The sequence below is a fragment of the Cucurbita pepo genome, chromosome LG09, assembly GCF_002806865.2.
Source record: "Cucurbita pepo subsp. pepo cultivar mu-cu-16 chromosome LG09, ASM280686v2, whole genome shotgun sequence".
NCBI classification, from domain to species: domain Eukaryota; kingdom Viridiplantae; phylum Streptophyta; class Magnoliopsida; order Cucurbitales; family Cucurbitaceae; genus Cucurbita; species Cucurbita pepo.
In genome coordinates, this window is record NC_036646.1 from 7,060,321 (window position 1) to 7,130,882 (window position 70,562).

A 70,562-nucleotide genomic window follows, 5' to 3' on the forward strand; every position below is an offset into this window, starting at 1 on the left:
TGGCACACCGCCTTGTGTCCACCCCGCTTTGAGACTCAGCCTCCTCGTTCTCCTCCTCAACTGATGTGGGATCTCACTGTCCACTCCCTTTTGGGGCCCAGCTTCTTCACTGGCACATCGCCCTGTGTTTGGTCCTTGCTTGCACATTTCCTCGTGCCCACCCCCTCAGCACATTGTCCGATGTTTGGCTCTGATACCATTAGTAACAGCTCAAGTCCACTACTAGTAAATAGTGTCTTTTTGAGCTTTCCTCAAGATTTTTAAACGGTCGACTAGTGTGAGAGGTTTCCACATGTTTATAAAGCATGCTTCGTTAGGATGACACAAGAATCCTAAGAAAAGGGTAGGCTTTGAAACAAAAATATAAACAAAACCATCCCAAGATTCCATTGCCATTTCTTGAGATGAAAATGGCAGAGAAAGAGTGGGCTATACCTGCAATGAGTCGCCAACATTGATGAAAAAGGACCTCTGATCAGGTGGGACTGGAACCCAGCTTCCATCTCTCAAACAAATATGGAGTCCGGTCGTGTTATTGGATCTCAGAACAGATATTATTTGTGGGTCTGTATGTTCCCCAAACCCAATCAAATTCCTGCCACTCAAAGCTTCAAGCTCCGGGCATGGCGGATAATGGTTCAGCCTGAAACAACAATCACTTCTCTCGTCCTTCAACAGCCTGCTCAAATCATGTTTCTCTATCCCCAGCCCTTCCGCCATTGCTTCCAGCACTTCACAAGCCATCTTTTTCACTGCCAATATATACTCCTCTACCGCACACCTACGACAAAAAACACGACAAATTAGAAAACAGAGCAACCAAAAAACAGAGCAAACAAAAAACAGTGCAACCAAAAAACAGAGCAATCTGTTCTTCGTAATTTTACGTGTTTTTACCTGAAAATCTCTGGATTTTCACGGAGAATGAAGAGGGATTTTTCAGAAATGAGTTCATGATTCGTGTTTAGGAGGAGATATTCGATCCAACCCACATCGCCGTTTGGGCCAATTCTCTTGCTGCCATATCCAAATGGGTCAGCTGGCCCTGCTTTTTCCTTCTCAGATTGAGGGAGGTGGAAGAATTTTAAAGCTTGGGCTTCGAGAGCTCCGATGAGGTCGTCGGAGACGCCATGGTTGACAACCTTAAAGAATCCGAAATCTTCACAGGCTTTGACGATATGGGTTTTGGCTTCTGGGTCGGAAAGGTCGATCACCGGAATTCCGGTGAACAGGGCGGTGTGTTTGCAGGATTTGATCGGAGCAAAATGGTCGAACACAAGCTGTGATTGAACCACCATGATTGAACAAGAAGGTTTTTGAATTTGAATGAGGAAATGGATGAGGAGAGGCATTAGCCTTGGCTTACAACGTATATTTATACCATCAGGAACGAGCTGCTAATTTTAAAAAACAAATCATTATTATTTACCATTTCATGTTTATCTTTTCAATTCAAAAGAAAAAGAAAAGGACATGATTTTCTTTTTATTTTTAACAATGAACTTGTTTGATCATGATGTTGGTTTGAAGGGTTGTTGATTTTGAATGTGATTCAATGGCGTACTCCCCTTTAATACTACGATGGCCTACTAGAATTCATGGTTCGATCTGTTCGACAACCAAAGCTAAGTTACAAATTCTGACGAAGATGTTAATAGGTTGTTATTGAAAGTTCATATTAGATCGGGCTGATTATGGTAATATTTAACAGGTTGCTATTGATAACGCTAGTAGCTTTACGCTTGCATGATGTACTAACGATGTACTAGAATCTACTTAGGTGTGAAAAGAGAGTCTGTTGTGTTAATGTAACCTACTGGGTTTTGCTTAGCTTCCATGCTCATACCCAATATACATCAACGGGTGTGTGGCACATGGATTATGACTCATATGGATTAGGGCGTATACGTTAAGAGTTTTACTTTGGTCATGTCTTTGGACTTTACAAGAAACTCTTAGAGTTAAACCCAAGATACCCTAAAAGACTTCTCAATGTGCAGTGCAACATGGTCTTATGACACAGACATTATGTCGTAGAGAATGCGTGAAACTTCGGGTATATGTATTCAAACTATCTTACAAGAACGCTTGAAGCCTCGGGCATTAATTAGGATCGAGTTAGTCATTGACCATAGGACCCTACAAGTCTCCTCGAGGAGTGTCTAAGGACAAAGAACCAAGATTCAAGAACTCAAGACTAATTGAGCTATTCCTAACGTTATTGGAGGTAATTCAGGTGGGTAGATTTGTTCTTTCACCGATTTAAAGTGTGTTTAAGTCACATGACTATTTGAGATCATTAGACACATTAAGCTAACTCGATACCATAGACCCATATAGGTTGATGCTCTAGGGGTACTTTCGGACTAGCACCAAGAATAAGATGGTATCTCTAGCTTAAGCCAACTAAGTGACTTCACTGTTGGTTTAGTTGGACGAATTGTATGGCCCCTGCACGTGTCAAGAATGTAACTTTTGACATGTGCAATGTTTTGTTATGTTATGCTATGCTATGCCACATTATGTTATTTTATGCTATGCTATGTCGTGTTCTTCAGTGTTATGTTATGTCATATTATAAGTTATGCTATAATATGACTACGTCATGTTGTGGATTTATATTTATGATATCGATAATAGATGATGTATAAACCTCCATACGCTACACTGTGTAAATTATGTTAAGTACGAAAGCTATGATAAGCATACATTACACGTCTCATATGCTCGTTATGTCAACGAATGGAGGTTTGATTTGCATCATAAACTTGTGCCAAGATTTTAAGCTTTGGGGATCTCATGCATTTATGTATCACGTGCATCGGGATACTTTCTCATTATAATTAGTATGGACACGTACCTTATTATATCTATGTTCGCCATGATATTATATGAGTCATTTCCCTTCTAAGTAGCGTAAGTGCACTAGCCTAACAAGACAAGCCCGGAGGTACGTATACGAGTCTCCCTTATCATGTTTTACCTCGATTTTCCTTAGTGTTTTGCACACAAGTTCCAGAAATTGGTCGAATCATTCGACTCCAAGCTAGGCGATGTTGTCAATGGTGAACTCATATTTGAGCTTCAAATTTAACTCTTTGATGAAGTTTGACAAGTCGATCCTAACTCATAAGGCTCGACATAACCTTTTCCTTCAACGAATACGTTCATCGTAAATGTGAGGTTGATTGCCTCTATAACCTAGATTCTCGTGGCATGATCGAACAAATTCTAGAAAACTCGTAGTATTAGACTGTTCTTTAATCCAACATGATGCCATTGAATTATAAAATATTTTGGGTCTTCTTTGTAGATTAGAATTTTCGTGTCTATCAGTACCATTGTGAGCACTCCAACAAATTCGACCTTTCAGGCTATTTTTACACGGTCATTGAAACAATATGATGATAATTTGTAAACTGACATCTTTATAGGTATCATCATTAGTTATGATGTCGGTATCAAATCGAGAATGAACTCAGTGTATTTATATTCATTCATTGACATTTAGCTACAACGTTAGTGTTAAACTGATATTGAAAACTAAATTGATGATAATCGTAAACCAAAATTATTCTCGTTATAACAACATTTTTCACGAACCTATTTTGTTTGGTACAAACTTGCGAGGTATATTTTCATGCAATATCCATACAGTCAACAAATACTCGAAGGATGATTATTATAGGCAAATTATCAACGATTGACGGTTACCAAGTCTAAGTCGTTAGCTTTCATAACTTATAGTCAATACTGATAATCAAACAACGATCGATCATCATTTCCTTTAAAATCTAAAAAAAAAAAAAATTATTTAAATATTCAATAGGACGCTTCAAACTATTACTGATATGAAATATCATAGAGTAATAATTGTTGATACCCATCAAAATTTCTTTTATTTTGTAATATCACATATCGCTTCGTGTCCCTTCGTCTCCCCGATCATTCATAATATTAATAATAATTATAAATTTTTACTCACCGCTAATAAAAAAAATATGAAGCGTTGTAAATTAATAAATATATTCGATAAAAAGTTAAAAGGGTTTATGGATTAAACTGTGTCGAGTTGATACAATCTGAACCAACCGTAAAATGTTTGGGATTTATTCGTTCGGATGGTTTGGGTAATTTATTGAATTTTTTATTTTTACTAAAGGTAAAGGTAAAATGTTAATGAGTAAAACAATTATTTACTTATTAATGTTGAATTAAGATTGGTTATTTAATTGTAATATATATTTTGAAAAATTATTTAAAAAGGGGTTAGAAAATGTTATAATATGTGATGTCCCACATTTGTTGGGAGGGAATAAATCACCATTTATAAGGGTGTGGAAACCTTCCCCTAGCGTTTTAAAGCAGGGGAAGCCTGAAAGTGGAAGCCCAAAGAGGACAATATCTGCTAGTAGTGGATTTGGGCCATTACAAATGGTATCAGAGCCAGACACCGGACGATGTGTCAGCCTTCTCGCTGTTCCCCGAAGGGGGGTGGATTTGGGGGCGGTCCCACATCGATTGGAGGTGGATATGGGTCGTTACAAATGGTATCAGAGCCAGACACCGGACGATGTGTCAGCCTTCTCGTTGTTCCCCGAAGGGGGGTGGATTTGGAGGCGGTCCCACATCGGTTGGAGGAAGGAAAGAGTGCCAGCGAGGACGGGGGTGAATTGTGAACGGATAATTATAGAAGAAAGGAAAATTAAAATAAATATATGTATAATCATATCATAAAGATAAAAGATGACTTCAAGATGATGAGATAAAATTAATGATATATATTTTATTTCAATAATATCCTTAAATTAAAAAAAAAAATATATTTTTAAATTTTTTAAAATTTATTAAAACCTTAATTTTTTTAAAAAACTAAAAAAAAATATTTTTTTATCACTAATTAGTACTACGTTAAATATTAATATCCTTAACTTTTAAAAAAAAAAAATAAAAATTTACAGTTGAAAAATGAGGCGTAAATAAATAATTTCCGATAAAAACTTTAGAGTTAATATTATTTTTAAATTTTATGGGTATTTCTTTAATATTTTAAAAATAAAAAAAGAATATTAATAAAACTTTTTTTAAAAACAAATAAACTTTTTATTTTATTATTATTATTATTATTATTATTTAGTTTTAAGAAGAGTTAAAATTATTAAAATTATTAAAAATTTAGAAATATTTTTATTAATTTAGCGAAATATATATAAATAAAAATAAATATCATCAACATAGACCAAGCTTTTTTTGGTAGCAGCCTGCAACTATTTTGTGACCATATTCGTTTAATCTAAGCCTATTGATTGAGAAATGAAAGTGATGGGATATTGTGTAAGAATGACGTTGCCTAATAGTTCATTCATTGTACACTGTTAACATTTTGGTACGTGATTCTAATAACCGTCGTGTCTTTTATTGTCTCGACATAATTCAACGTGATAGGACTTTGATGTCGTAGTACTAGATCTTTTGTCTCCCTCGATAAAAAAGTCTTGGTGGAGCAACGTCATCGCACGTTTCCTTACTTCATTCATTTTATCGCTATTTTCTTAAATATACTTTAAGAATCAGTGATTGCCCTTCTCCGACCCTTACTGTTTAACTAGATAGCGGACAGCTAATGCGTTCCACTTATTGAACTGGGTTCTATGGTCAGTCTGTGACCCCTGGATATTGAAGGCGTCCTTGGAGTGATCTCGTAGTTCTTACGGGGTGGAGACGATGGGGTAGCTCAAATGGTTGAAGGGAGATAGTGCATCAAGCTGTTCGCAAGGACCAACTTGATCCACTTCCCCAGGGATCCCAGATGAGAGAACCCTAAGAGAGCTACTGACTCCAACTACCGTCCATGTACGATCCATACTAGATCTGACCAACTGCCCATCTTATCTCCTCTACGTCCTTGACACAGCTCATCTTTGTCTCAGTAGAGTATCTAAAAGGTGGTGAGAGTTTTATCAAATAGATTATAAAAAAAAAAAAAAAAAAAAAAAAAAAAAAAAAAAAAAAANTACAAGATATCAGCCTATGATCAAAGATCAAATATGATACCTATGGTAAACCGTAACGGAAGACTAAATATTCTCAATAGAAATGAGATAAGAAATGTATATCAAAACATATTAATTCACCGTTTGAAACTAAATAATATTTTAAAATATGGATCTGACGCTAAATAACTTTAGTAATTTTTCGATCTTAGGTGACTTCCTAGAAATTTTCGTAAAAAATGTATGGATGAGGACAAAACATTCTAAAGAACCCGTGTTAGTTTGTGAAGATAGTTTTCACTCGTAGTATCAGTTCAAGACAAGTAGATAACATGGTTATCGTGCAGAGGATGTAGGAGAATGTCGAGTCCATCAAGTGACGAATCTAGGTTCAAAATTCTAGTTTAAATCCTTGACATGAGCGTTACACATATATATATACCTTATAAAAATAATCAACGTGAATATAACGTAGCAGCTAAGACATTCGATAATTGATATAATTATTAAAATTAAAATATATTTTTTTTATTCACTATAAAAATGTTCCCAAATTTTCGCTCATAAATAATTATATAAATTCCATATTATTTTAAAATTGTGCAAACGTGGCATGTAATGAATTGGCATAGAAAATTGTCTAGTTGGCCCATTGGGGTTATGTTAAAGATCCATGGGGTAAATAAAATGATGAGATGGACGAAAACGATGAGGACACGTGTAAGAGAAGGGTGAGTCAGAGGGGAGAATTGTTGACGTGGACGTTGGTAAGCGATGAGTTGGAAAGTGGGTCAAATAAATAAGCGCGACTAAGATGCAATTTCCTGTCGCCATCTGTCCCCTTTTCCGTTTTTAACGTGCTCGTTTCTAGAGTTAGGGTCCCGCACTGGATAATAACCCAACGGCCCTCCTTTTTTTAAAATTATTTTATATCTAATATTTTATATTTTAAAAGTTTCCAAATATAAATAAATAAATAAAATTACCATATTGCCATCGACACTCCACTCTTCTTCATGGTTCACTGATCCTGTCTGAAGTATGTCTACATCTTGTATTATTATTATTATTATTATTATTATTATTATTATTATTTTCTTTTTAACTCCTCTCTATTTCTATTATTACATGCTCGGGAGGACGATCGTGATTGAGTTTGATTGCTTACTCGTAATGAACGTTAGATTAAAGGACCTCGACCTCGACTCTCTAATCTTTAGTTCAGTGATTTACAACATTGGAGCAATTAGGATGCTCGTTTTATTGTTGAATGTTCTATGATTTAGAGGTTATATATATATCACCTCGAACAGGATGGAAAATCTTCATTTGAACAGAAAATAAGGAAGAATCGAGGCGAGGTATCTCCCGTTACCGAAACGGGTCGGGGATGGAAATTATACTCTCCATCCTCGTTCTTGCCCAATTCTCTACTTCACCCCGTCTTGCCTTATATATATTTCTTATTTCCATCTATTTGAGTAAGTACGTTGAAAACTATGAAATTCTAAAATTATGTGGATAGAACGATATATTATTATTATTTTCTTATGAATTGGATTTATCGGAATGTTTTACCTTTTTAATATAAATTATATTGAAAAATGGACAATTCTTCAGAAACCCTGAATTTCCTGCAGAGAACCTCATCCCAACTTTCAGAAAAATAAATGGAAAATTTAACAGAAATAGGAAAGTCTTCGTGTTTCCGTCCCATAAACATCTCCAATACATATAGCACACTTACAAAACTTCAAACTTCAAACGAACCGAACTTCAAACTCAACCAACCTATAGTTAAAGCTCAATAGCACGCTATAGTACTCTCAGAAGAACGTTTTCGACTCGTTTATAAATAATCATTCATATTTTTCTTTGATTTGAGTATCTATAGAAAAAATGAGACATTCAAATGAACACCCAACATTGTGTTTCAATAATTTAGCTGATACGCTACAATTTCATAAAAACATTAACGAAACTTCAAATTAGGTTAATCTCCGTTCATTTAAATGATTTTTCGATTTCTTTCTTGTTTTTTTTTTTTTCTAACAAATTTCTTCCATGTGCTTATTATTAAAATCTTCAATTATTTTTAGTTGAATGACACAAACATATTTGATTCAATGTATGTAATAATTTTGTAAAGCTATACTCGAAGTTGCATATAACCATTAGGGGCCATGGCCCCTTCATATATAAATACATAACATTTTTCAATAATTCTTTCAACAAACGACATATATCAACAACAAACATAACCAAAAATAATTCGTGTACTAAGATCTTTCGAGAGTTTAAAAGATTTTTTAACATAAAAAATTGATGCGAGATCTTACTATCCACCTCCTTGGGAACCTAGCGTTCTAGATGGCACACGACCGAGTGTCTGGCTCTGATATCATCTGTAATGCCCCAAGCCCACCCATTAGCATATATTTTTCGCTTTTGCTTGTTACGTATCGTCGTCAGTCTCATGGTTTTAAACACATACATTAGGGAGAGATTTTCACACCCTTATAGGGAATGTTTCGTTTTCTTCTCCAACTGATGTGAGATCTCACGATCCATGGGGGCCAGCATCTGCGCTGGCACACTACCTAATCCACTTTGACTTGTTACGTATCGTCGTTAGCCTCATAGTTTTAAAATGTATCAACTAAGGAGAGGTTTCCACACCTTTATAAGCAATGTTTTGTTCCCTTTCCAACCCTCCTTCAATCCCACCAAGAATCATCGTTAGATTTGATTTTGTAATTCGTTTTGTTTAGTCAAGGGTTAGAGTTCTTAGAGTTCTTAGACTTGACGTTCAATACCATCATTGTGGTTCCTCATGGGTATGTGTAGGCTAGTGTGGAGAGTTGGTTGATGTCATGGTTGAGGGAGTAAGAGTTACTATGAATCGTCGAAGAATTGCATGGAAACTATTGAGATTTGTGTCCTAAAGTTCGTCGTTTTTGTAAAAAACTATTGGCATGCATGTTTTCATTATCCCGCTTTAAATGACGTAAAATTGTATATACTAACGAGTTCGAGTCATTTGAATTGTTACAGAATCATAAGTGTTTTAATTAAAAGTAGTTTTTATTAACGGTGCACATTCAAGCCGACATCCTAACAACCTGGACCAACCCAACCTGAGGTTCGGGTTGGGTTGGATTAGCTTTTCGAGTTGGTTTGGGTTCATTTTTCTAAACTCGAACTGACTCAGTTCAGTTTCAGGTTCATGGAATAAAACCCTCGGGTTGACTCGAGCCAAATAAAAATATATAAAATATACTAAGAGTTTTATGACAATATTGAACTATGTTAATATGTTACAATTTTCACTCGTTGTTCTTGATTATGACAATGTTGAACTATGTTAATATGTTACCATTTTCACTCGTTGCTCTAGATTGAATTTTTTTTTTTTTAATAATTACAGTGGAACTATGTTAATATGTTACAATTTTCACCTGTTGTTTTTTATTATGACAATGTTGAAATATGTTCATATGTTACCATTTTCACTCGTTGTTCTAGATTGAATTTTTTTTTTAATAATTACAGTGGAACTATGTTAATATGTTACAATTTTCACCCGTTGTTCTTGATTATGACAATGTTGAAATATGTTAATATGTTACCATTTTCACTCTAATAATTATAGATTCACTTAAACTTTTAATTATCTTTTATATAAGTTTGTATCTCAATAATTATGAATTGTGGATAAATATTTTTTTTTTAAAAAACTAATTTTTTTTTAACTCGAACCCAACCTAACCTGAAAATAGAGGGTTAGGTTAGGTTGGGTTGTGAAAATTTGTACGTTGTGAAAATTTTTAGGTTGGATTATCAATCTAACCAACCCGAACTTTTGAGGGTTGGGTTGGACTACCAATCTAACCAACCCGAACTTTTGAGGGTTGGGTTGGACTACCAATCTAACCAACCCGAACTTTTGAGGGTTGGGTTGGACTACCAATCTAACCAACCCGAACTTTTGAGGGTTGGGTTGGACTACCAATCTAACCAACCCGAACTTTTGAGGGTTGGGTTGGACTACCAATCTAACCAACCCGAACTTTTGAGGGTTGGGTTGGACTACCAATCTAACCAACCCGAACTTTTGAGGGTTGGGTTGGACTACCAATCTAACCAACCCGAACTTTTGAGGGTTGGGTTGGACTACCAATCTAACCAACCCGAACTTTGGGTTGGGTAAAAAAAATCCCTCAACCCAACCCGACCATGTTAGATCACACATTTTGATATCGAAGAATTGAGATATGGGGAAGGTGGAGTTTAAAAGGAAAGTCGTCGTTTGTGAGAGAGATACAGTCTGCAGCAAAAGATATCCCAATTACCAAAACCCACTGTCCTTAAAAGACAAACAAACTTGTAATCTTGGAAGTTGTACAAATTTGGATGATTTCCCTTCCACACGTCCTTCTCCCTCCATGCAACGTGCTCTTCCTTCCCCCATGCCACAACCTCCTCTTTCTTCTCTCCAACGTATACGATTCCACGTGCCCATCTTCACTCACGCTCGACAGTAGACGACCATGTAACACCTCAAGTTCACCACTAGCAGATATTTCAGCTTTCTCTTTCGAACTTCCTCTCAAAGTTTTTAAAACGCATCTATTAGAAAGAGGTTTCCACACCCTCGATAAAGGGTGATTCGATATAGTATTTCACAATCCACTTTCCTTCGGTGCTCAACGTTCTCGTTGACACTCGTTCCTCTCTCAAATCGATGTGGGATCTCACAATTCACCTTCCTACGATGCCCAGCATCCTCGCTGATACTCGTTCCTCTCTTCAATCGATGTGGGGTCTCGCATATCATATCTCTATAATGAATGATATTATTCGATCTAAACCCTTTTTTTTGCTTTTTTTGTTTTATACATGATGGGAGAGTTTTTGTTAGTATTTTTGTCATTAAACGTGGAGTATTTTTAGGAGAAGCTATTAACTTTCGAGCATACATATCTAGGAGGAGAGTTATTAGTGATTTTGCTTGTTTAAATAGTCATCAGTTGCACGTTCTATTCAAACAAGTCTTGAGTATAAAAAGTGAATTTTGTGTTATTTGTTTGCTCGTGTTTGGATCGAAATCCAAAATCAATGCAATCACATTCAAGATGGTTGAGATAAATCTCTATAACGGTACGATATTATTCAAATGGTTGTTGGAGAGGGGGACAATATAAGGATGAGCAGTTAAAAGTGGAGCCATGATGCACCAAAATTTATGGAGAGAGGGGGATGGTCAAAGGCACGAGAGGCACAAGGGAAGGAGGTAAGAGGGTGAGGGGGATCACATGGAATAGGCCACTTGTGAGGCCTCAATTGGCTGGATGGTTACTGCAGCTCGTGGCCTTGGCTTGCGCTCATTGCTTATGCCATTGATGCGCCCTGTGCTCCCCTTACGGCCCTCGCTTTTACATTAAATTTTGGCAGGTGAGATCCCTTGCATGCAACATGCAATGGACTATACCCCGTCGGTGGGCTCTACTACCACTGTTTCTTCGGTTCAATAACTATTCCATCGAACCAACTCAAAGAATACAATTTTTATTAGTAGTGAGCTTGGGCTGTTACAAATGATATCAGAATTTGGGTGATGTGTCAGTGAGGATGCTGAGTCGTGAAGGAGGTGGATTGGGGGTCTCACGTCACGAGGATGGTGGGTCCTGAAAGGGGGTGGATTGTGAGATTCCACATCGGTTGGGGAGGAAAACGAAGCATTTTTTGTAAGAGTGTGGAAACCTCTCTCTAGCCGCCGATGCATTTTTAAAAACCTTGAGGGAAAACTCGAAAGGGAAAGCCCAAAGAGAACAATATCCGCTAGTGATGAGCTTGGGCTGTTACAAATTATATCAGAGTCAAAGCCAGACACAAGGTAATGTGCCAATGAGGAGGCCGAGTCCTGAGTCCCGAAAGGGGGTGGATTCGAGGTCCCACATCGATTGGAAAAGGGAACGTATGTCAGCAAAGACGCTAGGCCCTGATGCACTCTTTGTATGGGTGTAGATTCCACATCGGTTGGAAAGGAGAACGAAATATTCTTTATTAAGGTGTGGAAACCTCTCACTAGCAGACATATTTTAAAAATCTTATAGGAAAACTCGAAAAGAAAAGCCCAAAGAGAACAATATCTGCTAGTGGGTTTGGGCTGTTACAAATGATATCAGAGCCAAACACTAAGCGATATGTCAGCAAGGAGGCCGTGTCCTGAAGGGGGGTGGATTGTGAGATCCCACATCGGTTAGGTAGGAGAACGAAACATTCTTTATAGGGGTGTGGAAACCTCTCACTAGCATACACGTTTTAAAAACTTTGAGGAGAAGCCCGAAAAGATAGCATTAGACTTGGCCGTTTTAAGCTGTATCGAGGAGTATCATGAGTTGTAGCTCGTTTTTTTCTTTTTGTTCTTTGGAATTGTGATTGATAACAACTTGTAACAAAAAAAGGTGTCAAAAAAGAAGGTAGAAGGGGACATGGATCCACATTTAGAGGCCTACTTAATAGAAATAGTACACAAATCATAGGGATTGCAATCAATAAGGGGAGCTACTTGTTGTTTGTCCTAACACCTAACTTACATTTACTTCACTTCAAACCAACCAACATATAAACACTCAATTTTTCCCACTTTTAATGTCATCGTTCGTACTCGCTTACATTTACGTAAATTTGTTTATTTTAAGGAAGATTTTCGAGATCGATATCTAGACAAGTAAATATATGTGTAGTATAATCATCTCGTGTGCATAAAAAAAAAATGTCTCTTTGTTTTTGCTCGAAATCTTTGATAAAGAAAACTGAGCTTTCATTAAGAAAAAAATAAAAGAATATAATAGGGCATGGCGGAAGCATAGGCTGACACCACGGGTCAATAAAAACGGGCCTACAAAAGAGGACCATATCTATTTATTGTATTTATATTGCGTATAAAAAACTTAAAATTGATTTTCATCTCGAAAAGACGTAGATGTATACTCAAAAATTAAAAAAAGGGGAAGCTCGAAGTAATTAAAACTCTTCGAGCAATTTTGATTGTAGTTCTGAATTATTTATTAGAGGTAATTATAGTTGCGAAGTTAATAACGAGAGAAAAATATATTTGATTTAGAGGGTTTAAATTAATATTAAATATAAAACAGAAAAGTATACTTGATGATATCCGAATATAATTTAAATAAAATATTATATTTTAATATATTATATATTAAAATATATTATTTTTTTAAGGATTCTGCTGAATTCTGTTTGGGTTGACTCTCTGGGCCGCTGCTAAAAATATCTTTTTTTTTTTGTACTTTTAATTTTATTTAATTCTAAATAAAAATTAAAGTCAATCTTGATATTTTGAGTGCGTGGATGAAACGTTCATTCCCAATAAAGAAGTCAAACTACACAATGGACGTGATTCGTCTGCTACCTTGAGCAAGTCAAACTACACAATGGGCGTGATTCGTCTGCTACCTTGAGCTGACTACGTGTAGCAAATGGTGGAGGTGTTGGGCGAAGGTGTTAACCGATTTCGGTCGTGCTTGTGATTTGGGCTACGTCGCATTGTTGGCTTTAGGTTGGTGGTTACCTACATGTGTGGGTTGGCTTGGACGTTTGGTCACACTTCACATGAGTTGTGGGGCATCACTAGGTCGTTGCCTCTATTGGATTCGAGAGCCGGTGAGTTGGGTTAGTCTCGACCCGATTTGATTTCCAGTCTTAAAGTCTTCATTTTTTTAGTATCCAAATTTTTAACAACAATTAAATTAACTTCAAGTATTCCAAGTTCATGTGTTTTTTAGCTTGTTCTTGTTCATCTATGAGATGAACTTAGAATCTTTCGAGCCCTAGGAGTGCTCTTTCAACGTTCGTGTTGATATCTTTTTTGAATGTCTAACGGTAGCTCCGTACGTGTAGAACTTTCTTCTTCGAAAGTCTAATCTAATAACTCTGGCTCTTTTAAGAAATTTGCATAATCCTTTATAGGTTTGGGCTAGATGGCTTCTTGATACTAACTCTTTTGGTTTGGGCTTTTGGGTCAAATTTTTCTTGAGCCCACACGTGATATTATTTGTAATTTCCTAACGTGCAAATTTATAATTAATGTAACAGTCCAAGTCCAAGCTTAAATAAAGGATCTGTGACGTAATGGTAGTGCATCAAACTTTGGTTGCATGTTTGATTCACGTTAGGTGTAATCTTGGTTGGAGAGAGGAACGGAACATTTCTTGTAAAGTCACGAGAACGTATACTATCTCCATTGGTGTGAGGCGTTTTGGGAAAGCCTAAAGCAAAGCCACGAGAACTTATACTCAAAGTAGACAATATCATATCATTGTGAAGAGTCCTTTTCATCTAACCGGGATTTTAGAGAAAATAAACATTTTATTAAGGTTTGTTACACAAATACTTGAATTACAATAATAAATTTGGGGAAATTACAAGGACTCAAATTATTAATAAAAAAAAAATAAAAAAAAAAGACATTTAAAGTACATAAAGGAATACAATAAATAATAAATAATAAATAATATATATATATATATATATATATTCTAATGTTATCAACTCTGTTTTGGGCCCTTGCCGATTTGGTCTGAGAAAGTTTTCCAATTAGTTTTAGCATCAATTTGGCTCTCCAATAAGGTATATATAACAGCCTGCATCAAATTATTACTTAATTATAAAATTATTATAGAAAGAATGAAAAATATAAGGCTAAAATTGTCATTTCACTTATCAAATATATATATATTTTTTTAAATTATTAGACATTTATTAAAAAATTTAATATTTTAATTAGTTGTTATAATAACGAAAAATAAAAGGTTAAAATTGTCATTTTACTTCTAAAATATACTTTTTAAATTTAAGAAGAAAAAATACAAGGCTAAAAATTGTCATTTCAGAAGAAAAATATAAGGTTAAAATTGTCATTTTACTCATCAGATATATATATTTTTAATTTATTAGACATTTATTAAAAATTTTAATGTTTTAATTAGTTGTTATAATAACGAAAAATAAAAGGTTAAAATTGTCATTTTACTCCTAAAATATACCTTTTAAATTTAAGAAGAAAAATACAAGGCTAAAATTGTCATTTCAGAAGAAAAATATTAGGCTAAAATTGTCATTTCACTCATCAGACATATATTTTTTTTTAATTTATTAGACATTTATTAAAAATTTTAATGTTTTAATTAGTTGTTATAATAACGAAAAATAAAAGGTTAAAATTGACATTTTACTCCTAAAATATACCTTTTAAATTTAAGAAGAAAAATACAAGGCTAAAATTGTCATTTCAGAAGAAAAATATTAGGCTAAAATTGTCATTTCACTCATCAGACATATATTTTTTTTTAATTTATTAGACATTTATTAAAAATTTTAATGTTTTAATTAGTTGTTATAATAACGAAAAATAAAAGGTTAAAATTGACATTTTACTTATGAAATATACTTTTTATATTTATTAGACATTTATTAAAAAAATTAAAGGTTAAACTTGTAATTTACTATATTTTAGTTAGTTGTTATAATAACGAAAAATATAAAGCTAAAATTCTCATTTTACTTATGAAATATAATTTTTTTAAAAAATTTATTAGACATTTATTAAAAAATTTAATATTTTAACTAGTTGTTATAATAACGAAAAAATAAAAGGTTAAAATTGTAATTTTACTTATGAAATATACTTTTTAAATTTTTTAATAATTTGTAATTTACTATATTTTAATTAGGTGTTATAATAACAATAAAAATATAAGGCTAAAATAATTTACTTATGAAATATACTTTTTAAATTTACTAGACATTTATTAAAAAATTTAAAGGTTAAACTGGTATAGTTATAATAATTGAAAAACAAAAGGTTAAAATTGTCATTTTACCGATAAATTATACCTTTTAAACCTTTCGTATTATTTGTTCTATATTCTATTAGACATTTATTAAAAATTTTCAAACAAGCTTAAAAAATTTAAGGTTTATAAATTTATTATAGAAAGAAGAAAATGAGAAGGCTATAATTGTCATTTCACTTATGAAATTTACTTTTTAAATTTTAAATTTTATTCTTAATAGAAAATATTAAATATTTATTTAAAAAATTCAAAAGGTTAAACTTGTAATTTACTATATTTTAATTAGTTGCTATAATAACAAAAAAAAAAAAAAAAAAAAAAAATNATTTTACTTATGAAATATACTTTTTATACTCTCGGTATTATTCGTACTAGAATCTATTACACATTTATTAAAAAATTTCAAACACATTTGAACGTATAATTTTAAAAATTTAAGGTTTGAACTTATAATTTAAAGTTTTTTATAAATTTATTATGTCATTTTGAAAGTCTTTTTAAAATTTTCAATTTTATTCTTAATAAAAAATATTATATATTTATTAAAATATAACAAATTTAAAAGTGGTTAAATCTAAAGGTTAAACTTGTAATTTAATTTATTGAAAAAAAAACAACATTAGTTGAAATGATTTATATATATCAATATTAGTTGATGCTTTTTTTTAATGTTTATTTTGGCCTCTTTATAATTTTTTTTTTAATTTGAATTTAAAAACATGAGATTAAATAAATTTCTTGGCAAAAGTTTATTTTAACCCATTTTTATTATGATTAAAGTTTTATAAATAAAGATAAAATGTGGATTGAAAATAAAAAATATATTAAGATCAAATAATTAAATAAATAATTAAAGTTTTATAAAAAGTATTAAGATCAAATAGCTTACCCGATAAAGGATACGCTTTGCATCACTTGGCTTATTGTTCCACGCTTCTAGCTCGTTCAGATACCGAATAGCATTTCTCAAGCTTTCTACCCCTCCCTATATTAAAATAATAATATTTTAAAATTTAAAATAAGTGGCCTCCAACACATATTTAAATTATATATATATATATATATATTTTTTGGATTTTCAATAAAAATATTATTATAATTTACATTTTTTTAAAAAAGTATTTAAAATATTTTTTATTGTTATATTAATGCTAAATTTATTATTTATTATTTTTTACTTTTTATGAATATTTTCTCAAAAACCCACTTTTATGATCTAAATTAACAAATAAATAAATTAAACTATTATAAACTAACATTAAATTATTGATTTTTTTTTCTTTTTTTCAAAAGGTGTTTATACAAAATCAATTTTGAAAAATAAAGCATTTCTTTCCTAATTATATAACAAACACATTATGGAAGAAATTATATATTAATCCTTAGTGAAATAATGTTCGGGTTAAGTTGGGGCCAGTGAGATTTCACAATCTGCTCCGATTTCGAGCCTCAACGTCCTCACTAGTACATCATTCGGTGTCCACTCTCCTCCGTGGCTCAACACCTTTGCTGGCACACTGTTTAGTGTCCATCACTTACGTGGCTCAACGTCCTCGTTGGCACACCGCCTAATGTTCACCCCTTACGTGGCTCAACATCCACGCTGGCACACTACCCGGTGTTCACCCCCCTACGGAGCTCAGCGTCTTCGCTGGTACACCGCTCGGTCTCCACTCCCTTTGGGGCTCAGCGGCGGTGTCCACCCCTTTCGAGGCTCAACGTCATTGTTGGTATACTGCCCGTTGTCCACCCCCTACGAGCCTTAGAATCCTTGCTGGCACACCGCCTGGTGTCCACCTCTTACGTGGTTCAACATCCATGTTGGCGTACTACCCCGTGTTCACCCCCCTACGGAGCTCAGCGTCCTCGCTAGTACACTGCTCGGTGTCCACTCCCTTTGGGGCTCAGCGACGGTGTCCACCCCTTTCAAGGCTCAACGTCATCGCTGGTATACCGCCCGTTGTCTACCCCCTACGAGCCTTAGAATCCTCGCTGGCACACCGCCTAGTGTCCACCCCCTACGAACCTTAGAATCCTCGCTGGCACACCGCCTGATGTCCACCCCCTACGAGCCTTAGAATCCTAGCTGACACACCGCCTGATGTCCACCCCCCTACGAGCCTTAGCATCCTCGATGGCACACCGCTTGGTGTCCACCCCCCTTCGAGGCTCAATATTGCTGGCATACTGCCTAGTGTCCACCCCCAATAAAGCTCAGCATCCTTGCTGTCACACTGCCCAGTGTCCACCTTCCTAAGGGGCCTAGCGTCCTCGCTGGCACACTACCCAATGTCCACCCTCCTAGGGCTCAACATCCTCACTAGCACACCGCTACGTGTCTAGCTCTAATACCATTTGTAACAGTCCAAGCCTCCCGCCAACAAATATTTGTCCTCTTTGGACTTTTCCTTTTGAGTTTCCCCTCAAGTTTTTTAAAACCGTCTCCTAGATACAAGTTTCCACACCCTTACAAATAATGCATTTATTCTCCTCTCCAATCGACCTCCGCTCTCACAATTAAAATTTTGAAAAACAAAAAATTCAAATCTTCTGCCAACCCAAAAACGGAATATCAACAAAACTCAACTGAACCCAATTCTGACTTACTTTAAATAATTGATAAATGCTCAATAATTGAACTAATTATCAATCTAATATGTATCGATAAGTTAAATTTTAAAATAATTTCAACCCGACCCAACTCAATCCAACTCGTGTATACTTCAGAGAAAATACCGTGTGGATGAGAATTGCGACCATTGCCAAGGTAGCTTCATATTTAGTCTGCATATTGTCATTTTCGTATCTTTGAAGCAACTTCTTCATTATCTTCTCAGCCCCTGAAGGATTATTAGCCAACAATTCCTGTAAAGCTTTTCTCTGCCACAAACAATAAACCCTCAGACTTATAATCAAACCTAAACATAGTTGAAAGGGTTAGACGAACCTGACTCTCCACAATGGTATGATATTGTCCACTTTAAGCATAAGCTCTCATGGCTTTGCTTTGGACTTCTCTAAAATGTCTCGTACCAATGAACAGTGTCTTCTTTGTTTATAAACCCATGATCATTTCCCTAAATTAGATGATGTGGGACTTTTATCATGCAACACCTCCCCTCGAACAAAGCACGCCTTCCCTTAATCGAGGCTCGACTCCTTTGGAGTCTTAGTCATTTTTGACTGCCTTCGAGGAGGCTTGACTCCTTTTTATTTCAGAGTCCTTTGTTCGACATTCGAAGATTTACCAATATGCACGACTAAATTTAGGGCATGACTCTGATACCATGTTAGACGAACACGACTCTCTATACTGGTATGATATTGTCCACTTTGAGCATAAGCTCTCATGGCTTTGCTTTGAACTCCCCCAAAATGCCTCATACCAATGAAAAGTATATTCTTTGTTTATAAACACATGATCATTCCCTAAATTAGCTGATGTGGGACTTTCATCATCCAACACCTCTCCTCGAACAAAGCACGCCTCCCCTTAATCTCAACTCGACTCCTTTGGAGTCTTAGTCATTTTTTACTATTGGAGTTTTTTGTTCGACATTCGAAGATTTACCAATATGCACGACTAAATTTAGGACATGGCTCTGATACCATGTTAGACGAACACGACTCTCTATACTGGTATGATATTGTCCACTTTGAGCATAAGCTTTCATCCCTTTGCTTTGGACTTCCCCAAAAGGCCTCATACCAATAAAGAGTGTATTCTTTGTTTATAAACCCTTGATCATTCGGTAAATTAGCCGATGTGGGACTTTCATCATCCAACAGAAAGTATAAACTAAAACTCACCTTGTTTGCACTTATGTCTTTGGTTTCACCCTCCGCCGCCGCATCCAAAGGGAGGCACAGCAGCGACTGCATAGCCACTTTGGTGTTTAATAAAGGAAAGCCATGGTTATGAGAACTGGACGGCTCCTTTGGGTTAAATACGTGACACACTATTTTGATGCCATTATTAGTACACCTCCGAGCGTCGTGCTTGTTAACGGTCTCGTTAGGGACGAGGTGAACGGAAGAAGACACGTTGCGTCGGAACGACAACGGGAGTGGCGGTGTTGGGGCGATTCCACGGTGGAGGAGGGCGGTGGAGTTCATGACGGTGGGTGGTGGTGGTTGGTTGGATTGAAATTTGAAGGCATGAGGAAAAGGGAAGAGGCTTTAATTTAAATAGAGGGAAATGGAAGAGAATATTTGTGTATTATTAGAAAAGAAAGTAAGAGAGTATTTTACTTGAAACATGAGTAAAGGTTGCTGTGCTATGATTTGCAAGGCATCACGATTCCTTTTTCATTTCCTATATTGTATGAAGCACATGAAAAAAGTGAATACTTTTCTTTTCTATTTTTATTTTGAATTTCGGGTTTAGATCCGCACAACCGTGATTCAAATATTTTCCCAACAGGTGTACACGGGTTGGGTTGGGTTGGGTTGGAAAAATCTTTTGAATCAACCTGAAATCTCGAGTTGGTTGAGTTGATGATCCAATCAACAACCTGAATGAAGTTTACAATCCAACCCAACTCTCGGGTTAGCTTGAGTAACCATCCCGACCCGCTTGGGTTAGGTTGAGTTGGGTTGTTGAGGTACGTCAAATATTCTTAATCTTCATAATAATTTAAAAGTAAAATAGGGTATAGGGTTGGATTGAGTTGTAAAATACCATATTTTCAGGACCCAACCCTCGGGTTAGGTTGGATTCAACCCTCGGGTTCGGTTGAGTTGTGTTGTAATACCCTATTTTCAGGACCCAACCCTCTTCGATTTTCCAAAAATTCAACACAATCCCATCGAAAAAAATCTAACCCAACTCAATTTTTATAGTTTTGGTTGAGTTGTTGGATCGGGTTAGGTTGAGTTCAACACAATCCCATCGAGAAAAATCTAACTCAACTCAATCTTTATAGTTTTGGCTGAGTTGTTGGATGGGTCGAGTTCTCGAATTATATGAACACTCCTAACTTTTTTCAAAAAAAAAAAAAAAAAAAATCAACGTCTTTTATACTCGAATTTATCGTGTATTTTTTTAATAAAGAAATTCAATATAATTGGCAATGTTACGTAAAAATGGAAGGGTATAAGTTTTGTGCTTTTCGTTTTGCATGGCACGAGAGATCTTTGTCAATTGGTCCATGTCTTGGAAACGTAAAGTCATGATAATACTTTAAACAACAAAAACAAATATGCCTCGTGACATTAACTGTTTATATACTTTCAACTTTATTCTATTTTCATATTTTGTCATTTAAACTTAATTTTTTAACATATAAATCTCCAATATATCGGGTACAAACGTACTATTTACGTTTTTTTTTTCTTCTTTGTTGATTTTTGGTACAACAAGCTTCCGGTAGCCCATAGTTAGGTCTAGGGGTACGTTAATGAGCCCGCTTGGTGGGTTCATGCGCATCTCTGTGAACCATTGGTAGATATGTACTATGCATCTAATCCAACCCAGAAAAGAAAGTAAAGTCCAAGGAACAATCATGAGAGTTAGGTCATATCAGTTACGATACGTGTTGTATGCGGTTATATTCCTCGACCCTAATAGTGGGATCAGTTACAGAATATTTTTAAATACTCATCCTGTTTAACATTTGTTCACGTAAAAGCAAATGTCTCATGTATAGATAACGACCTTAGCCGGAGAGGTCATGTAATGGAGTCATTGATAGTTAGATACGGTATTTGTATTATAGTCTCATTATTAGGATAATTTAGTAGTGTTTTTAATTTTTCGTGCACGTAGCCTTGACATGCATGTAGTAACAGTTTTATTTTTTAAAATTACCATGGTCGATACTATAGTACACTTTATCAGATCAATTCTCATGGATAATCCTCCGTCCAAAGATATAAGTTAAAAAATGTTTATCACTGAAATCAATGAAAGTCTCACGTGAAAATTTAACTTTTTTAGTTCACTGTAGGGAAGATTCAAACCTTTGACTTTTTAATTAAAAATTTACGTCTTAATCAATGTAGCTATATATGCATTTGTAATACCCGAGCCTCGACAAGAGATTAAACACTCAACTTTTCTTTTAAAGTTCAAACTTCCAAGTTTTCAAAAATATAAATGAAAATAGCAAACAATTAAAAAAAATGGTTAAAGTCAACCCATAGGTATTTTGGTTATTTTTTTTCCCTCGTCTTATTAAGCACGTGCAGATAGGTCAATTGAGAGGCTAGGAAAAAAAAAAAAACCCTAGAAAGAGAAAAGGAATATATCCCCGTTCCAACTCCAATTTCAACCACGAGGAGTCCGATTCCGACTAAGGTCATTCATAGAATTTGCTTAGAAGCCCTATGAGAAGTAATTTAGACGATATGTTTTCAAGATTTACGTTTCGGTATTTCTCTAAATTTGTAACATTTGTGAGGAATTAGGTTATGAGATTTCTGTATGATGATCTTGTTGAAATATCATCATTAATCTAATAGGGTTAAGCCAAACAATCGTATGAGTTATGAGTGACTATATTTATGTTAAGAAAATGATTTAGGATTTAGAAAAAACGTTGAGAAATTTTAGGAATACATTGCCTAGTATAAATACTTCTCCACCCTACTTAGTTCATCATCCCAAGAAATCCCAAGAAATATGGAGCAGTAGTATTCTGCAGAGTGTTTTGTAATCTTCTCGATTGGTCATAATAAAGAGTGCGAGTGTTTCTCACATAGAGTTGTGTTCAACAATCTGGTATCAGAGCGAGGTTAGCATAGGTTATTTGATCTCTTGGAATTCTTAGTATGCTTTGTGACTGCAACTCTGTCTGATCTTCCATATCAGAAATGATTTCTTGATATTAGTAGTGAGTGAGTTTCTTTTGTGTCGTGAGTAGTCTGTGACTCTGCAAGTTTTATGTTGAAAGAGTTTGTTTGGTATTACTGAGGCATAGCCAACACAATGAGTGATTTCCAAATCGTTGGAGGAATCAAGAAACTCAACCACAACAACTACAACACGTGGGCAACATGCATGATGTCCTATTTACAAGGACATGATCTTTGGGAGATCGTTGGCGAGTGCAAAACCACGCCGCCAGAAGAGGATTCTAACGGCGCCTTGCGCAAATGGAGAATCAAAGCAGGAAAAGCAATGTTTGTCTTGAAGACCACAATCGGAGAAGAGATGTTAGAGCATATTGGGATGACAAGACACCGAAAGAAGCATGGGACACGTTCGTGATGTTGTTCTCAAAGAAGAACGATGCGAGACTACAACTTCTGGAGAACGAGTTGTTGTCAATTTCACAACGTGACATAACGATTGCTCAGTACTTCCACAAGGTCAAGTCGATCTGTCGGGAGATTACTGAACTAGACACAAAATCCGCAATTGAAGAAGATCGAATGAAGAGGATCATAATCCACGGATTGCGGCCAGAATATCGAAGCTTCATTATTGTTGTACAAGGATGACCCACTCAACCATCACTTGTGGAGTTCGAAAACTTGTTAGCCAGCCAAGAAGCCATGGCTAAACAAATGGGAGGCATCACATTGAAGGGTGAAGAAGAAGCACTCTACACAAGTAAAAGTCGGAGCAATAATAGGTCGTCTACCAAACGTGGATACAATGGTGACAAAAGAAGAAGTCACCAAGGAACTGCACAACCAGGGAGAGCTTGGAAGAACGATAACAATAACTCTCAAGGGAAGAGATTGGAAGGAATTTGCTACAATTGCAGGAAGAAGAGCCACATGTCCAGAGATTGTTGGTCCAAGAAAAAAAAATCTGTCGAAAGCAATGTGGCATCCTCGAACATGGAGGTGGAGGAGGAATGGGATACAGAGGTACTATATGCCACAGAAGAAGATAAGATAGCACTCATGACGATGATGGGAGACCATATCGATTATGAGAATGATTGGATCATTGATCCAGGATGCTGAAGCCACATGATTGACAATTAGAGTGGTGCAATGGAAGCGGGGTGGCTCTTAGAGAAGGAAGCATTACCAGGCCTTGAGCAAATTGAAAAAATTCTTTTGACGGGAGAGCAAACTGAAGAAATTCTCCCACAGAAGATGGGGGAGAAAATTGAAGAAATTCTACAATAGAAAACGGGGAGCAAACAATACACATTTGCTTAAGTGCTGATGTGCCTAAAAATCCAAGCGACACTGATCTTGGTAGGCAAGAAGTGACTCAACCACACAAACCTGGTGAAAAGAAAATGGCACCTCAACGACTTAAACGATCTAAAAGAATCCAGAAGCCAAATCCAAAGTATGTCGATATAACTATTATAGATGACGAAGTTAAAGAGCCAGAGACGTATGTAGAAGCATCACAAAATACGGCTTGGCAAAAAGCGATGGAGGAAGAAATTATAGCCCTAGAGCAAAATCAAACTTGGGAACTAGTACCAAGATCAGAAGATGTCAAATTCATCTCTTGCAAGTGGGCTTACGAAATAATGTGTCTCTCGGATGGATCAATCGAAAGATACAAGACTCAATATGTAGCTCGAGGGTTCTCTCAAGAATATGGACTAGACTATGATGAAACGTTTAGTCCAGTGGCGAAGATAACTATCATACAAGTTCCTCCAGTACTTGTGGTAAATAAAGATTGAAAATTATGGCAGATGGATATGAAGAAACTAAACGATGAGTTAAACATAGAATTCTACATGGACCAACCGAAGAAATTTGAAAATGAAGTTGGAGTCATTAGTCAATATATGCAAAGTCTGAAGAAGCCTCATTTGGATGCGACTCGACGGACCTTGAGATATGTCAAAGGTATAATCAATTATGATCGTTTGTTACAAAAGAAGCGAAGACTGGAAGCTAGTTGGATATAGTGATGTCGACTATGCAGGAGACTACGATACTCGAATATCAATAACTAGGTATGTGTTCAAGCACAGTTCGAGAACAATTTCTTGGTGTAACAAAAGACAACCAATTGTATCATTGTCAACTAGAGAACAGAGTACAGAGCAGCGGCGAGAGCAACTTAGGAATGTACATGGCTGAAACTTCTGATGAAAGATTAGCACTAGAAAGCTGACTATTCGATACCACTTCAATGCGACAACTAATCTGTGATTCGTCTAGTAGAAAATTCGATGGTTCATGCCAGAACAAAGCATGTGGAGGTGCATTGCCATTTTATTAGAGACAAAGTCTTGAAGGAAGAATACGGATGACCACATGGCAGACTTGTCTACAAAAGAGCTGAATACTTGCACACATGAGAGCTTTCACTATGGTGTAGCGAATTAGGACTAATGCTGAGGGGAGTGTTAAAATATTATCACTAACCCAATAGGGTTAAGCCCAACCATTGTATGACTGACTATATTTATGTTAAGAAAATGATTTAGGATTTTAATAATAAATTTAGGAAAATGATTTAGGGATTTTAGGAAAAACGTTGAGAAATTTTAGAAATAGATTGACTACCACCTAGTATAAATACCTCTCCACCCTACTTAGTTCATCATCCCAAGAAATTCCAACAAATACAAAGCAGTAGTATTGTACAGAGTGTCTTGTAATATCTTGTGATTGGTCTTAATAAAGAGTGCGAGTATTTCTCTCAAAGAGTTGTGTTCAACGGATCTTGTAAGGTTTTCACACATTTTTCATGAAGGAAGTCAGAGTCAAGTCGATTTGGAGGTAGAAGTTCAGGCGTTCATCAAGAACCGTAAGTGATAAACATTTAGCAAATTTTGGACTTGAATATATTTACGTGTAGTTAATTAGAAATTACAAAAAAAACCTTTGCTTCCAAGAGTAAAGACTATCCCCACAGACCAATACAACTCCTTCCAGCATGGTTTGACTTCACTAACCACATGAATTGTTCAAAACAAAGCTCACTTAACCATGAAGTTCTTATGATCGTGAAAAATGTGTACTTTGTTGATATAAGTACTAACTTTCAATTCTTTTAAGTCTTTTTTAATCATCCTATTCTCAGAATTGCTCTCATTTGAATGTGATTTCGATTCATTCATGTACATTTCATTTACTGAGGTGCATAATAGTGGATTGACTTAGAATTAATTAATGGAAATGACTGATTAACGAGTCTAGCTAATTAATTTTATGTCATTAGACCCGAAAGAAAATTTGTAATCTTCAAATTAATATTTATTATTTATTGCATGAAATTAAAATAAATTATATATATATAATATAATAGCTCGTCTTCCAAAATCACTTAATAAACTATACGAAATATATTTTAAATATTTTTATCTGTCATAACTTACGATCACTTCGTTATATATGTATTAACAGACTAATTAACGACCATTAATTAAACGCAAATTAATGAAATTTGTAGTACGTTAAGGGTAAAATGGTAAATTGACACAAGTAAAAAAAAATTTATTGAAAAATAGAGGCATTACACGTGGAAAAAAGCAAGTAAATATAAATAAAAAAGTTGTGGATTTACCTCATTGGCTTTGATGTTCAAAGGGGTTGAAGACGCCAATGGTTTTCATGAAACATTTCCAGCAAATTTTGGCATCTTTATGGTTCCCCAATGCTGTCAGCCCAATAGCCTTCATGAAATTTCATATTTTTAGTGAAAAAAAAAAATTACAAAATTCGAAACGTGCGCACGTTGATTGAATTAGTGACCCGAACAATCGAAATACAGGTTGAGTTGGGTTAGGTTCTCGGACTATTTTTCTTTTAATTATTTAAGAAAATCTTATTCATTTATAATACATGTTACATTAATAACTAAAATTTCATAAAATTCAAATATCAAACATTCACAGGTCATAAAATATAACATCGGTTACAAATAACAAATATTTTCGATCTTCATAACAGGTTGGTTGGGTTGACTCAATGAAAAAATGTCAACCCGAGAATCCGCTCGAATTTTTTAGTTTTCCAAAAATTCAACCTGACACAATTTCTAAATCGAGTTAAGGGTAAGTACCTTGTAAAGGCAAGGTTTTGCTAAATTGGAATCGGAAAAATCCTCCTGGATCGCAACGAGACGCTTTAAAGCTTCTTCATATTTTCCCTAATTAAGAAGTACTCGTGAATTTATTTCACAATTATATTTTTAAAAATAAATTAAACACAAAAATATATTTTAAGTTAACCTAATTTTTTTAACCATTTGTTCTTATTTTATTTTTTCTTTTTTAATAAAATTACAAAATTTATTAAGTGAGCAGCTAAAAATCTTTCAAATATGTGGTAAGAAAAAAAGTATATTTATAATTAATAATCACTTAATGCAATAAATAAATAAAAAAAAAACTTTCTTATTTAAAATATATATATATATTTTAGAAGTGTTTAAACCAGAAGATATTCGAAACGTACTCTAAATTAACTTACTAGATATATAAGAATCTGGGTATATGCGACTTGCGCCTCTAATGCCTCCTCTCGGTTGTCTCTCACTTCGTTACATAAGTTTTCCATGTAGCGTTTTGCTGCATCATAATCCCCATTCACGGCTGCCTTCAGTGCCATTTTCTGCACAGAAGTAACAATTTTGTCTCTATAGTTTAAAATTTATAACAATTTAATTTACGATGAGAAATTTAATTTGAAAACTGAAAATTATACGAAAGAGAAATAAGTATAAATATTACGTCATATAAACTTATCATCAGCTAATTTTAACATTCACGAATATAAACGATATAATTGTAACGGCTCAAATTCATTGTTAGCAGATATTGTCATCTTTAGGCTTTCTGTTTCGAGCTTCCCTTCAAAGTTTTTAAAACGTGTCTACTGAGGAGAAGTTTCCAAACCCTAATAAAGAATACCCTCAATCTACCTCCTTCGAGAACCAATATCATTCGTTCTTCTCCCCAACCGATGTGGGATCTCACACTCCACCCCCTTTGGAGCCCAGTGTCCTCGTTGACACTAGTTCCCTTCTCCAATCGATGTGGGACATCCTATTCCAAACCCCCTTCGGGGCCAGCATTCTTGCTGGCACACCGCCTTGTGTCCACCTCTCTTGGGGTCTCAGCCTCCTCACTGGCACATCGCCCAATGTTCTCGTTGGCACTAGTTTCTTTTCCAATCGATGTGGGACCCCCAATCCACCCCCTTTCGGGGCCAGCATTTTTGCTGGCACACCACCTTGTGTCCACTTCTCTTGGAGACTCAGCCTACTCACTGACACATCGTCCAGTGTCTGACCCTGATACCATTTGTAACGGTCAAGCCACTGCTAGCACATATTCTCTTCTTTAGACTTTCCCTTCCAAGTTTCCCTTCAAAGTTTTTAAAACGTGTCTGCTAGGAAAGGTTTTTACGGTTTTATAAAGAATGTTTCGTTCTCCTTCCTAACTGAGTGGGATCTCACAATAATTGAAAAATAAATCGAAAACATGAGAGAAAAATATAAGACTAGAAGAGAATAACCTTAGTGCGAATAATGTTGAATAACAATGAGTCATGTTCTACACTCAGCGATTTTAAGCTCAACAATGGCTTCAATAGGCTCTTAGCATTCATCAAGAACCCATCTGAATTTGTATTTCTACAATGAGCTTTGAGCTCCTCATTTACATTGCCATTGCCAAGCGTTTCAAGGTACGTATTCCACCCTTCTTCAGCTTTATCACCGTTGCCCAACATGGTGTGAACCACAGCCTACATAAAATTGCATCCTTTTCAATCAACATTACATGAAACCCACTAACTAAATTTAGGTCAATATTCGTTTATATTGATCTTTGATCTTTAAACGTGTCAAATTGTAGAAGTGTTTGTAGGTTGAGTTGGGTCGGGTCGGGTCGGGTCAGGTTTGGTTGAAGTATTTTTTTAGATCGGTTTATATTGATCTCTAAACGTGTCAAATTGTAGGAGTGTTTGTGGGTTGAGTTGGGTCGAGTCAGGTTTGGTTGAATTATTTTTTTTTAGACCGGGCTCAATTGTTGATCAGGTTGTAAAATTTTCAACACAAACAACATTTACTAAACAATAAACCCAACCCGATCCAACCACAACGTTTTGTGGTTGGGTCGAGTTGAGACATTTTTTTCAGACCAAACTCAATTGTTCAGTAAAATTTTCAACTCAGGTTAAGTTTACTGTGTTCAGATTATTTATTCAAATTTTTATTTTTAATAAAACATTTAGTTAAGATTTGCAATTCGATCGGGAACATAATCTAGTTTTAGAGTAGGATTCAGTGCATAAAATTTTCATTTATTTGAACTCAGTCTAACCCAAATAAGTTCATAACTCGATCAAAACTGTCTGGGTGGGTTGGGTTGATCGGGTTATTTGGGTCATCGAATTTTTTGAACACTCGTATTAAATTGTATCAATTTTTATTATAAAGTTTTAATTTCATTATTATGAGAATGTACCTTATAAAGGGAAAGTCTTGCTTCAAATGATTGAGGAAAGTTGTCCTTCTCCTCTAGAAATTCTAGAGCCTTGTCGTATTCATCCTAGTGAAGAAATTACATGTGAATTTATAGACATTGAAAGAAATTAAGTATACAATAATAATAAATAGATTGTTGTGTCGTAACGGTCAAATTATATTTAGGTTAAAATGTCATTTTCATCTCTGTATTTTAGTGTAACGATCCTAGTCCACTGCTAGCAGATATTGTCCTTTTTTAGCTTTCTAACGCGTCTGCTAGAAAGAGGTTTTCACACCTTTGTAAAGAGTGTTTCGTTCTCCTCCCTAACTGATGTGGGTTCTCATAATCCACCCTCCTTCGAAGTACAGCGTTCTCGTTGACACTCATTCCCTTCTCCAATCGATGTGGGATCTCCTAATCCACCCGAGAGAGGTTTTCACACCAAGAATGTTTCGTTCTCCTCTCCAACCGACGTGAGATCTCACAATCCACGACACTCGTTCCCTTCTGCAATCGATGTAGGATCCCCCAATCCACCCGAGAGAGGTTTCCTTCTCTAATCGATGTGGGACCCCCAATCCACCCGGGAGAGATTTCCACACCCTTATAAAAAATATTTCGTTCTCCTCCTCAACTTAAGTGAGATCTCACATTTAGATCTTAATCTATTTTAATTTATATACTTTATATTTAAATTTAGTTTTTCAACCTTCAATAAATTTAATTTTTTGAGTTTTTATCGAATCTGATCAATAAGAGAAGTCTTCCTCATCTCGGTTTCGTGGCAGTGAAAAAGCATACCAAACGTATGAGAATTTGGAGATGTGTTAGCCGAGCCTCGTAGACAACTTCGGCCATAGCGGAAGAGCATAAGTTTTTCGTATGGCACAATGCTTCACCGTACTTCCCTTCCACGACCAACTTCAATGCCTCGTTCTACAAAATAAAAAAATAAAATAAATAAATAAATTAAAAAAAAAAATCCTTTTAGTTCATTGAAAGGACTTATCAAATTTGTTCTTAAAACTTTAGAGGTTAAAAAATAAACGAACCTTAGTGGAAGCAATCACTAATGTTGGTGAATTACTTTCTTTTAGTTGTACTAAGCTTAGCAATGACTTCAATGAGTCTCCTTCGGCATTTGAGTACGTCTCCCCATCCCCACAACGAGCTAATAACTTGTCACGTATATTGGGATTCCAAGTCGACCCAATAGAGACACGGGTCGATACTGAACCATTCGATAATCGAGGAATGAATGACTTCCTAACGTTGAAACGGAGCCATGAAGGCATCATTGACATCGGGATGGAAGGGGAAGGTTCAAACAAGGGAAGTTTAGATGGTAAGCCACCACGAAGCAAAGCAAAGGATTCCATGGGTATGACGGTTTAGGCGATATCGATACGAGCTTCGTGTTGAACGAAGGATGTTCTTGGCGGTGGCAAGAGTCTAGAGATTTCGAAACTATATATTAATGTGTAAAAGTGAGTATACAAAAATTAAAAAGCATTCTTGGAGGGGAAGTATTTAATTATTCTCATTTCATTCACATGGACGTATAAAATTCCATGGTTCAAATAGAAGGCAAAGGTTAAAGAGGAAAGGGTTGTTGTGTTTCATGTTTCTTTTAACAAAATGAAGAAAATCAAAGGCTATTATGGATGTAATAATGAAGCATCTTTTAAAGTGAAAAAAAATTGATCTCATCTTCTCATGTTTGCTCATCGTTGTAATTTAATTGTCTCTTTTATGTCGCTAAACATGCTAAACACGTATAATAAAAGTTCTTAAGCATCTAATAACAAATCTAACGTGAAGATCGTATGTCGGAGAGGGGTAGCAAGTATTCTTTATAAGGATGTGGAAACATCTACCTAACAGACGTGTTATAAAAAGGAAAGCCATGAAAATATTTGCTAGTGGTGAGCTTGAGCTGTTACAAATGATATCAGAGCGAGACACTGGGCAGTGTGTCAGCAAGGATGTTGAACCAGAAGGGGTTGGACACCGAGTGGTGTGCCAACGAATGGGCCCCTGAAAGTGGTGGATCGTGAGATCTCACATCGATTGGAGAGGGAAACGAGTGTCAGCGAAGACGTTAGACCCTGAAGGGGGAGGGGCTGGATTGTGAGATCTCACACTGATTGGAGAGGGGAACGAGTGCCAACGAGGACGTTGGGACCCGAAAGGGGGTGGATTGTGAGATCTCACATCGATTGGAGAGGGGAACAAGTGCTAGCGAAGACGTTGGGCCCTAAAGGGGGTGAATTGTGAGATCTCACATCGATTGGAGAGGGGAACGAGTGCCAGCGAGGACGTTGGGACCCGAAGGGGAGTGGATTGGGAGATCTCACATCGATTGGAGAGGGGAATGAACGTCAGCGAAGACGTTGGGCCCTAAAGGGGGTGAATTGTGAGATCTCACATCGATTGGAGAGGGGAACAAGTGCTAGCGAGGACATTGGGACCCGAAGGGGGGTGGATTGTGAGATCCCACGTCGGTTTGAGAGGGGAACGAAACATTCTTCACAAGAGTGTCGAAACTTCTCCCTAGTAGAAGTATTTTAAAAACCGAAGCCCGAAAAGAAATGCCCAAACAAAACAATATCTAGTAGCAGTGGACTTGGGTTGGTAGAGTTAAACTATGTCAAAATATGACACATAAAGGGTCTGACGCACACAGTTCTATTCTATATGTCTCAATCTTTCTAACTTGTTCCTACACCACCTTCTCACAATAAAGCTAGGGTTTGTGTACAAATTGGTAGCTTTGCCAGAGACAAGACGGGGGCTAGTTAGTAAATGTATAGAGCCGAGTGTAGTAGACACTTCTAGGCCCCTTCTCGACTAAAAGATTAGTTCTATACTTCAAGTGCTTTTTTGCTTTTTCCCAAAGCATTTCAATGGTGCTCCCAAATATGAAGCAAGTAGCAAGAGTAAACTCAACAATGGAACAGAGTTGTACGTTCCTTTTTTTAGCTTTATAGCCATGGTAAGTACCAACAGAGTCACCCTGCATGCCCCTTCTTTTTCTTTTGTGACAATGGCAAAGGCAATAGGACTTAGAGGGACAATCTCAATTATGCACGGCTATAGAACTATCACGATTACACCTCGAGGCTGGCGTGCCATGAGGGTCTAACTTTTCACCTCGAGGCTTATGTGTAATAACTTGAATTTAAGAAAACCCTAGAGTCGTCAGCATGCGAGCTTGGTGTCAATGTACAACGTCGTGATTTTGACACGCTCATATTAAGCCTTAAAAAGAACCCAATTCCCCATATATATTTTTTGTTCAGCGTTATGGCTTCATTGGATCTTAGGCGAGGTTCTCCTTTGCCAACTGAACATAACTCGTACAGGATCCAAGCTTGTTCTACTACACATGTCATCCATGCGTGCATGTTCAATTGTCTACGACTATAGTCACTTGCTCTGCACTAGGCCAAGATATTTGGCTTGACCTTACCTCTACTCTAGCCCTATGACCTAAGCGAGCTACCTTGTATATCATTGGGACATCCCGAACATCCATCCATCCAGGTTCTCATCGGGGCATGAACTCTTCCATGTCCATGCTAAGTCATTTACGGACTTCATACTAGATAGCGGGTGCATATACCAACCTCCAACACATGGGTTGGAGCACAATGTCGATATACACCCGTGTCGTCCAACACTGTCCTTGAAAAATCCATTTCAAAGGAAGACGCTCATCTCACAACGTTCACCTACGTTGTAACACACGTATGTACCACATGGTAGCTCGCTTAGGTCATAGGGCTAGAGGTGGTGGAAAGCTGACACCATGCCTCCCCCTATAGTATATTTTGAGACATTTTTAATCTTTCTGAAGTGACGTGATTTTGGCGAGTGGTCATACGACCCCATGAACGTCCGTCGGGTGTCTGATTGACACCAAATTCGGTGAGCTTTCATCTTTCATATAGACGAACTTAACTCTAGAGCTGCATGTCGAAGCTCATCTTGAAACTCTAACTTCTAAGATTATGTCCCAGGGCCCTACCTGATCCTCTCTGAGCTTGTCTTCGACACTCGTGTTGACTTGTGCTCTCCAACCTTGCTTATACCTTAGTTTGACTTTAATGATTAATCTTCGGGGTGTTGGATGATACACCATCCTTTCTGGTTGCATCATAACACTTGTCCTCTCATGTGGTCAAATGGGCACCACTTAAGGGTTGTCATCCAGTCAGTCTAACTGTGGGAGTCACAACCTACCGTCTTCATAGCATGGTTGTGACACTCGGCTCCTCTTTCAAAGCACAACCGCACCAAGCCTAAAGAGGAGAGCCGAATTTTATGATCACTAGCATCATCGACTCCATCTCTAACTTACGGTTGATGTCCGAGGGCACTTTGGCTTCATCGCTCGCATCCGACTCTACAAAACGTCTCTTCACGCGATCAATCACCATTGCAACCATTCGATTTCTGCCACCGTCTAGCGTTGTTTTCACTTGTCATCTGAACAAAAAATTGGAGACCATGTGTAAGGTTGATTGCCCTTTGATTTCAACAATTTTGCGAAGAGAAAGTAGGTCGCCAATGGCGAAAGATGGCGAAAGATGGATTCTGTGAAGCTTGGGCGATTGCAGTGAAGGTGTTTGGTGATTGTCATGAATGAAGCTGTTTGAGGCTCAGAAGCATATCATATCATATCATAAAACATGTCACACATGTATTATATCGTCAAAGACGTTACACCATAACATAAACACATCACATCATAACACGTGTAATAACATTAACATAATATATTATAATCATATCATTTTATAAATATTTCCCACATATCAAGCATATGACACGTGCATAACCACGAAGCACTTACTTGGTTGGCCTAAGCTGATGTTCTCCCTAAACTCTAGTACATTTGAATTTCATCCCTCGAAATTGTTCCAAGTATCGTTGGGAGTTGTTTCCTATTAGAACGTCCATCTTATTTCATTAAAAATTCACATTTCTACCCTAAGTCAACTTGAACATAGAAATAGGACGTTATACTAATCTCAATAGCATGAAATTGTGCAACTTGAGCTGAATAACGTGTTTTTGAGCCGAGGAGCCGATGAAGCCGTGTGAGCCAAAGGAGTCGGCGTCTACAAACACATGTTGTTGTGGGAAAGTGACACATCGCGTGTAAAGTTACAGGTCAAGGCGCGGATCTCAGGTCACCTGTTTTTTTTAGAGTCGTTAGTCGTCGGCGTAGTTGGTCGCCTACAAATCTCAAGTACGAATCTTGGGTCGAGATGCACGTAACGTTCATCTTTTAATTTTTCAATGAATAATATTTTACTACATTTGTAATGTTTGTAATTAAAAAAAAAAAAAAACTAAATCTATTTGTTTCAATTTCTATTTTAAAGTACTTTTAACATTAAAATTAAATAATTTTCAAATTAAATTATTGGATATTAAAAATGCATCATAATTAAGTACGTAATTATCCATTAAGATTACTTAAATTCTAATTATTCTTTTCACCAACCCCAAAACTATGATTAAGAGAAAGAATAATAAATGTGGTATTAATAATATTAATTAAATTATCCGTTGATCTTGTAAAAACAAAAATTTATCATAATAAAAAATACAAATATAAATAGAATGTCCAAATTCCAAATTTAGGCTAAAAACCCTCAAATTTTAAATATAATAAAAGACAAAAAGTGGCAACATAAATTTAGCTTAAATTAGAAATTATATTTTTTAAAAATAAAAATATTTTTATTTAAATATAACTCTATAAAATAATATCAATATAGATTTGAAATTTAAATGGGCTTTATATATTTATTTAATTTTTATTATTATTTAGAAAGGTTTATATTTCATTTTCATAATTGAAAATAAAATTTGTCGTGGACCCTAAAAATATTTTGTTCACAAAAATAATAAAAATAAATAATTTTAATAAATGGTAAAATAAACAATTAAATTAAGAAACTCTAAATAAACCAATGGAGGGTAAATTAGTAAAAATACCTCTGCACTTTAAAATTTTTATATCTTTAAATTTTAAAAAATATTCATATTTTTAATTTTGAAAGGGAATCGTTTTAAAAATATCCTTAAATTAAAAAAAAAATTCAAAAATACCCTTATGATTCATATTATTCTTAGAAATTAGCCTTGAAATTTTAAAAATACCATTAATACCCTCAAAGTTTATAATTTTTTTTTTAAAAAAGTTCTAATTATCAATATACAAACGAAAAGTGTCTATCTATACTTCATAGATCATCTCCCAATTTTATTTTTTTATTTTATTTTATTTCGCGTATTATTGAAAAATTTGAAAGTTTAAGAGTATTTTTTTTTTATTATTTTAGTCTAAAATTTATAATTATTTTCAAAATGAAAAGTATATATATTTTTTTAATTAAGGTTAAAAAAAAAAGAAAAAAAAATGCTAAAATTAAAATAATACATATATATTCGAAAAGTAAAATAAATTACATTAAATTTAAAATTGTTATTTAGTTATTTAATTCGATTAAAGAGAATTTAATATTTTTGAAATATAAAATTGATTTAAAAATAATTATCCGCAAAATGAAATGAAATCTAATCGACGGCATTGGGAGTGAAAAGAGAGCGGCAACCACAACGAAAACCATCGTTCCAACAGCAAGAACCGTTCAGAAGAGCAAGTGGATGATACACAACAATTAAGAGATCTTCTTCTTCTTCGTCTTCAATTTTCAGCTAAATCCTTCTGCTTTGATCTCATCTTCTCTCTATCTAATCTGCGTTAGATCCACGTGATCTCTCTCTCTGGCATTCTATCTGATGTTTACAGACTGACGTTTCACACCGCGATTCTTCATTTCGTCTCCGGGAACTTGTATCTCTCTGGATCTGCGCTTTTGTTGTTTAGATTCTGTTTTTTATATGTGTTTTTCGGTGTTGGTGGAATGTTGAAGTGATTTGCTTATGTTTTTTGTTGTGTTTTGTTTGCATTTTGCAGTTTTAGTCTGGACTTATGATGGAGGCCTCTGTTATTACTCCTGGACAGGTATTGCGTTGGTTTGATTCGTTTTTCTTGCTTCGATGTGGATGTATTTGAGAGTTGTGTAATTCCTTGGTTCCGGATGGTTTTTGATTGTTGTGTTGTGTATGACATTCTTGCATAGTGAAGTTCACTGATACTTGAAGTTTATTTAATTGTTTGGATTTGAATTTTGCATTTCGCATTTACCTGCACTGTCGGCTACGTGTTTTGGTTTAGTTAGCGATGAATAATTCTCACCGACAGTTGCCTTTGCCTTTTGATTCTTTTGTCGATGTGGATGTATTTGATAGTTGCGTAATTCCTTGGTTGAGGTCGGTTTTTGGTTGTTGTGTTGTGTTGTGTTGTGTATGACATTCTTTCATAGTGAAGTTCACTGATAACTTGAAGTTTATTTGATTGTTTGGATTTGAATTTCGCATTTACCTGCACTGTCGGCTACGTGTTTTGGTTTAGTTGGCGATTAATAATTCTCACCGACAGTTGCCTTTTCCTTTGGATTTTTAAATTATTTTCTCCTTTTTGCTCCTTATTCACCTGATTTTCAAGATTTAGTTCTCGGAGCATCCCATGAATACAGAATTAGTGTACTGTAAACTGGGAATTAACACTTCTTGTTCATGGAAACTTGTCTTGATGTGAATGCCATGAATACAGAATTAGTGTACTGTCAACTGGGAATTAACACTTCTTGTTCATGGAAACTTGTCTTGATGTGAATGGGAACTTGCATACAGAATTAGGACATGACTGCCTAGGATACATTTGTTTTTTCCTTTATGCAAGTTATCCTTGAATCTTTCTGAGCATTTTTCCTCCCGGAGGTTCTTGTTTTTGCATTCAATTCATTCTACATTTTTTGAAAGTGTCTTGGATTTGTCGGATTGTTAGATTGTGTGTTGATGTTCGTGGGTTATAATTTTCACAGGTAGATTATCCACTGTATTCTGTGGCTTGAGTTTGAGAATGATACTGGGACAGACTGGAATTACTTTCAAAGTTTTCTTAAGTTTTGATATTATTTAATATTGATTTGCCTGTTTCTAATTTTACATGAAAAAATGTCTGTCTGGTGTTGTGTTTACTTTCCTCTCTCCTATCTGTTCATATTTGTTGCCTCAAGGATCTTACTTTTATCGCATTTTAAGCCTGAAATAACTGACAAGGATATTTTCATGTCTCAGATATCGTTCCTTCTTGGAATATCTCCCATCTTTGTTTCATGGATATACGCAGAATTCCTTGAATATAGGAAATCTTCAGCTCCTTCTAAAGCGTGAGAAACTCTCTGCAATTTTTATTGTTTTAGATTTAAACTTTAGTGCCATCTATTGTCCTTATACGTAGTTAGAATGATTCTACTTGAAAATGGAGTGACTGTGGGAATGTGATAGCTTTCATCATGTATCTTTGGTTGGCAATTTATGCAAATTTCCCCTGATCTCTATGTTTAAAATGTTAAAGACTTGTAAGAGAATAGGCATTTTACAAGTAGGATTAAGGAATAGGTTGATTTTATTTATTCAGTTTGTGTTTGACTTGTCTGTTTTCGTCTGTCTTTTTAGTTGTTGCAGTCAAACACACACAAGTACTTTTGTTTCTCTTACTTTCTATCTTCATTTTTAAAGGTATATATTCAGCTTTTTTTGCTTAAGATTCCTGTTCCTGATTGAAATTTCCTGGATTGCAGTCATTCAGACATCAGTCTGGTTGACTTGGGAGGTGAGACAATAAAAGAAGATGATCAAGCTGTTCTATTGGAAGGAGGTTTGGCTAGAACAGCATCTGCAAAGATTCATAATCCATCCATCACAACAAATTTGATAAGGTAATTTCCATGATCTATAGTATGTTATATCTTTTATTTTGAAATACTTCGTTTCTTTAATGTCCTTTCTACTGTCTGAACCTTTCTGGTCTCTAGGTTTTTTACACTGGATGATACCTTCTTGCTAGAAAATCGAGCTACCTTGAGAGCAATGTGAGTCTTGACTTGATTAGTCCTAACTAGATTAAGCAATTGTATTGAAGTAAACTCTTCAACTCATCGTTACAAACTTGTTTAGGTCTGAATTTGGAGCAATTCTGTTGTATTTCTTTGTATGTGACCGTACATCTATCCTGGCAGATTCGAAAAAGGTAATTTGGAGCAATTCTTGAAACAATAATTTCATCTCAGCCTGTTTCCTCTTAAAAAAAAAATCTCAATCTGTTATAGAACTCTTCCTGCCGCAATGCTTTTGTTTTTTATACTTTACTTCTTCTCTATTACCTAAGATACATGCCTATTGCCGTATATTATTGTTGATAGTTAGGTGAGCAAGTAATTGAGGCCGGAATTCCATAGAATCTCATTCTCAATTTTGTGTCATCTTTTATGTTTCTAACTGATTCCCTTAAAATTTTCGTACTTGTAGATACTAAACAATTTGCTTCCTTTTTTTTTTACCTGTGTTAAAAGAAATGTTTTTTATACTGTTTAAAATTGTTCTTTTCTTTGACAGAATTACAGCCGTGACCTCTTTCTCTTTCTCTACATTCTTCTCATCATTGTTTCAGCAGCAACATCTTTAAAAAAACACAGCGACAAGTCAGCATTCTCTGGGAGATCTATTCTTTACCTTAATAGGCATCAGACAGAGGAGTGGAAAGGATGGATGCAGGCAAGTTGTTTTCTAAAGTAAATTTATAGATGGAATAATATACCCTTTGGAAATAAAGTCTTAGATTGCTATCTTAATTTCTGATTTTATGGTGCATGGAGTGTACATTGTGTTTTATTCTTAGCCTACTTTGATTCGTAATAAAATCTGTGTACTAGACTGCTCTTTATCGATATTAACTAGTTGTACATTTTCATTCGTCCACCACTTGTGTTTTTCCAATTATGTTTTGGCTTTTGACTGTCAATTTTGTGTTGTAAATTGTTTCCATGTCCATCCTTAGATGTCATTCAATTGTTAGTTCATTTGAGTGAATTTGTGTACGCCACACTTCATTTTAAAATGTTTTATTGTACTTCCATTAACATATTTCTTTTTTGTGTTTCAACAGGTTCTTTTCTTAATGTACCATTATTTTGCTGCTGCAGAGATATACAATGCAATACGCATGTTTATTGCTGCATACGTTTGGATGACTGGATTTGGGAATTTTTCCTATTATTACATCAGAAAGGATTTTAGTGTGGCTCGTTTTGCTCAGGTTACCTTGATTTAAGCTTAAAACTCTTTCTACCTTCAAAGCTTTATCAATACCCTACCCCCTGTGTCGGCCCAAAAAAGATTGGGAGCAAGTAACTTTTGTTAATATCTATTATTATATGCAGATGATGTGGCGGCTAAATTTCTTCGTTATCTTTTGCTGTATCGTTCTCAGCAATGATTATATGCTGTACTACATCTGCCCAATGCATACGCTTTTCACTCTAATGGTTTATGGGGCTCTTGGTATTTTTCACAAGCATAATGAGAAAAGCTCAGTGATTGCAGTGAAGATTCTTGCTTGCTTTCTTGTTGTAATTCTCATTTGGGAAGTTCCTGGTGTTTTTGACGCATTTTGGAGTCCTTTGACATTCCTTTTAGGTAAGAACAGATTTAGGCCCCTGCTCGAAGAAAGAAAGCAGAGAAGAAAACAGGACAAATAGTTGTTTTTTTGTCTCTTTAGTATTTCGTTCTTATGTTTTGGACTGGGAACGTGGCTCAATTATTTTGATTTCATAAATCAAGCTATTCTTTGTTTTTGGAAGTTGTTTTCCAACCTAACCGTTTAGCTCGGTTATATGTGGACTATACTTGATGACTAAGACTTTAATGATACCATATTTTTCATAATATGGTAAACTTTTAGATAATTGGGTTTCTTTGAAGACAATTGCAACCTTTTAAACTAATTGGTTTTCTGCATTTTGATTTGTACTAATCCATATATTACATAATGACAATTTTTCCTTGTCTTTTTCCCTTATTTTTTGGATATCTAACAGGTTATACTGATCCTGCAAAACCTCAACTCCCTAAATTGCATGAATGGCATTTCAGATCTGGACTCGACAGATATATTTGGATTATCGGAATGATCTATGCCTACTTTCATCCCAATGTAAACTGATGTGACTGAATTAGTTATGATTTTTATTGTTGTTTTAATTTATTTCCATTTTATATTTGTTCGCTATCCTTAGAAACAATCATTTTCATCCCAGGTTGAAAAATGGATGGAGAAGTTAGAGGAAGCTGAAACCAAGAAGAGAATCTCAATTAAAACATGCATAGTTACAGTTGCCTTGTTCGTAAGTTGGATGAACTTGTGACTATCGATTTCTTTTAGCGCGGGAACAATAATCTTATTTTAGTCATTGCGTTTCTCAATGCCTTCTGTTGTTTCTAGGTTGGTTATATGTGGTATGAGTGGATTTATAAGCTGGACAAAATTACATATAACAAGTATCATCCTTACACATCGTGGATTCCCATAACGTATGTATTGTAGAGGTTTTCGTTGCTTTATTTTTATTTGTTCTTTAGTATTTTATCACTGACCTTGTTTTCTTTTGACTCTAGTGTTTACATTTGCCTACGGAATTTTACCCAAGAGATTCGAAACTACTCTCTAACACTATTTGCGTATGTATTTCTTTTCAACGTATGAGATATTAAAGTTTTGAACTTCTTGCAATATAGTTTTGAACTTCTTGCAGTATATTCTGTTGTGTTTTCTGACTATTTTATATCTCATCAGGTGGCTTGGCAAGATTACCCTTGAAACTTACATTTCACAGTTCCATATATGGCTGAGGTGAGGAACTTTTTGGTGCAACTCGCTATTTAGTTCATTCTAATGTCATTTGATTGTGAACTCAGAGTGTATCTTTACTAAATAACCGTAGTTCCTTACCTTTTAGGCCACAAAATGTTTTATATGGTTTGTATCCGTCATTTTATTTGTTGATGAACTTCAAAATTGCTTAATTATGCTCTACTCTTAGAAGACTTTCGTTGTTTATATTTAACGTAGATGTGTAATTACAATTCAAATATATTCAATGTTTTTTTAGGATTTCTAGGAGATATGAAGTGTCTTTCTTCATCGTCCAGACACTTGAACTCAGTGTTTTCAAATACTTCTGCCAATATCATCTTCTTTTTTTTTTTTTCTTTTTCAGTTCACAAGTTATGATCGAAATACGGCCACTGTAGTGTAAAAATTTATATGGAATTTAAATTACATTTTTTGCCATTAAGACATGCAGTTGTTATTTTCTGTCTGTTTGTGCAGATCAAATGTACCCAATGGACAGCCTAAGTGGCTTCTTTCAATCATTCCAGAATATCCTATGCTAAATTTCATGCTCACCACAGCAATCTATATCTTTGTAAGAGATTTTACATGACCCTTTCGGAAGGAGGATTCAGTATTTTTTAGATTTCATTTTCTTGCATGATTATTTGTAAATTGATTCTCTTTTGCAGCTCTCTCTCCGGTTATTTGAATTGACAAATACACTCAAGGCAGTCTTCATTCCCACAAAAGATGATCGTCGTCTATTGCATAATTTACTTGCCGGTGGTGCAATTGCTTTATGTTTATACAGCATCTCATTGATTTTCTATGGTTTCTACATTTGACGGTTAGCCCTTTTCCCAACTTGTTTTGTCATCGTAAATACATAAACGAATTGCTATCACTAACCTCAAATTATTTGTGTTAATCTAGTTATCCTCTGATGATTGTAGTGGAGTTATGGCATTTCGTTCTGTTTCTTGGAATTATAAATTGATTCTTATGTTTTTTTGACTTGTTAAAACTTATTAGTTGACGAATCTGCCATTTCGAAATGGTGATGCAGATGTTATTGTGCATGCAAGAGCCATTTCTACATTGTTTATTTCCAGTTGGAAATATGCAAAAGTGAAAGGAGATGAAATTTTTAGGTTGCATATCCAACTCGTTCTATAGGCTTCCTTCAATCAACCTTTTACGCTTTCAAGCTACGAAGACGTGGCTGTAGCGATTTGCAAGCTGAAAGGAAACTTTTGGTATGTTTCCAGATCCCCATAAAAGAGTAGTAAGTAGCTGATTTTGGTGACAAAGTGTTGTTCTTTGATGTAATATAGTATTCAAAATTGAAGTTATGTCAATTTACAAATTGGATTTTCATTTCCATATGCTAGAAATTATTGATATGTTTGTCATACATATAATAAATTCGTAGTACGCTTCATTTTTCTTGATGGAATATAACTATTTCCCTACTTTTGCTTGGCTTGCCCGTGTCTTTCCTAAGGAGAATAAAAGTGTGAGATCCCAAATCGGTTGGGGAGGAGAATGAAGCATTCTCTATAAGAGTGTGGAAACTTCTCCCCAGCAGACACGTTTTAAAAATCTTGTGGGGAAGACCGAAAGGTAAAGCTCAAAGTCGACAATATCTGCTAGTGGTGGAAGCTTTGGCTATTAGAAATGGTATCAGAGCCAGATATTGGGTGATGTGCCATTGTGGAGGCTAGGCCTTGAAGGGGTGGATTGAGGGGTCCCACATTGATTAGAAAAGGGAAGGAGTGTTAGCGAGAACACTGGGTCCTAGAGGGGGTGGATTGTGAGATCCCACATCAATTGGGAAAGAGAACGAAACATTCTTTATAAGGATGTGAAAACCTTTTCCTAGCAACGCGTTTTAAAAACCTTGAGAAGAAGCCCGAAAGGGAAAACTGAAAGAGAACAATATCTGCTAGCTTTGGACTTCCATTTATGGAGGAAAATATAAGGTCCTTATTATTCGTGGCATTTAGCAATAAGTTTCAATTGGATGTTGACACCGATTTTCTGTGGAAAGCCAGCTTCCTAACTTATTTAACTTTGTTTCCTCTTTTTCTCCTTTGCTCTCTACAACTTGGACATGTTCGTTCAATCTCGAGATCTAATTTGTAAGATTTCCTCTTTTTCTTTGCCTCCATGAGACCTTGCCTTGTTTGGTAGTGGAGGGTAGAATCAACGCAATTCGTACCAGTAGTGAGACGTCGCCCTCATTGGGTTGGAATAGTAGGTCTCTCGAGCTTTGTTCTCCGGTCATTCTTGCAGCTAGTGCCTTTGTCACTATCAATCAAATCTACACCTGATTTTTTGACTTTTTGAACTAAAGCTACAGTCACTAATGAATCTACATATTTAAGTAAACGGAAGTTTTTACGAAAGAAATCCTCTAGAGCACTTTTTTGTTCGTGGTCTAGGTCACACTCTAGAGTTATTGTATACAAATCTGTCATTTTATCCACAAAATATGTGGCTTACATTTGAGAGGTGGGAAGTTGTCAAAATCTTCATATCTTGACTTCGAAGCTCTAGAGTCAAAGTAAGATGGAGGTTGAAGATAAGGTTCAAACAAACCACAAAATTCTCATTTGACTGGGTTTAGAGCAAAATGTGGACGCAACAATTATTCGGTTGTAATACCCTTAGAATATATTCTTTTATCAAGTCTTGTTTGTTCTTGTTAGCACTGCCATGGAATAGCGATGGTACGATACTTGTGATACTTGTTCTAACCTATCGAACAAGTTAGTCATAAGGATAGACAACGTTTGCGTATGTTCGAACCTCGAGTCACGTTTGTGAAAAATATTTTAGAAAATGTGAGTAAAAAAGAAAGCAACGTCCTTGAGCTTCCAATCCTCCAATTGAAAAGTTGTGATACTTGTTCTAACCTATCGAACAAGTTAGTCATAAGGATAGACAACGTTTGCGTATGCTCGAACCTCGAGTCACGTTTGTGAAAAATATTTTAGAAAATGTGAGTAAAAAAGAAAGCAACGTCCTTGAGCTTCCAATTGAAAAGATAACAGCTCTCTGAGCTTTATGTCAAATTTTCAAGTGTTTTTATACAATTTATCATGCTCTCATTGAGAGTTGAACTCAAGACCTCCCGCTTACTAAACGGGTGCTCTAACCAACTGAGCTATGAGAGCTACTTGAAATGAAAAACATACCAATTTTAGAATCGTCAAACAAATAAACACCCAAGCAAACATATCTCAGATACCATGAAACCTTTAGTAAGAAAAAGGGGAAGAGAATACAAAAGACTGCTACGATGTATACTAGAATTGTATCATAAAATCCAAACCAAAGAGACATATTTATACGAACAAGAAAAATATGTAAAATACTAATTTATCTTTACAAGATAAACCCAAATCAAATAAAGCCTAACCTAATCCAAGGTTATAAGATTTTAATAAAATAAAAAATTCTAAAATACTTAAATCAAGTTCGAGATTTCATAATAAAAATATTGAATATTTAAATTGTTAATTAATTATAAATTTGGACATCCAAACATGATCGAACGTTTCTAAAATCTTTCACATGACATAAATTCATTATTGTCCCGTGGTCTCGAAACTTTGGTATGAAATCGCCTCGTGCCATAGCAATTTTTATATTACCTAAAAAGAAAAGGCAGCAAAAATATACTCACTAAGTAGCTTTACTTGCAAATCTTAGAAGTAAGGAGCAAGTAACGTGACCATGTCGGAGAGGATGCAGGAGAATGTTGGGACCATTAGGTGTCGAATCTGGATTCCAAATCTTAGACATGGGTCGTTAAAATGGTATCAGAACGTTACCTCTCTCAGTAAGATGTGGTTCGGGAACAAGGGGTACATGAGTGAACCGAGATCACATTCGAATGAGAGCGATCTTGAGAATAGAATGACTAAAAAAGATTTTAAAAAATTGAAAGTTTCTACCTATACCACTACGGAAACAACACAGTCATGTCACAGAGGATGCAGGGGAATGTCGGGGTCATCATATGTCAAATTTTGATCTAAATCCTAAGTATAGGTCGTTATATTGAACCCATTTAAAAATATCTATATGGGTTAGATTCTTCACCTGTAAAAAGATCGATAGAGGTTTACCCTATAACCTAAAACAAGAGTGATTTTTTTATTTTTGCTATAGAATATCTAAAGATTTTTTAACCCAATCGTCCAATACCTCTGGCATATTTTAAGGTTGTTCTATGAAACAATCGAGGTTGTCCAATCCAACATCAAATCTAAACATCATGGTTTGTCTGATGTTGCTTATGAATGAATTTGAGTTAAATTTTTCCTCTACAAGCTTCGTGTGCCATTATCGTCCACACTTGCCACATGGTGTGTGACAACATCAATGCAATGACATTAGTGTCCAATCTTGTTTTTCATGCTCACAGAACGTCGGTTTTATTTGGAATTAGGTGCTTCGGCATCAGCTCGATATTCAGCTAGATCAGATTATCATATTCAGCTCGATGTTGATTCTCCGTCTAGTGGTTGATACTCTGTATCTTCAAGGAGAATTCAATTTCACCAAGGCTATGTTGGAGACAGTGGACAGTCGTTAAACCTTTCTGGAATCTAAATAGAAAAAACGAACGAGGAAATTCTAGGTTAATCATATACTACTATAAACTCTTGCTTCGTCGGTGAAACATACAAACATACAAGTAATGCACAAGATTTCTACTTATCATTAATCCCGACCTAATTTTTCCTACGACGAGTCTTTTATATCCAAAATACCCTAGTAATTGATATTCTTGTTTCTCTTAAGATCTGCATACATTCTAATATACTCAATATTAAAACGTGCTACGACATCCCATAAGTTGGTCAAACATATTGAAGAAATAGATGAGTAAATAATCGAGAGGACAATTAGTAACCAAACAATGCCTTTACTACTCGACGAGAAGAGGAGAGGAACAAAGCAGTGAGACCGATAGAATAGATGAAGGCAATGAAATTGTTTTATCGATTTGACAAGGGGAAGGAGCGGATGGCTACGTAAACAAATAACCTGTTATGCAGGTCCCGACTCCAAGTTCTTTCTCTTCTTTCTTTTCTCGAGTCTGAAGAGCACACCCAACGACGACAACTCTTGCTTAAATCATTACTCTGAATTCTCCCTTGCTTGTGATTTCTCTTAAAGAATTTTATGAGATTCGATTCACCCGTTGCTCAAATTGTCTCGATTTTCAATATCGAAAATAACGTCTGGCATAGTTGTCTCGTCCCTAACTAGCTTGCCTCCGTCCTGTGGCTGGTTTTTTAGGGCTTGTCACCTTCACCATTACAATTGTCTACTGTCTGTTACTCTTGATTTATACACAATATCGACCAAACATCCAATTTCTTTTCTAATTCTACTTTTTCTGATTGGACTGTTACTGAAATATCATCACCACTCAAAGTACTTTAACTTTTCTTCCAATCCCTTCCCCTATTTAAGTCCTTCCATCTCTCATCTTTCTCTCTCACTCTCAATAATTTCTTCAAATTCATACCATGGGAAACAATGGAGAATTGCAGCTGCCATTTGAGGGTAAGTCTTTTTTGCTTATAACCCTACATAAATGCTTCCCAAAACCTTAAAAAAACAGCAAACTTTTGTAAGTTCCAGCTGAATATTCCTAGTTTTCGTACTATAGGGATCAAATTATTGACAATTTGATACGGTAATGAGTTATGTTCGAATTAACGGTGTTCTTGTTTGATGTTTTGCTCCTATGTGCTCGTATTGACGGCGTTCTTGTTTGATGTTTTGCTCTTGTGTGCTCAAAATTGACGGTGTTCTTGTCTAATGTTTTATTCTTGTGTGCTCGTACTGACAGTGTTCTTGTCTGATGTTTTGCTCCTGTGTGCTCAAATTGACGGTGTTCTTATTTGATGTTTTGCTCCTGTGTGCTCAAATTGACGGTGTTCTTGTTTGATATTGTGCTCCTATGTGCTCGTATTGACCGTGTTCTTGTCTGATGTTTTGCTTCTGAGTGCTCGTATTGACAGTGTTCTTGTTTGATGTTTTACTCTTGTGTGCTCAAAATTGACAGTGTTCTTGTCTAATGTTTTGCTCCTGAGTGCTCGTATTGACGATGTTCTTATATGATGTTTTGCTCATATGTGCTCAAATTGACGGTGTTCTTGTCTGATGTTTTGCTCCTATGTGCTCGTATTGACCGTGTTCTTGTCTGACGTTTTGCTCCTACGTGCTCGTATTGACGGTGTTCTTATCTGATGTTTTGCTCTTGTGTGCTCAAATTGACGGTACTCTTGTCTGATATTTTACTCCTATGTTCTTGGAACAGAAGACGAGAAAACAATAAACGTGAACCCGACAAACGACACAAGCTCGATGAACCTTGACCAACCTAGAAGAAGCCTACAAACCAAACCAAATTACCAAAGATGGCTAAGAATTGTTGTTTACACTTTCTTGCTACTCTCAGGTCAATCAGTTGGAACTATGCTTGGGAGGCTTTACTTTGATAAGGGTGGCAAAAGCAAATGGTTGGCAACTCTTGTTTCATTGATAGGCTTTCCCATTCTCCTCCCACTCTACATGATAAAATCACCTAAAATTTCATCCTCAAATATCACCCTCCAATCAAATCCACCCACAACTACAAAACTTATCTTTGTCTATGTCTCTCTTGGCCTTCTTGTTGCCATTAATTGCTTTCTTTACTCTGTGGGCCTCATGTACCTTCATGTCTCAACCTTTTCTCTCATTTGTGCCTCACAATTGGCCTTCAATGCCTTGTTTTCTTATTTCATTAACTCCCTTGTCTTCACTCCTTTCATTGTCAATTCTCTTGTTCTTCTTACTATATCCTCCTCTCTCCTCATCTTTCAATCCGATCCGGTCTCCGACACTAGCTCCGACGGCCCCGAACACCCAACTTCCCGAGCTAAGTTTATTACAGGTAAGGTCTGAAAACGTCTTGAACTTTATGATGTTCCTACTAGTTAGGCGGTGTAATATTAGTGTAATGGTCCAAGCCCACTACTAGCAGATATTGTCCTCTTTGGATTTTTCCTTTCGAACTTCCTCTCAAGGTTTTTAATACGCGTTTGCTATGGGGAGGTTTCCACACTCTTATAAAGGATGTTTCGTTCTCCTCCCCAACCGATGTGCAATCTAACAATCCACCCCTTTCAGGGCCCAGCGTCCTCACTGGCACTCGTTTCTTTCTCCAATCGATGTGGGAACCCCACCAAATCCACCTCCCTTCGGGACTTAGCGTCCTTACTAGCGCCTCGTATCTACCCCCCTTCAAGGAACAGCCTCCTCGCTGGCACATCGCCCGATGTCTAGCTCTGATACCATTTATAACGGCCCAAGCCCACCGCTAACAGATATTGTTCTCTTTGGGCTTTATTTTTAGATCCCACATCGGTTGGAGAGGAGAACGAAACACCCTTTATATGGGTCTGGAAACCTCTCCCTAGTAGACGCGTTTTAAAAACCTTGAGGAGAAGCTCGAAAGTGAAATCCCAAAGAGGACAATATCTACTAGTAGTAGGCTTATAGGTGTTTCAAAGTTTTTAAAATGTGTCTACTAGGCAGAGGTTTCCACCCCCTTATAAATGGTGTTTCGTTCTTCTCCCCAACCAACGTGGGATCTAACAATCCACCTCTTTTAGGGCTCAGCGTTCTCGCTGGCACTCGTTTCTTTTTCCAATCGATGTGGGACCCCATCAAGTCTACACCCTTCGGGACCCAGCTTCCTTACTAGCACACCGCCTCATGTCTACCTCTCCAGGGAACAGCATCCTCCCTGGCACATCGCCCGGTGTCTGGCTCTAATACCATTTGTAACGACCCAAACTCACCGCTAACAGATATTGTTCTCTTTGAGTTTTATTGTTAGATCCCACATCAGTTGGGGAGGAGAACGAAACATCCTTTATAATGATAGTGGAAACCTCCTCCTAGCAGATGCGTTTTAAAAACCTTGAAGAGAAGCCCGAAACGGAAAGTCCAAAGAGAACAATATCTACTAGCTAGTGAGCTTGGATCATTACAATTAGAACAAATTAAAATTTCTTATTACAAATATATATACACATTCATGATGGGTCGATAACTTTTCCTTTTATATCAACGTTAAACTCATAGAAACATGAAAATATCAATAGAAACATTAACATCTCGATAAAAATTTAATGTTCGAGTTACAGGTTTCGTGTGCACGGTAGCGGCCTCAGCCGGGTATGGCCTAGTGCTATCCCTAACCCAACTAGCCTTCAAGAAAGTCATAAAAAAGGAGACTTTCAAGGCAGTATTGGACATGATCATCTACCAATCAATTGTTTCAAGTTCAGCCATTTTGATAGGCTTCTTTGCAAGTGGGGAGTGGAAAACATTGAAAATGGAAATGGATGGGTTCCATTTGGGCAAAGTTTCATACAAAATGACACTTTTTTGGACAGCCATCAGCTGGCAAGTGTTCTCCGTTGGCTCTGTGGGTCTCATTTTTGACGTCTCTTCTCTCTTTTCCAATGCCATTGGTGCTTTGGGTCTGCCCATTGTTCCTGTTTTTGCTGTCATTTTCTTCCATGACAATATGGATGGCATCAAAATTGTGGCCATGATTTTGGCTGTTTGGGGTTTTGTTTCTTATGGCTATCAAAATTATCTCGATGATTTGAAGAGCTCCTCGAAGGTCGAAAATCGAGACTCGAACGAGGTTTCGAGATCTTCTTCTTTGCCCTAAGAGAGCTATGGATGAACATGGTATGGTGTCACGTCGAGATTGGTGTATATCTGTTCATACTCGATAGTAGTCATTTTGGTGTATATCTCTTTTTTTCCATCTACGTTACTATTGTGCTATTTATTGGAATTTAAAATTAAAATTGGATTGTCGAGGTCATGAAGTAAGGGTTTGTACAGTTTTGTTCGGTCCGATTTTAGTTGAAACCGAACCAATTGTATTTTGTTCTCATCGGTTCGGTTTAGTTTTAAACAAAATTTCTCTTTTTTATGTTATTAGAAACTACGTTGTGCTTGTAAGATAGAGAGAGGAGAACCAAGGTGCTAAACCATGCAAGTCAATAATCGAGACGATAATAGGTGTTAGTGACTGTTTTGGATATCTACTGATGTGTCATACTTATAGAGACGTTTAGGAACCATCGTCATAATGGACAACAATAATTTTGTCGTAATTCTCGTGTTGCGTTAACTATAAGTAATGTTTACAAAGTTGGACTGTTATTCGATCAAACTACTCTTGGAGCTTGACTTATTGCATCCGTGGGAGTTATACAAAAAGTTTACGGAAATTATTAAAGTTCGAAGTATAGTGAATAGAATACATAGAAACTTCAAGACACTGATCTAAAGGTCCCACTGTAGCTGCACGGCTCTTGATCGTCCTACTAACGACTGTTACTTCATGAGTCTTTTGAAAATAAAAAATAGTAAGGATGAGTATAAAAAATACCCGATAAGCTGTTAGGACAACACAACAACACACGTCCTCGATTTAGATGAACACACAGAACATGAGAGTGAAAATTAACAGGAGGTTTATACTGATGACTTCAAGGATGTACATTAATAGAGAATACATATAATGCAGAAAGTACATTTCCAAAGCACAATCTAAGGATGCATTGACGGATAACAAAACACGAAAATGCTCGAATAGCAAGGCAAAGAAACGATGCTTCCATGGATCTACAAGTACAAAATGTTACATCTCAACGAGAAAGAAACAGTGAAATCATCGTTTAGCTCGAGATATCCACTTATTCTATTGACATTTGATTAAAGCAACGTACAACGAAAGTATATACACATGTTTACAACATCATAGAAAATCATGGAAGCAACAAAACCTTACGGATTTTTCGATACCGCTCATCGAGCACGTTTCACAACCGATTCAATCATATCTACATAACAATCAAAAAAATTCTTTCACAATGTCAATCACCAGTTCTGGCACACTTGATGTAAACTTGCATCCCAAAAGCATCTATATGGGGCTACCCCTCGATGGTTCCTACAATTCAGAGATATCAACAATTTTCATGAGACCCTTTTTGAGTATAATAAATAGTTCTACGACGTTCCGATGAACGGAATACAAACCGGAGAATTCGTTGTCAAAGTCCAATGCTGAGGACGACGAACGGCTGCAGAATCGTCATGAACGAAGGTTATTGTCCCTACTCGTTCTTCGGCACTAGCTGCTATCCATGGTGGTAATTCTCTCATGATCCATAGAACAAATGCTGAAGGAATTGATGATCCTGGCATAATAATCTGCTTCATATCAAAATTCAAAGAATATGTGTAAACCCGAAAAGCGGGTTCCTCAGGAGGCAGAGGGTCTATGATCCGATGACCATAACGAGCTCCCGGTCGATGGGAGTCTACTTGCAAGGATATAAGGCCTTCTTTTCCAGATAAAAGATGTTCGAAGAGAGCAAAGGAATGAACCAAGCAGGTACTGAAGTAGGTAGGTGACTCGAGCGATTCCCCGAACCAAATGGTTCAAGATGAAAAGGGAAATTTAAGAAGCTAACTAGAACTTAAAGACAGGTCCAAATACATGTAACAAGCAAAATGGAACAAGTTCACGAACTGATACCTATAAAGTAATATGTAATCAGCAAAGTCGAAGTATATGCACCATAAATGCGATATTGTTGTCGCCATTGATTCGGTACCTGCAACGATAACGAGTATATTCATTGCCTTATGAACTGATCAAGAACGCCCGATTCTTTTTCTTAAGAAAACACGAGTTTATTGGTTCGATCAAGTGTATACCGGTATGTTCGTTAGAAAAGCTACCAGTGCACTTGAAGTGAAACATACGACCGACACGGCAGCCAAACCCGCAACCTGGAACGCAACAGAATCGTTTCAAGCAATAAGATGAATCCAGCAGAAGTGCAATGAATCATGAAAAATAGAAAGTCTGCTACCTTTAATATTTCAGAGGATGCTCTCTCAGATCTAACTCTTCTCATTTTCAAGAACAACAGCAGTCCTGAACGTCGAAAAAAACGCTCAGAAGGGAAAAGAAAAAGTTCTGCTACTGGGAACTCTGTGAGTTTTTGAAGGATTATCTTTTGTATGGCGTATTTGTACTTTCGTTATGAAAACGATTCTTTTAGAGAAAGCTATCCGAAAGCAGATAGCTGTTGGATAGAGTATTTCTGTGAGATCCCACATTGGTTGGGGAGGAGAATGAAGCATTCTTTATAAGGGGGTGGAAACCTCTCTCTAGCAGACACGTTTTAAAAACCTTGAGGGGAATCCCGAAAAGGAAAACTCAGAGAAGACAATAACTGCTAGTAGTGGGCTTGGGCTGTTAGTTATAGTATCAGAGTCAAGACACCGGACTGCGTGCGAGCGATAACGCTGAGCCCCGAAGGGTGGTGGACACTGGGCAGTGTGCCAGCGAGGATATTGGGCCACGAAAAGGGATGGATTGTGAGATCCCACATCGATTAGAGAGGAGAATGACAACAACTGGAGAGAGGAACAAGTGCTAGCGAGGACACAAGGCCCCGAAGTAGATGGATTGTGAGATCTCACATCGGTTGGAGGAGAGAACGAAACATTCTTTATAAGAGTGTGGAAACCTTTCCCTAACAGACGCGTTTTAAAAACCTTGAGGGGAAGCTCGAAAGAGAAAACTCAAAGAGGATAATATCTACTAGTGGTGGGCTTGAGCTGTTACAAATGGTATCAGAGCCAGACACTGGGTGGTGTGCCAGTGAGGACGCTGGGCAAAAGAGGTGGATTTTGATATCCCACATCGATTAGAGAGGGGAACGACAACGGAAGTACAACTTAACAAATCTTGTTCAAGTAAGGTCGTCGTAACAGAGTACTTCAATCAAATTGAAATCGAGAATTACGAGCGTAAACACTAAAAGTAACCGATTGCTAGTACAAAGGATAGTTTCGAACCGTAGCAAGCTAAGGCGCCTCCTAATAAGAGAATCACTACAGCAAAAAGATCTACATATACTACCTGCACAATAGTAAGAGTGGTTGCCATATTAACTTCATTTCCAGAGTATACAAGCCATAAATGAATATTTCAAAAAGGTGTTTAAGATTCTCCAAACCTGAAGAACTAACAAAGAATCAATGGATTTGTTTCTCATCCCAATCCAAAGTATCACAGCAAATGCCAACGTTAAGACGAAGAAAATCGTGACGACCTGTGAATAGATAGCCAGTGATCAGATTTGGTATCCGTTTAAGCAGACACGAGACGATATAAACAACATCGGAGTACTAATAAGAACATCACGACGTGTACCAGGATGACTAAATTTTGACGGCTTCCAACATGAGGCAGTCGTACCGGAAGCCACCACCTTCTACTCCAATCTGTATTTGATGTACTTGAGATCTTCTCCAACAAGCCTTCCTCGAAACTTCTCTCTTCATCTTCGTCGTCTTCATCGTCTGGTTGATGGCACAGGTCAACCCTGTTAATGTTTTCCATAGAAACATAAGCAAGACCTTTCAAATAAGACAGTAATGAAATATTATAGTAAGAGAAAAATAAAGAGAGATATATCCTAGAAGGCCAAGAGAATAAAAGGAGTTAGTCCTCGTCTTTTCAAGAACATTCATCGATATCAATATGCTATCCTCTTTGGGCTTTCCCTTTCGAGATTCCTCTCAAAGTTTTTAAAACGCGTCTGGTAGGAAGAGGTTTCCACACTCTTATAAAGAATGTTTCGTTCTCCTCTCCAACCGATATGAGATCTCACAATCCACCTCCCTTTCGGGCCCAACGTCCTCGCTAGCCCTTGTTCTCATCTCCAATCGATGTGAGATCTCACAATTCACCCCTTTCAAAGCCCAACGTCCTCGTTAGCACACCGCGCGGTGTCTAGCTCTGATACCATTTGTAACAGTCCAAGTCCACCGCAAGCAGATATTGTCCTCTTTGGGTTTTCACTTACGAGCTTCCTCTCAAGGTTTTTAAAATGCGTCTGCTAGGAAGATGTTTCCACACCCTTGAAAGAATGCTTCGTTCTTCTCTCCAACTGATGTAAGATCTCTCAACTCCAGTCTTGCATGAGCATCTATTCAAATAGAGGACGAAACGTCCTTGGATAAATGTGGCAAAAGCTATTCTTTGAGCCATGTAGGTTGAAAGAAATGGAAGATTTGTTTAAGAAACGTGTAAGAATATCATCTGATGATGGGATCTATACTTGTGAATTTCTTTGCAAAAGAGCTCTATCCGAATTGTTACAACTAAGATTAATAAAACTCTACACATAATTGTTACATCGGTTGGAGAGGGGAATGAAGCATTCTTTATAAGGGTGTGAAAACCTCTCCCTAGAAGATGCGTTTTAAAATCGTGAGGCTAACAAGCCGAAGCGGACACTATGCGCTAATGGTGGACTTGGTCCATTACAAATGGTATCAGAGTTAGACACTCAGCGGTGTGCCAACGAGAACCCTGAGCCCCGAAGGGGAAGGATTGTGAGATCCCACATCGATTGGAATGGGAAACGAGTGTCAGCAAGGACACTGAGCTCCGAAGGGGGTGGATTGTGAGATCTCACATCTATTGGAGAAGGGAATGAGTGTCAGCGAGCACGCTGGACCCTGAAAGGGGGTGGATTGTGAGATCCCACACTGGTTGAAGAGGGGAGCAAAGCATTCTTTATAAGGGTGTGGAAACCTCTCCCTAGCAGACGCATTTTAAAACCGTGAGGCTAACGGGCCGAAGCAGACAATATCTACTAATAGCGAGCTTAGGCTATTACAAATGGTATCAAAGCTAGGCACCGAGCGATGTGCCAACAAGGATGCTGAGTCCCAAACAGAGGTGGGTTGTGAGACCCTACATCGATTGGAGAGGGGAACAAGTGCCAGCGAGGACGCCGAACTCCGAAAGGGGGTGAATTATGAGATCCCACATCGATTCGAGAGGGGAACAAGTGTCAACGAGGATCCTGAGCCCTAAACATGGGTGGATTGCGAAATTCCACATCGGTTGGAGAGGGGAACGAAGCATTTTTTATAAGGGTGTAGAAACCTCTCCCTAGCAAATGCGTTTAACGAGCCGAAGCAGACAATATCAGGATAAGAAGGAAATTACCACTTACCAGAATGACAGAAGAAGAAGAAACAAAGCCAATAGCAGAATTTTGGGAAAAGCTGCACAAAACAAATCATATTTAAATAAATGACATTGTTGAAGTCCTAACATCAAGAGACACAATGTTAGACACTGAGAGATTACCCATAAAAATGAAACCACAAGAACCCGACCAACATGACCATCCATTGCAAGCAGCAAATAGGGCCAACACAAAATAAGCTAAATAACCTGCGAAGAACAAAAAAACCAATATGTTTGAAGCAAGAACATAAACATAAACAAATACAGAAACTGAATATGATCATGAACGTTGCAATGTCTTACCCAAATTAGAAGAACCAATCAATAGATGAAACACCTGCAATTTGCAAGTACCATGAGACAAAATTCAAAAAACAAACGTTTACTTATCATTCAACATTAAATAGGTATGTCTTTTATATGATGTCAAAAAAAAAAGAAACAATTATGACTAGACATTCTGCTTTATAATTCTCGTCATCTGGTAAACGTAGGATGATCCACGAGAAACGTGGCAGGATTCAAACCTATGGCTGGCTCTGATCTTCTAATCCTTAGAAAACACGTCATTTTACCCTTTGATCGTAGCTCGCCCATCGTGTAACTAACTAGGAGAAGCACAATCGATGATATCCTTAGACTCGATTTGGTAATCTGAGTAAGCATTTTAGTATGTTCGGTAGTAGGAACCTGAAGAAATCTGGTTCAAAAGAAGTAGAGCACGAAGTTCAAGAATCCTAAATTTATCGTCCCTATTTCACTAGTCTACTTGATACAATACATAAGATGGTCCACCAACCGAACCAAATGATCGAGTCCATGCAAGCAAAGATAGGAATATCCTTTTTAAGTACACTGAACTTGCTTTAGTCCACTAGCTACGGGTCCAGTGAAAGTGCACCAAAATGGGGTCGGAGAGTTGAGTAACCTTAGATCGTCTAAGATAGAATGGAACTATCTTTGATTGAGACTGCAAATACATAGAAAGTGTTTTGTGATTTAAGGAACGAAAGATGAAACCGAAAACTTTTTCCTTCTTTCACAGTAAACTGGCTTTGCTACTTCTCTTTCTCTGATCTTTTTCTTCCGTTCTTTGAGTAAGGAAGGAAAGATTTTTTATGAGAAGATAGTTATACTTAACAGTGTGTAGTTCTTTCATTAAGGAAGGAATGACTCAACGAAAGATTACTGATACTCAACTACTAAACCTTGAACTCGGTAAATAGGCTGGATGAGAAGCTCCTGAACTTGAACCTCTATTCCCTTTCGTTCTTGTTCGTTATTCTTAAACAGTAAACTCGTAAACGGGAGGATTCTTCTTCACTCAGGCTTCACTATTCTTTTTCTCGCTAAATAGGTTAAACGTTCTTTGTCTAGATAAAGAAGATGAGAGTCACTCGAGGTCAAATAAGCAGATCCAATGAGGTTTCACCCTCAAAGTCCAACTCGGGTTTTAAGTAATCAAGCTTTTAACCGAGTTTAGACCCAAGACCTTAGAACGTATTTACAAACATCCCAAGCAACGTCCCAACAAGCAATTCTCAAACACAGAACTCCTAGGTATTATATTACGCCATCACGAAATCTCTCCCGAGCAATAGAAGCATCAACCATGGCTTCTTGTATGGATAAGAAAGGGCCATAATCCATAAACTGTCCGTAAAGTCGATAAACAGAAACAATTTCATATACTTCATCTATAGAAAAACGTCACGAAAGGCTTACTTTTTGACGAGTCCAACCACGTGAGTTTCTTAATTGAATCCTTGCTAACTGGAACAGAAAAAGGTGAACAAATAGTCATTATGTTTGTTATATAAGAACAGATCATATTGCACACAGAAACAGTGATGCCTCCAAGAATTGATACTCATTATGAATGCTCAAAGCAATATTGATATCAAAAAACTGGCACACACCAGAAGGCTGCTAGAAGCAACAGTAATCAAGAGGATAAAGCCAAAAATCTCAGTGAATGAAAGTCCATTGACCAATTTGAAAACACCCTTTTAGTTATCCACAAACACAATAATCACCCAATCCTTCACTGAAATACGATCAAAACCCAACAATTCAGAAAATGCAAGCTCAAGCTGAAGAACAATCAAACACAAAGAAACAACAAATCCAATGCAGACCCACATTGATTTACCAGATTCCAAAGTGTGTAATAGATAAAAGGGGTTGAAAATAAGAACAATCTGAGATATAAACAGAGCAAACCTGATAAAATGCAAGAACAGCAATAATGGCATCAACAAAAGCAAGACCCATATGAACACCAAACAAAAGTGGTGGAAAACAAGAGTCTCCAATTAGTTCAACACTCATTTCCTCTCGCTATCTCTCTGTTCTTCTTCTTCTTCTTCTTCTTCTGCTATCTGTTCTAATCTATAAATGAGTACGAGAGAGAGCGCGTGATAGCAACGGGTTTGAAAAGGGTATCAGGGGAGATCTGTTACTCTTACTAACAAATGTTCTTCCCACATCGTTGAAAAGTGATTAGGAAAAGGGAAAAAAACGAGGTATTAGTGTAAATTTGGGAACGATTTTTGTGGGCAGACAAGATTCTGGGTCCTGTTGGGATATTCAACACGAGAATGGGTATTAATGATTCAAAGGGTTTAAGAATCGAAGCGAAGAAATTGCTCAGATCCCATTTGAATTTTGACCCAATGCGACTAATTTTAGACCTCCAGAGAAGAGAGTGAACCCTTTTTTTGCATATTTTTTTAAGTTTAACGAACAGTTGTAGAGGTGATTAGCTGCTTTTCAGCGCCTTTTTTCTAATAATTTCCCGTAATCTTTCGTTGGTCCATGTTCTTCGGGTTGGACCAACTTGTTAATTTTTTAAATTTAAATAATTTTTATTAAATAATTATGAGATCCCATGTTGATCAGACAACGTTCGCTTCGAAAGTGTAGATTGTGAGCTCGTATATCGGTTGGAGAGAAGAACGAAACTTTGTTTATAAGGGTGTGAAAACTTATCACTGTTAGATGAAAATATAGAGTCCTACTTCTGCTAATTTAGAGAATGATCATGTGTTTATAATCAAAGAATACTAGCTTTGCTAATTTAGAGTTACGAGAGTTTATGCTTAAAGTGGACAATATCATACCATTATGGAGAGTCGTGTGAGCTTATGCTTAAAGTGGACAATATCATATCATTGTGGAGAGTCGTGTTCTTCTAACATTCACTCGCTACAGATGAAGCGAAGAAGCCAAAAGAAGGACAACATATGTCACCCACGACCTAATTTAATTTAAATATATATTTTGAAAAAAAATATAAAAAATTATTATTAAAAGTTATTGGAGAATTAATATATATATAGTAATCAAAAATATTTTTTTAAAAATTAATAATAAATTCATATTGTCGGCTCAATTTAATTCATAAAATTTTAATTTATTTAAGTGCGTTCTAAGTAAATATATAATCCAATCCAAACCGTACAAATTAGGTTAAATTGATCAAATTTTTTAAATCCTATTTTTCTTCGCATTTTTTTATTATTTTTTGTTGAAATATTATAACCGTTGTTCTCCTCCACTTGATCCACTTGCATTTTTATGAATTGACAAACTATATAATAATTAAGTTCGTTCTTTGTCTCCGCGTGCTTGTTTCTTTTATATATATATATATATATATATATATATATATAAATATAATTGAATTTTTTTTGTATTTAATAAAATTATATAGTTATGTAAAAGAAATAATTATTTTTTTCAAATAGTTTTATAAAAATTAATATAGGGTGGATTTTTGTGAAATATAATGGAAAATTTATTTATTATTTTTTTTTAATAAAATCTTTTGTGAAAGAAATATATATTTGTAAAAAAAAATCTTGAAAAAATACATTTTAAATGGTAATATTTAAAAAAATAGAGAGAGGGGCTGATTATTTAGTGCTATGGTCCTAATATCTATATTGCCATTTTATTTTATTTTATTTAACTCTTATTAGTGTCCACGTGGACGAATAGGCATTTATGAAAATATTTGAAAATAAAATAAGTTCTCCATTACTTTATTTATTATTATTTTATTGTAATGATCTGTCTTTTTATACACGATTGTTGTGAGTTGCTGCTAAAACACGAGGAATAAAGATTTTGCCAAAATAACGAAAATTTGGTTAAAGCAAAGAAAATTGTTTACCTTCATTAAAATATTAAAATAAAGTCGGCTCAAAATAAATGTCAGGTAAATTCATGTATCATTTGAAAAGAAGAGAGTGACAGAGGTGAGTATAAGAATAATTGTTAAGTAAAAGAAAATAGTAAAATGTTTTGAAATTTTGGTCAAAGTCAACCTCGAGGGGGTAAATCGGTCATTTTGAGCCTCGTAGCCTAATTTGGGGCCTCGGTGAAGCCTAATCGAATGGTTGATGATGAAAAAAGATAAGAGAAGAAAGAAAAGTCGAGATTAGGGTTCTTGAGAGAGAGTCGAGATTGGCTTTAAACAAACGGGCCATTTGATAAAAATACCTACGAAGATGAATGGAAGGTCTACAACTAGAAAGGGGACACGTGTCAGAACTAGAAATTCAATAGAAAATTCGCGAGGATGCGTTCCCTGGGGTTTGAAGTCAGGCACGCGAGAAGGGGTAGAAATGTAAATGTGTCGGTGTAGGAATAATCGACAAAAAGAAAAAATGAAAGAGGTGTATACGGTCGGAATTGAAGAAGGTGAGAACGCACGGATAGGGGAGGACACGTGGCAACCTGACGTAAATCGAAGAAAATCATTGAACTGAGTGGGAATTGAAGTGCGGCTTGTGTTTTTGTAGTGGAAAGCCTACGTTCAACGCAGATCGAATCATGACCTAGCTGGTCATTATGTATGATGACCGTGCGTGGCAGATGCACGCACGTGTAAGTTCCTTTTTTCGCCCGTTTCAACTCCTAATGGTAAGTTTTTCGCTTCGATTTTAGTACTAACCCGAATTTTGTTGAATTAGGCCTCCTAGAAAAGTTTCGTAATTTTTCAAGCTCCTAACACGCGAAAAAGCTAGATCGAGAAGGCACGCATCATCCATGTAAGTAACTATATGGATTTTAGGCAAGTAATACTTGTAGGGATCGCTAGGACGTGCTAGCATGTGAGCATTCTTTACCTTAGGTGGTTAAAAGTGCATGTTAAGAACTTTCGGAAGGGCGTTTTTTGGATGAGTATGTACTATATGCATGTTATGGTAAAATTACAATTATGCCCCTAGGTTAAGCTTTGAGAGAAACATATTGTGTTATGTATTATGCTAAGCTAGAAAGAGAATGTGCATGACTAAATACAAGTTGGGCAATCTAGATGAGTTATTTTGGCATGATGTAAGAAATTACCAAAATGCCCCTATAATGAGATTTGTGATGAATGTTGTTTTATATGCTTTCTGTTGTGTTAGAAAAATGATGGACTATTATGATCTGTGCTCTGGGTGATTGATCGATGTTATCTCCACATTGAGCTTGCTTGCTTGTATGTGTGTATGATATAGTATTGTTAACTCTAGGTGTTTGACTGTGTGTTCTCCCTATGGAGGGTGTTTATCTGCATAGAGCTAATGTGTTAGAGTTAGGTTGGCTAGACGATGACCTAGGTTAGGACGCCTCTAGTAGACTAAGTACCTTAGGATCATGAACGAAGGTCGGAGGGTCTATACCCTAGTGCTCCCAAACTAAGAAAGACTTGAGTAGTCAAAACAGAACAACCTAAAGTCAGAAGTCTGCGTTAAGCCACCTAGCCTCTTTAGGAACCTAATAGACCTCTTCATACACCCACCATATGTGACTAAGATGAAGTTTAAATCATGGATTACAAGCTTAGATGATCAATAATAATATATCTCTAGTAAAGCATGCATGAGAGAAATAAGTTGAGATTAGAGCACTACAGTTAGTGCAGTTTACATATTGACCCAGGTCAAGACGTTTCCAGTAGATCCTGCACCCAGGATCGTTCGCAGCGATTAGAGATCTAGTCCTCAATGCACCTAGAGACTTGGATTAGCCTCGAGGAGCTAACCCCCAGCATCTTGGAAATGAGATATGAAATTTAAATTGCCTAGAAGCCCCTAAGAACCTCGTAGGCCACGACAACCAAGAACGATCAAGGTAACTCATCAGTCTTTAATAGTGTGAATAGTGTCATCAGTCTATCCACTACCCTTTCCACTTCAGTATTGCACCGTTGAGAATCTACTCTGATTCTCGTACCGTGGAACTATGTGTCACTAGTTAGGGTAGTGCAACACATGCCCTAACCTAGTGGAAATGGTTAAGGGTCTCTCGAATAGAACTCCTTTACTGTAAACCCGTCCCTGAGAGGGGGAGCGTGAGACCACGTATATTGACTTAGTAGCTGACCAACACACGGGGGATCATTTACCCCAAATTTTGGCAACTTTATGGTCATGTGGGAGGGTCTCTCAGCTAACCTCCATGGAGGATGCTCAAATTGTTGCTCGGGTTCAAATCTAGTCATACTGTCTTACAACTTATGAGGTCGCGCCTTAACCTAAGACACTAGTCATTCACAACATAAGCAAGGCAAGTCACCTAAGTTATAGAAAAGAAAGATTAGAAAACTGACACATATCCCCAAGGATACGCTTCAATTTAGAGACCTCGAAACGTTGGGGGTACCTAGTTGCTCAAATTGTTGAGATTTATGCCCTAAAGCCTCGTAATTGATTATTTAGTTTTTAACCATTATTTGTAATTTAATTATTATCCATGGTATAAAAATTCAAGGTCATTAATATAATCTTGAACAATATGTGGTTAACATACAAGAGGATCGTGTTCAAGTAATAACCTAAAGGGTCTATAGTATATGCTAGTAACACTATTGATACGACCCACTTTGTAATTTTTACAAATGATTTGATCCAAATCGTTCATGTGGTGACATGTAAGTGGGGTATCCTATACAATGAGTTTGTATAAGACTAGACCAACAAATATTTAATCTCTCTTTATAAATCCGCTAATTGGGGAGATTAATATTTCACATGATGATAATATGCGACTCAGTCTTAATCCTGAGTGAGTTATGAACTTCTGCCTCTGAGGGCTTGTACTTTGATTTACAACTATGAGAATGACTCATTTAGCTAATTCAATATGTCTACCATTTTGGAGAATTGACCTAATAGGGAGTTGGGAACATAATATCATACGATCTCAGTTCATTCATATACCTTTCATTTACTCGGGTATCACATATATTTTCTTACGAAAGGGTGAGATTAGTTTCTTTTTAAATAATAGAGATTCAAAAAACAATAATACCCACCTCACGTATTTCACGACAAGCATTTAACTTTTTTTATATAAGCATTATTTTCTTTCAAAGTCGTAGATTTGAACTTTTACTTATTTACCAATGGAGATTCCAAAACCCGACCAGTAATGTGTTGATTAGTTGAGTTATACCCGTATCAGCTTTCTACCCCTTTATGATTTGTTTCGTTGGTCAGTCGAGTTAGGTCTTAACTATAAAGTAAAAAGATTTTCGATTCAAAACATAACTTTTTTGAAAATTTTTGGAAAAAAAAAAAAAACATCATATTAATTAAAGATAATAAATAATAATTTACAAAAAGAATAATTTGAAAAAGGTAGAATCAATAATTTACACTTGGCGATCACATAAAGCAAAAAGGAATTGGTTCTAAAATTTCAAGTGGAGAATTTTATTTATTTATTTATTTATTTTTCTTACATACACTTTCTTTGCTCTCACTCTAGTTTAATAATAATAATAATAATAATAATAAGGAAAAAAAAAAAAACGTCTGCTCTATTAAGGTAAGTCCCCGTCGATAATAAGCCCTCTTGTGGAAGCTTAAAGCAAAGTTATGAGAGCTTATGCTCAAAGTGGACAATATCATACCATTGTGGAGAGTCGTGTTCGTCTAACATGGTATCAGAGTCATGCCCTAAACTTAGTCGTGCCAGTAGATTGGTAAATCCTCAAATGTCGAACAAAGGACTCCAAAAGAAAAGGAGTCGAGTCTCGATTAAGGGGGGAGGCATACTTTGTTCGAGAGGAAGGCATAGTAAAAAATGACTAAGACTCCAAAAGAAAAAGGAGTCGAGTCTCGATTAAGGAAGGAGACGTACTTTGTTCGAGGGGAGGTGTTGGATGTTGAAAGTCCCACATCGACTAATTTAGGGAATGATTGTAGGTTTATAACCAAATAGTAGAGCTTATGCTCAAAAGTATATTTACCATAATTATTAAATTTCTAAAAAAATTAATTTTAATTTAGCTTTTTTTGGATTATATATATATCTATATATTATATAATAATAATAATATAATAATTTAGTTTTTGACTTGGAAGCATTTTCAACTAAGAACAAATAAATTTTATGATTATATATTTAAAAACGTTTTTTTTAAGCTCATAGTATTATTTTTTTTTAGGAATAATACACAAATTTAGACCATAAAGGCATCTTGGACTTAATTTAAAATAATTTAAATCGTAGTTTAACTAATTAAAAAGAAAATATATATTAACGTAAAAAAAAAAAAAGAATTTGCACACCGACCTTAGAAATATTCATCTTTTTAAACAACCTACTTTGAAAAGGACGAAGAATCTTTGAGTAAGGAAAGAACGAGGGAGAAATTGAAAAATATGAAGATTTTAACGTTTGACCTCAAGAAACGGAGCACGTGGTTAGTTACTACCAAACTATACTCGAACAACTTATATAGTTTGGTCATTTTAGGGATGTTCAAAAAAATCGATGACTTAAAAAATCTGATCAACTCAACCCAACTCGTACCGTTTGAATTGGGTTATGAAATTATTTGTGTTGGATATGATTCAAATAAATGAACGTTTTTATCGATGGAGTTGGTTCATTGATCTCCTAAAATTAGATTGGGTTGAACCGAACTAACTCAAATTTATTGTTAATTTTAAAATATAAATTTTTGCTTTCAAGGCAATTATATATACATTTATTTATTTTATTTTTATTTAATTTTATAATTATTTCGTTGACTACATTTTGACTTTTTGGAAAGTAATTTTTCATATTTGGAGTATGATAAAATAAATAAATGTGTTTTATTAACCCATTTTACTTTTATTTAATTTTCGACCATATCTATATATATCTATATATATATACACAATCGCATTCTTGATAGCAGCGGACTTGCGATTGTGCGATACTCACTTTCCAACGACAAGTGAGCTAAGTTAATTTGTTCTTACGTTGCCTACGGCCAAACGACGTATGCTCGAGCCTTTGGCCTCGGTTTAAGAGAAGGTTTTAGAAAACGAAGGCAAAGAGAGATTTTTGAAAGAGACGTTATATAAACAAGCAAGAGAGTAACAACAACGGCTCACAGTATATAACATTATATTTATATATATGTGTATGTACGTGGACAATAAGAACCCTTTTTATTATTTATTTTTTATATAAAAATTAAAGATACTAACACCAATTATGTGTATTTTTTAAATATGCTATTAACAATAAATGTATATTTGATTTTTTTAAAAAAAAATTAAAGAATATTAAAACAATAGTTAAAATAAAGTACTAACTATTTTAAAATAATGGTAATAATATTATTGATATTAATAAAAATTTAAGAATAATTTTAAGATAAATTAAAAAGTTTTAAGGTTACTTTTATCAATTTAACCTTTGTTTTTATCTCAATAACCTTAGTCGCGTAATTCACCGCACGTCTTACCTTCGGTAAAGCAGTAAATTTCTCCTCCACTATGCCACTAAGAACACTCTAGGTTGTGAAATTACCAAAAAGCCCTCCCTTTAACACGATTCCGATGCCACTCACTGATTTATAAACGGAGGCCGTTACAGAATTCGACACACACCAAAAACTTCAGTACTGCGCAGTTACATCCGTCCCTCCCGATTCTCCAGAACCCAATAAATCCCTACGAACACATACATTTCCTGCTACGGCCGCCATTTTCATCTTCAATTTTACTCTCTTCTGAAGATTATCAATGGACGAAAAAGTGGGTGCGAAGAACAGCAAGAGCCATGGAAATCAAGGTACCAGATGGGCGATTTTCAAGCGATCTCTGAGGAGAGAATCGCGCAAAATGAAGCTATTAGGATCGGCTTTCAAGTGGAAGAGATTGACGAATCTGCAGATTTCTTTCATGGATAATATTCTTTTCAAATTTGTTTCTGTGTTGGAGGGTGTAGTTCTTGTTCTTAGACTCTTTTTCTTCTTCCTCTGTTTTGGATGTCACTTTTGAATTTGGATTCCGCTCTGTTTCGTTTCTGAAATTATTTGTTGATATTTCTCGTTGTTTCTTTGTTTCTTTCAATGTTCTGTATGATTTGCATTCATAGGATTCGTTTGGGTTGTTTCGATTTTGATTTATGCGATTTTCGGGAGGAAGAGATTAGTAGTTTGTGTAGCGCTGTAAAATTCTACATCAATGGACATCTGAGTTCAATCGTTGTTAGAACGGGCCGCCAATATTCGTTGTTTGTTCATTTTAGTGAAGAAAACTTAGAAGCAGGGGAACGGATTACAGGAAAATACTCTGAGATTTGGGTTTCCCTGCGTCTTCGCCAGCGGTGTGTTCTTCTCCGATGAGGAAAAACGTTTTAGTATTCTAGATTAATGGGAATAGCAGCTTGTGTAGCCCTGTAAAATTCTAGAACAATGGATATCTGAGTTCAATCGTTGTTAGAAATGGCCTCCTGATTCGTTGTTTGTTCATTGGATTGAAGAAAACTTAGTAGCAGGGGAATGAGTTACAGGAACATACTCTGAGATTTGGGTTTACCGGCGTCTTCGCCGGCGGTGTGTTCCTCGCCGATGAGGAAAAACGTTTTAGTATTCTAGATTAATGGGAATAGCAGCTTGTGTAGCCCTGTAAAATTCTTGAACAATGGATATCTGAGTTCGATCGTTGTTAGAAATGGGCGCCTGATTCGTTGTTTGTTCATCTTAGTGAAGAAAACATAGTAGCAGGGGAATGGTTTTCCGGCGTCGTCGCCGGCGGTGTGTTGTTCTCCGATGATTAAAAGCGGCTTAATATTCGAACGAATCAGGTTACAGATCTCTGCTGAGTTGGGTTTCTTAGAAAATTGTGCGGTTGAAAAAGTTGAAACCGATTTCTTTGGTAATTTATGGCAATGAAAGTTGGAATCTGATTCAGTTTCTTTTGATTTCTGTCTGTTCTTGGCATTTTATGATTACTTAGTAAATTTTAATTAATTTTCTAATTTCTATTTTTCTACCATATGTTTAATAAAAAATAATAATTTTAGCAGAGAGGAGGGAATACGATCGATTAATCATGCGATCCAAGTGAATCGACCTTTACAGTAGTAGCCCACACACAAACCTCCCATGTTCGACGTGTGTGTAAACAATGTGTTTCTTTCAAGTGCTCAACGTGGTTTCCTCCAATGGTGCCACTTTTCATCTTGGTCGTGCACGACAGTGGCTCTCCTCCATGGTTACCATGGAATGATCTTGGAGTTACTGAGAATGAGTTGGATCTTGGTGCTAGAGTCTGGATTATGTGTGGCAGTCAACGACGGTGGATATCGGTGGTATAAGATGAAGAAAATGAACATGAACGACGACGGATGGAGCTGGGTCTCGTGTGTATCGAGTTGGAAGATGATCCATCGATGCAGGCAACCACACAAGCTAGACACGATAATAAAACCAAAGCGTAGTTAAACACTAACCCTAAACGCTAAAAAAGAGCCATCAACTTGTGAGAGGAGTCGAGTTCGCTCGACTTCTACAACTAACTGTTTTACACTGACGTTGTTACGTAAACTACTGAGCTAGTTTGTATATACTCGAAATTTTAAAAATATAATTAATCTATTAAATATAAGATTAATTTGTTTCCACATTTATGTTTATTTCGATATTTGAATAAACCAACATAAAGTAGATTAAATAAATAAGTTTTTTTTTTTTAATTATTATTATATTTATTTATTTATTATTATTATTATTATTTTTTACATTTTTGAGTTTATTTCCAAAATTAAGAAAAATACTAACCAAATTTGAAAAGTAATATTAATACCATTTATTACTATTATTTTTTTAATTCTTACCGTAAAAAAAATTATTTACAAACGTCTTAATGTTACTTTGAAAAGTTTATGAGTATTTTTAAAATATGGTACTAACGTCAATTCATCTATGCGTCGCATACGGCCAAGCGACGTATGTTCGAGCTTCTGGTCCCGGTTCAAGAAGAAAGTTTTAGAGAACGAGGATAAAAAGATTTCGAAAGAGAGTTTTGAAAGCAAGATTTGAGAGATTGAAATTGAAGTTATATGTGATGTAAGCAAAAAGACAACAACAACGGCTTACAGCATATAATTATCGGGTAGGGAGAAGTTGACAACTAGTCATATCCCATAGTACATTTTGGAGCATTTTAGCCCTTGTAGGTGTAGACATGATTTTGATGAACCGTCATACACCATTGTACTGACCCAATATGAAATGGTAAATACCTATCTAGGATGAAAGCATGTAAAAGGGGTTTGAAACGAGCATGCAACCATGGACAACACGTCCTAGACAAGCAAGGCTGAGATATCTGTCATGCGGCCATTGACAACACGCCTTCGACATGCATGACCGTGACATCCAAGTTATTTTTTAATTTAAAAAAAAAAAAAAAAGTCTAAAGGTGGTTTTGAAGTTTTTTTTTTTTTTTTNAATAGAACTCTCGAAAACTAAAGGATATTGTCGAAACACTTTCGAAAATAAAAAAGTATTTTTGAAACCCTTTTGAAAGTTCGAGAGTACTTTTGAACCAAAGTATTAACGGTTTCTATCCAAAAACTAACCGTAAGTGTATTTTTTTAGACCTTTTTGAAAGTCTTTAAGATAATGCACGTTTTCTTTCTTTTCCCTCCCGCTAGCTATGCTCAAAATTACGATTTGAATTCTCTCGGTCTCTTTTTTTGTGTAATAAACCCTAACAACATTTGATTCCGACTCAACTACTAATGTACAATCTAATTAAAATAATTAAGTCTCGATGGATCTTTTCGTGATTCAATTATTAATTAAGGTATATAAGTTGTAACAAGAAGAACAGAGGATAATTGAACCACCGAGATATCTGTTCGACATTAAATGTTTTGACATGATTGGACGTTAGATTTTATTTGATTTTATACTTTTAACATGAAGTTTCGGGTCCCATTTCGTACGATTTGAAAGTTTATAGGTATTTTTGAAACGGGTATTAACGATTTCGTCTATATACTAACCGTAACAGTATTTTTAAATAAGATACTCACAATTTTCATCGAATACCCTATCAGTATTTTTTTTATTTTTTTGTTGAAATTCTAGTTTAACCACTAATTTAAAATTTTAGTTACTAGTATATACTGGTTGGGTTGGAAAATATTTTAAACTGATATGAAATTTCAATTTGATTAGGTTGGTGACACAAACAACTCGGACAAAGTTCATACCCTAATTCAACCAATCCTCTATCTTCGGATTGGGTTGTCGAGTTATTTTTTTAATTATCTTAAAAAATTTATACTTATCTACGATACATACATGTTATATTAATAAATAAAAACTCATAAAACTCAAATATCAAACATTTACAAGTCACAATGTATCACTAACATCAGTTATAAAACGTCAAATATTCTTAATATTCATAATAATCTTAGAAGTAGGTAGGGCTATAACACTATTTTCAAGTTGGTCAAATTGACTCAACAAAAAAATGTCAACCTGCGAAACAGCTAGCCGATATTATCCTCTTTAGACTTTCACTTTCAGGCTTCTCCTCAAGATTTTTAAAACGGGTGTACTGGGGGAGGTTTCCATTCCTCACTGCATATATTGTTTTCTTTGAGCTTTACTTTTTGGGCTTCCCTTTAAGGTTTTTAAAACGCGTTTGCTATGGGAGATTTCCACACCCTTATAAAGAATTAATCGATGTGGGCTCTCACACAATTTTCAGGACCCTTGTGCCCCAGCCTTTCAGGCTTCCCCTCAAGATTTTTAAAACGCGTCTACTACTAGGGGAGGTTTCCATTCCTCTCTGGCATATATTGTCTTCTTTGGGCTTCCCCTCAGGGTTTTTAAAAAGCGTTTGCTATGAGAGATTTCCACACCCTAATAAAAAAGCGTTTGCTATGAGAGATTTCCACACCCTAATAAAGAATTAATCGACCTGGGATCTCACACAATTTTCAGAACCCTTGTGTCCCAACCCTTGATCAAATAAACCCCTAATGACCCACAACTCAAAATGAGCCTTGCAACGAGACGCAAACATTACCCATGCCGCAATTCCTCCGGTCCAATCCTAAGTTGGGTTAGGAGAACATCCAAGCCATTGCCTTCACATATCCAAACACTCTCACAAGACGCACAAATAACAATAAGACCGATAAAAACTTCATAAAGTACCCCTTGAGCTGCAGATCGTAATACTCCTAGAAAGGCATATTTTAAATATAAAGAACCCAGTTTTCGATCTTCCAAAAATCCAATCCAACCGAAAAAAAAAAAAAAAAATCTAACCCAACTCAACTTCTTTGATTTGAATTGGATAGTCTGTGCTGGTCGGATCCCTAGGTCATTTGAATACCGGATCAACAAAAATTAAACATTGTTCTATGTTTAGTTTGACGTTAGGGTTTTAATGGTTGAGCTAATATATGACATCAAATCATGGTTAATAATTAACTAAAAAAATTAAACATCAAAATAAATGAATAAAGAAATTAATGTAATGTAGGTCGCCTAAATCATATCCTCCAGTTGGGCGTAGATTACGAGAACCCTCTTTGAGTGGCTTCACCATTTAGCCAGACAAATCGCTCCCCCGCCCCTTACCCTCTTCGATTCTTCCCAAGTTCTTATTCCTGCTCTAAAATCCAAACCAATTGCCAGATTTCAATCTCCACCATCCCCATTTTCATCTCATCTTCACCTTGCAATCATCGCCTTCCTTGTTCTATACAAATCCCCTCTCCTTCCTTCCTCAAATCGCCATTTTCCACCATGCAGGCTGTTCAATCTCCCACTCTCAAGCCCTCTCCATTGGACCCATTCCGCCGCCGGAAATGCTCCCCTTTCCTCGTCGCTGCTGCTCCGAAATCCAAGCGTGTTTCCTTCATTTCTGCATCTGCGGCTTCCACTGTCTCTGCGCCTAAGCGGGAGAAGGATCCTAAGAAGCGTGTGGTGATTACTGGAATGGGGCTTGTTTCTGTTTTCGGGAATGATGTTGATGCTTACTATGATAAGCTGCTTGCTGGTGAGAGTGGGATCTCTCTTATTGATCG

General features: G+C 36.0%; 8 protein-coding genes and 1 non-coding gene across 11 annotated transcripts in view; 4 read left to right on the plus strand and 5 right to left on the minus strand.

Moving 5' to 3' along the window:
- LOC111802316 (gibberellin 2-beta-dioxygenase-like) overlaps positions 1-1,321 on the minus strand; it is a 1,938-nt gene extending 617 nt beyond the window's left edge. The window contains exons 1-3 of one of the 2 annotated variants that reach the window (XM_023686635.1): positions 898-1,321; positions 436-781; positions 60-190 (exon numbers count right to left, since the gene is read on the minus strand). In XM_023686635.1, coding sequence (XP_023542403.1) covers positions 107-190; positions 436-781; positions 898-1,298 — 831 coding nt within the window. In that variant the 5' untranslated portion in view covers positions 1,299-1,321 and the 3' untranslated portion in view covers positions 60-106. Of the gene's footprint in view, positions 1-59; positions 191-435; positions 782-897 lie in introns of those variants that run through there. The other variant, XM_023686634.1, reaches the window with a different exon arrangement.
- A 13,228-nt stretch (positions 1,322-14,549) lies between these two features.
- On the minus strand, positions 14,550-20,017 carry LOC111802357. The gene is made up of 4 exons (XM_023686687.1): positions 19,685-20,017; positions 18,611-18,754; positions 16,764-16,859; positions 14,550-14,662 (listed from the first exon to the last, which is right to left on the minus strand). Exons 1-4 carry the CDS (start codon positions 19,988-19,990, stop codon positions 14,567-14,569), a joined length of 642 nt encoding a protein of 213 aa, XP_023542455.1. The 5' UTR covers positions 19,991-20,017; the 3' UTR covers positions 14,550-14,566.
- Positions 20,018-24,075: 4,058 nt separating this feature from the next.
- Positions 24,076-24,477, plus strand: LOC111802126 (uncharacterized mitochondrial protein AtMg00820-like). The gene has a single exon (XM_023686392.1). The coding sequence runs from the start codon at positions 24,076-24,078 to the stop codon at positions 24,475-24,477; it is 402 nt and encodes a 133-aa protein (XP_023542160.1).
- A 1,839-nt stretch (positions 24,478-26,316) lies between these two features.
- Positions 26,317-30,652, minus strand: LOC111802127. The gene is made up of 7 exons (XM_023686393.1): positions 30,279-30,652; positions 30,028-30,162; positions 29,224-29,307; positions 28,271-28,501; positions 27,224-27,364; positions 26,814-26,900; positions 26,317-26,424 (listed from the first exon to the last, which is right to left on the minus strand). Exons 1-7 carry the CDS (start codon positions 30,603-30,605, stop codon positions 26,317-26,319), a joined length of 1,113 nt encoding a protein of 370 aa, XP_023542161.1. The 5' UTR covers positions 30,606-30,652.
- Positions 30,653-35,813: 5,161 nt separating this feature from the next.
- Positions 35,814-42,493, plus strand: LOC111801804 (protein REDUCED WALL ACETYLATION 3-like). The gene is made up of 17 exons (XM_023685968.1): positions 35,814-36,100; positions 36,224-36,271; positions 37,450-37,541; positions 37,956-38,093; positions 38,190-38,246; positions 38,332-38,404; positions 38,770-38,928; positions 39,320-39,469; positions 39,594-39,849; positions 40,251-40,366; positions 40,470-40,556; positions 40,655-40,743; positions 40,828-40,890; positions 41,006-41,062; positions 41,543-41,639; positions 41,737-41,894; positions 42,114-42,493. Exons 2-16 carry the CDS (start codon positions 36,239-36,241, stop codon positions 41,890-41,892), a joined length of 1,623 nt encoding a protein of 540 aa, XP_023541736.1. The 5' UTR covers positions 35,814-36,100; positions 36,224-36,238; the 3' UTR covers positions 41,893-41,894; positions 42,114-42,493.
- A 1,659-nt stretch (positions 42,494-44,152) lies between these two features.
- TRNAT-AGU lies at positions 44,153-44,226 on the minus strand. The gene has a single exon. It is a non-coding gene; the product is annotated as a tRNA-Thr (tRNA).
- Positions 44,227-46,551: 2,325 nt separating this feature from the next.
- Positions 46,552-49,968, plus strand: LOC111801805 (probable purine permease 10). Its single transcript, XM_023685969.1, has 3 exons — positions 46,552-46,633; positions 47,394-48,011; positions 49,270-49,968. Exons 1-3 carry the CDS (start codon positions 46,597-46,599, stop codon positions 49,803-49,805), a joined length of 1,191 nt encoding a protein of 396 aa, XP_023541737.1. The 5' UTR covers positions 46,552-46,596; the 3' UTR covers positions 49,806-49,968.
- An 834-nt stretch (positions 49,969-50,802) lies between these two features.
- Positions 50,803-57,912, minus strand: LOC111801807 (tobamovirus multiplication protein 1-like). 2 transcript variants are annotated; one of them, XR_002816189.1, is made up of 13 exons: positions 57,441-57,912; positions 56,943-56,990; positions 55,521-55,554; positions 55,338-55,424; positions 55,201-55,252; positions 53,385-53,556; positions 53,188-53,283; positions 53,027-53,090; positions 52,033-52,097; positions 51,875-51,949; positions 51,693-51,771; positions 51,191-51,364; positions 50,803-51,101 (listed from the first exon to the last, which is right to left on the minus strand). XR_002816189.1 is itself a non-coding variant. In XM_023685970.1 (13 exons), the coding sequence occupies exons 1-13, from the start codon at positions 57,546-57,548 to the stop codon at positions 51,075-51,077; spliced, it is 1,068 nt and encodes a 355-aa protein (XP_023541738.1). In that variant the 5' UTR covers positions 57,549-57,912; the 3' UTR covers positions 50,803-51,074. The 2 variants fall into 2 exon arrangements, 1 of the variants encoding a protein (XP_023541738.1); XM_023685970.1 differs by having other exon boundaries at positions 51,191-51,351.
- Positions 57,913-70,027: 12,115 nt separating this feature from the next.
- Positions 70,028-70,562, plus strand: part of LOC111801832 (3-oxoacyl-[acyl-carrier-protein] synthase I, chloroplastic) — a 4,304-nt gene continuing 3,769 nt past the window's right edge. The window contains exon 1 of the mRNA XM_023686012.1: positions 70,028-70,562. This exon is cut by the window's right edge and continues 175 nt beyond it. Within this exon, the coding sequence (XP_023541780.1) occupies positions 70,282-70,562 (281 nt within the window). The 5' untranslated portion in view covers positions 70,028-70,281.

Excerpts from the sequence above, each read along its gene's own strand:
- LOC111802127 (XM_023686393.1), bottom strand. The coding sequence starts at position 30,605 with ATGGAATCCTTTGCTTTGCTTCGTGGTGGCTTACCATCTAAACTTCCC. Across the intron at positions 29,308-30,027 it reads TCCAAATTCTCATACGTTTG|GATGAATACGACAAGGCTCT; the intron begins GTATGCTTTTTC and ends TTTCTTCACTAG. Across the intron at positions 28,502-29,223 it reads CAAGACTTTCCCTTTATAAG|GCTGTGGTTCACACCATGTT; the intron begins GTACATTCTCAT and ends AATTTTATGTAG.
- LOC111801804 (XM_023685968.1), top strand. The coding sequence starts at position 36,239 with ATGATGGAGGCCTCTGTTATTACTCCTGGACAG. Across the intron at positions 38,929-39,319 it reads AGTGGAAAGGATGGATGCAG|GTTCTTTTCTTAATGTACCA; the intron begins GCAAGTTGTTTT and ends GTGTTTCAACAG. Across the intron at positions 40,891-41,005 it reads TACTCTCTAACACTATTTGC|GTGGCTTGGCAAGATTACCC; the intron begins GTATGTATTTCT and ends ATATCTCATCAG.
- LOC111802126 (XM_023686392.1), top strand. The coding sequence starts at position 24,076 with ATGGCACCTCAACGACTTAAACGATCTAAAAGAATCCAGAAGCCAAAT.
- LOC111801807 (XM_023685970.1), bottom strand. The coding sequence starts at position 57,548 with ATGAGTGTTGAACTAATTGGAGACTCTTGTTTTCCACCACTTTTGTTT. Across the intron at positions 53,557-55,200 it reads CTTCTTCTTCTGTCATTCTG|GGTTGACCTGTGCCATCAAC; the intron begins GTAAGTGGTAAT and ends AAACATTAACAG. Across the intron at positions 53,284-53,384 it reads GTCAAAATTTAGTCATCCTG|GTCGTCACGATTTTCTTCGT; the intron begins GTACACGTCGTG and ends ATCTATTCACAG.
- LOC111801805 (XM_023685969.1), top strand. The coding sequence starts at position 46,597 with ATGGGAAACAATGGAGAATTGCAGCTGCCATTTGAGG. Across the intron at positions 46,634-47,393 it reads ATTGCAGCTGCCATTTGAGG|AAGACGAGAAAACAATAAAC; the intron begins GTAAGTCTTTTT and ends TTCTTGGAACAG. Across the intron at positions 48,012-49,269 it reads CCGAGCTAAGTTTATTACAG|GTTTCGTGTGCACGGTAGCG; the intron begins GTAAGGTCTGAA and ends TTCGAGTTACAG.
- LOC111802357 (XM_023686687.1), bottom strand. The coding sequence starts at position 19,990 with ATGAACTCCACCGCCCTCCTCCACCGTGGAATCGCCCCAACACCGCCA. Across the intron at positions 18,755-19,684 it reads AAGACATAAGTGCAAACAAG|AGAAAAGCTTTACAGGAATT; the intron begins GTGAGTTTTAGT and ends TGTTTGTGGCAG. Across the intron at positions 16,860-18,610 it reads TCGCAATTCTCATCCACACG|GGAGGGGTAGAAAGCTTGAG; the intron begins GTATTTTCTCTG and ends ATTTTAATATAG.